Raw genomic sequence first — 72089 nt, forward strand, 5'->3', positions numbered from 1 at the left:
TGGGACAACCCCATTAAGTGCTTTGCGAGTGAAAAAGCACATGCCAAGCCTCTGCCTTCCCTGTCTCTATTCTCTGCACAGACCACCCAGGGGGCTATCAGCCAGCAGGAGAAGGTGGGGAATAGAGGCAGTGGCTACTCCCAGAGCAATTAAGCCTCATTTGCATATAAATGAAACCCGCATTTTGCTTTCAGTTGGGGAGCAGCAGATTGCAAGAGCAAAGATGTGGCTTACATCTTTCAGCCAGCAACATGACTATATAAACAGTTTGGGGAGATGGTCAGGTTAACCTTTAGGCTAAGTTCACACGATTGTTTTCTGGATGAAATTCAATTTTTATACAATCTGTTTTTCCAGGAGCAGCTTTGATGAATGGAAGCCTGGTTGTTATTGCAGCCACTGTGAAATGCTGCAGAGTTTGAGAGAACCTGCTTTCACAAGCCGGCCGAGAACGTTAAGGGGAGACCAGACTAGTACGGTACTGCGCTTGGTCCACTTCTCTACATTTGGTTGACCAGTCTCTCCCTATGTGCACACGTATTGCTAACAACCTTCAGTCCTGTTGATATCATCCAGACCAAAATTGGTTTCAATCACATGATCACTATGACAGTCAATAAGAAGTCTCACAGGAAAAAATTGTTCCACAACAAATTTTACCAGGGCCTATGCCTTAAAAAGAACAAAAAAAAACCTTTCCTCGTGTCTCCTGTCAGAGGAGGGTTGAGAGGAGCTTTTACACAGTATTCATACATTTCACTGAAATTGATTTATTAGTTAACCTTATGTTGCGATGAATCTGTTTCAAATTTGGCACTGGTGCACCCCTATGTCTTCATGGATAAGTCATTGCTGTAGGACAATCCAGCAGGGGGAGCACCTGCGCAGCTATAGACGAAGTAATCCCATTTCTGTCCACTGTTGCAGCAAAAGGTTGTCCTCTCATCACGGCTTGAAACAACTGATGGTACTTTGCTCAGGAGCAAGCCGTGCCGTTAAACAGGGCATGCAAAATAGTGGACTTGGACCATTCACCAATTAATTTAAGTGAGGCCAGTATTAAGGGGATAAAAAATGATTTTCAGTGAAAAGTACGTAATAACTATGTAAATGTCCCTCTCCCTCCTCCAATCAAACCAACAGAAGACACAAGAGGATTTTTTTTTTTTTCCAAGACATAGGCCCTAATAAAATTTGTTGCTCCAAATAATTTTTCCTGTGAGCCTCATCATTGGCTGTCAGAGCGGTCATGTAATTGGGAACAATACCAATGCAGGTCTCAATGGTATCACCAGGACTAGAGGTTCTTCGCAAGATCAGCTGGTGGGGCCGCTGTAGAGGACACAATTGGCTGTAGAATAACATGTATATATGGATCAGTTCTACAAAGTGTCACAGAAATCTGTGCGTAGACAGTAGGTGATTAAGAACAAACTGAACTATAGGACATTGATGTGCGTGCAGCCTTTATTACAGTAATAAAAGATCTGTTTGCAATATGTCTGCAATCCTTTAGCCTGCTTTCACGCACAGTGGTCATGCTGCGATTTTAAACTGCAAGTGTCCTTTTGCCACTGTGATCTTTCCATGGTTTTCATACACTGGCACTTAAAGGGAATCTGTCAGCAGGTTTTTGCTACCTCATCTGAGAGCAGCCTGATGCAGGCAAAGAGACCCTGAATTCAATGATGTATCACTTAGTTTACTGGGTGCAGCAGCTCTGACAGTTTTTAGATTTTTGCAATGCAGCAGAGCTGAGAAAGCTAACCCCTCCCACACCAGGCTCTCTGTGTACATAGTCTATAGACAGTGAGCTGCTTATCACAGAAGGGGCGGAGTCCGACTATTGTCCTTGTGCCAGCTAATCACAGCAATGATAATGACCCAGGTGATTAAACCTTCAGTCTAAGTAAACAACGCCACACAACCTGACATGTGACACATCGTTTAATTCAGTGTTTTAACCCCTACCTGATGCTATCCTCAGATTACATGGCAAAAGCCTGCTGACAGATTCCCTTTAATCTTGCAGGGAAATGTTTGCAAGACCCCAATAAAATGGTCCCCACTGTTTTGCAGGAGTAACAGCTATTTCCTTAACAGATAGTGATTGTCCATGGAAACCATGAAAATACCTCGGCATCATAGGCTGTTGTGGTTTTCAGTTGCTGTGTGACCGCTGCATATGAACACAGCCTTAGAGTTGGAAGCCAATTGTTGCTTTGGCTAATAGGTGGAGTTACCTCTCCTTTTTCATTAGTAATCATGCTTTAATGGGACAGTAGATTTTATTAAGTCTTACTCTAATGATAAGGCCCATTCACATATTACATTGTGAATTTCGCCTAACATTCAAATCTCTGGTACCTCCTTTTCTTAGCTGATGGCACAGTGGATACACTTGCTGTACAATCTTTCTAAAATTTGCCCAATGCCTAATATATAGTGCTATTAATTCACTAATGCATGAATTTGGCAGTTGCGTTTTACATTTATTATTTTCTTTACATGTAAAATGTAATCATTGTGCTTTGTGTGTTTAGAAATGAATAATCTAACAATTTTAACTTGGATTTTCTTCCTCACTTTCCCCCTTCAGCCAAAACGTTAATGCTTGCTACAGGAGTAGGACAAGTAACGGATTCTCTGGCAGGCTGTCTAGTTTCTTCATATGCAAGCATTTGTGTGGAAAACTAGCCATTCACCCACATACAGTGCTCCATTTACTTTCTAAGTTTAGCCTTATACTTGTCTATCCTCAACACTTCATACGGTTGTCATAATGTTGTTTTTACAAGCCTTAATGAATAGTTATTATGCTTTCGTTTCTCACCCTCTATTATACTACTATGCTTTAGGTTCTTATCCTGTGCTATATTATTATGCTTTTAGTTTTTTTATCCTATACTATTATGCTTGGGTATCTCACCATATACTATTGTGCTTTTGTGTCTCACCCTGTTCTATACTACTATGCTTTAGTTTTTCATTCTATAGTATCATGCTTTAGTTTCTCACCATAGACTATTCTATATTTTCTTACCCTGTACTATACTATAATGCTTTAGTTTCTCACCATATATTGTTATAATGCTTTAGTTTCTCATACTATACTATTATGCTTTCTCACGATATACTATTATGCTTTAGTTTCTAACCTTGTACTATACGATTATAGTTTTTAAGGTTGAAGGTAGACTTAAGTCCATCAAGTTAAACCTATAGCCTAACATGTTGATCCAGAAGGGATATACCCCATGGGTCAGATGCTAATAGTTCCATAGTTTCACTGCTCTTCCAGTAAAGAATTGCCGTCTGTGATTATGATTAAACCTTTCCTCTAAACGTGGAGGATGCCCCCTTGTCACTGAAGCAGGCTTAGGTGAAAAAAAGATTATTAGAAAGATCTGTGTACTGTCATCCTTATATATTTCTAATAAGATTGCCCTTAAGGCTTAATTTTTCCGAACTGATAAACCTCAAGTTTGATAACCTGTCTTGGTATTGCAGTTCACCCATTCCGTTAATAACTTTGGTCGCTCTTTGAAACAGCTTAAGTTCAACTATGTTATCCTTATACTCTGGAGACGTTTGGCCGCACTAGTGAACTTGTGTAGAGGCAAAACTATGTTCTCTTCATGAGCATCTATGCTTCTTTTAATGCATCCCATTATTTTATTTCCCATGGCAGCAGCTGCCTGACACTGATCACTCACTAAAGTTAAATTGGCTATCCACCCGACTTTTTTCAGGGATAGTTTTACCCAGTGTTTTACAATTTAGTACTTTAATTATACATTTTATTTCCTGTGCCCAAGTGCATAACTTTAAATTTATCTACATTAGACCTTAATTGCAATTTCTCAAGCCAAGTTTTCAACTTACATAAATCACTTTATAATAAATTATCCTCCTGTGTTATGTTGCAGAGTTTAGTATCATATTCAAACATTGAAATTCTACTCTGTATACCCTCTGCAAGGTCATTAATAAATGTTGAGGGCCCAATACTGACCCCTATGGTAACTGATAACTGTGACCCAATCCGTGTGTACCATTAATAACCACCCTGTTTTCTTTCACTGAACCATTTCCTAACACAGTTACATATTTTCCCCTAGTCCCATTTTTCTCATTTTATGTACCAACCTTTTGTGTGGCTCTGTATCAAACACCTTTGAAAAGTCCATATAGACAACATCCACTGCATTTCCCTGGTCCAGTCTGGAACTTCTCACCTCATAGAAGCTGATCAGCTTAGTTTGACAGGACCGATCCCTCATGTTGATGCCGGGTTATGAGGTTATTCTTATTGAAGTACTTCAGGATAGCATCTCTTAGAAAACCGTCAAGGATTATACCCACGGTAGAAGTTACACTTACTGGCCTATAATTTCCAGGCTCCGATGTCTCCTTTGTAAATATTGGCTTTAGTTTCTCACCCTGTACCAAAAACTGCACATGCCCTATGCTTGATTGTCATACAATAAAATTGGACAATATATACCCTCATTTATTGCGCTCTATAAAAATGTTAACACTTACGTAGCACATAGTAATTGGACCCTTATATAAGGTCAGTACTACTGCTCTACTTACAAAAAATAGGGATTGAGGCAAAGCAATAAATGACAATATGGCATTTCAGAGGCCTAACAAATATCTTTGTCCTCAAACTAGAACTCTGTGTAATGATGTAAGTGCTATGGACGCACAAAGAGCTGCGACACGGGTCCTTGCTCTTTAGTTATATGTGAACTTGTACATCTTGCAATTCTATGATGAGCCATTTACTTTTGGTAGGCAATATCCTTTAAAAAAAAAAGCTAATAGACTTGGTAGATCTGAGCCACTTTCTCAGACACTGGATTTAATGGGAGAAGTTTCATGGTAATGCGCTACTAGCATAAGTATTTAAGATACAAACATTGTGATATTTGGTACCTAGTTGCTATGTCCTTACTTGCATACATGCACTTCTTACTGTTTGTTAATTGTAATTCTCCTGTTACATAGTATAAGTAATATAGAGGCTTGTCAAATGTTACCCTTTTATTAGTGAAGCACTCCATCATCATTTGTATCCTCTTAATATATTGCATCATATTATATAGTGTACGAAAGACTTGGCACTCGCTTCTTCACATAGACTGAAATATTTTATTGTTCATAGAAATTCCAGATTCAAGATGTTTCGGTCAGTAAGACCTTCAGTCATCTGGGAGTTGATTTACACTGCAGCAGGCAACACTGGAAAGGTGTCTGCAGTATCCACTGCTCAGACAAGTGGCCTAGCTGCAGTGAAATCAACTCCCAGATGACTGAAGGTCTTACTGACATAAACGTCTTGAATCTGGAATTTCTATGAACAATAAAATATTTCAGTCTATGTAGAGAAGCAAGTGGCTAGTCTTACTTACACGGTTTAAAGGATTGGGGTCCTACTTGTGCACCGAAGTATACCCGGAAGTGCAATGTTTATCATAATCATATTATATAGTCTACTTACAATTTCTCATTTTGCCTTTCTACACAGCTAATTCTTCTCTTTTCCATTAAGTCTATGACATCACGTGATTAAAAACGGATTAGCTGGATCCTAAGCTCTGTGTAGAAACAGGAGGTCAATTTTCCCTGTATGAGTCAGAAGTCACTGCAAAAGTCCCTGGTGGGGGGAGGGGAGGTGGGGGTGGAAGGAGGGAACAGCTGGGTCAGGAGTTGAAGAGGGGAATGATAGATGCAGGGACAAGAGACTTCCTGATTTTACATAGAGCAGAGAAAAGAGAAGAATTAGCTGGGTAGTAAGGCAAAATGAGTAATTGTAAGTACACAGTGCTATGATATGATGATTGCAATATATTAAGAGGATAAAAACTTAGAGAGGAGTGCTTCTTTAAATGTGAAATCTTTTTGAACACAATAAGGCTTTGTTCACACTTGTACTGAAACAGTGCTTACTGTTTCATTGTACCAGTTATTTTCATTCTATCTCTTTTGAGGGAAGACTGCTTTATGGATGCAAAAATGGCTTGTCCTAAATTAGAGCAAGTTTGATCAAGACCCTAATGATGGATTTACACTGAATTTTCTCACTGTGAATGAAGCCAATTCTGTGACCCTCTTTGCTGTGGATATACTTCTTTTTAATTCTGGGTCTTTTCTGTCCGCATTCATTGTTTTTTAGGGCCATGGTTTTACATGTGAAAATAAATACATTTCTGTGACTGATGCTGATTAATGATGATGGAGGCATAAATCGAGTTTGCCATCTAAACAAAGTCACAATCAGATGGCTTAGTGGGAATTGGGAATCTCTATCCTCTTGTTAGCACCACCAAAGGATTTTATTTAGATATTGGAATTTTACATTCCAAAAGATCTGTAATTGTGATTTTGTGTATATGAACAAGACACATGGGGATGTTTAAACCCCATTGTTGTCATAGTTTATATAATGTATGTGTCTGTGTATATATTTGATCTAGGGGTGCATACGACATTTTGATAAATGTTTGCATTTTTTTCTTTGACGTTTACCATATGTGTAAATTTCATATTTTGATCAGACTCTTAAATGGTGATACCAAATATGCTTTTTTTTATTAAAGGAGGATGATACCAATTTTTATATATATATTTTTTTAAGATTTGTAAACTTTTTTTTTATTTTATTTATTTTTTAGTCTCCTTAGGGGACTTGAACCAGTTTGCTTGTTTTATATACTGCTATACTGCCGTATTGCTGTATATAGTTAGTGACATTCTCGTATAAAGCCCAGCCACAAATGGTATCCTCCAGGTTTGTTGCAGGCTCAGCTCTTGAGCCCACTCCATACACTGGCACCTGGCATGTGATGTACTATTAATTCACATGTCGGTAAGGAGTTAAAGTGAAGGGCTGCGTTCATTGTTTTCCCCCATAATGGACATGTATAACCTATCAAAACAGTAGGTGATAAATGTTTAATCTCTGTGAGTACCACTCCGGGGTCCCTATGATCATTAGAACATGAATATTAGATCATTGAGCTTTTTCAACTCAGATTTGTTTCATTCATGGCTAACTTTATTCAAGAAGCCATAACATTTTGTGTTTGAAGTATGTAGAAAAATTAAATAAAATCATCATGCCTGGCTCGTAAGTGCTAGAATCATTTTATTCTTGATATAGATAGATATTCTTGTTTTAAACTTAGTCTGTAGATGCAGAGCTCACCCAGTATGTTCACCTAGACTCCTGTACGCTATACAACAATAGTGTGTGCAGTCACATTCGCTAGACCTTCATAACCTCAGGCATTGTGCGTGTACAGTTTTTTTTTTGTTTTGTTTTTGAGTAGTCTACATTTTATCACAATTTTAGCTTATACAGGCTATCTTCAGGAAACCATTTTAGGAAAATGTGAAAAACCGCATGCAGGTTGCCTAGTGGTTTTCCTAAAACACTGGCATGAACGCTATTTCTTAATATGTTTACTATAACACAGGAGCAAATCTTGAATCACCTAATAGGACCAGCCTTCATTTTCTCTGTGTTCACAAGTAATGGGTTTGAAACCCACCTGATAACAGGAATAGAAATGGCTGCCTTCTCTCTAGCATAAATTCTGGAGGAATCTCCGTTTCTAGTAAGTTATCGACTTCTACCAATAATAGAGGGGATTTCTAGTTCAATGTGCTTGCAGTCAAGCATATTAAAGGGGTATTCCCATCTCCAAGATCGTATCCCAACATGCAGTAGGTGTAATATTTGCAAATACCTCCAATTAGAAATGTATAGTTTTTCTGATTCGCGATGTCTTTCTCCTCATGTGCAGACATTGCTGGACCTTGGGTATCCATGGTTACGACCACTAATAGTGACAGCTTCTTGCTAGTGGTCGTAACCATGGATACCCAAGGTCCTGCAATACCTGCACATGAGGAAAGGGACATGGTGAATCAGAAAAACTATACTACATTTCTAATTGGAGGTATTTTCCAATATTATTATTACACCTACTACATATTGGGATAGGATCTTGGAGATGTGAATACCCCTTTAAGTTTTTTCTCCCTAAACCTGTGTAAATGGTAGTGTAGGAGAGTCATGTGGCGGCAGTTCACTCTCCGGATCACACTGCGCTTTGTGAGCCAGAAGTTGCTTTTACTATGTATGCCTCTAGATTGACATTAGATTTACATTATAAAAGTCACTCCTGGGTCACCCACACAGCGTAGCGTTCTCCAGGGGAGTCTGAATCACCATCACGTGACTCAGAAGAGGATAATTATAAATTCACTTTGTGTATATAACAGTAAACTTTACATAAATCAGAAGTAGAAGGGATTTTTTATCAAGCCCTATAAGCTGTGCCCGAAGCACACTGTATGTTTTATGACTTATGCTTGCTGATTTATTCTGTTCATCTTATGTTTTTTTGACGATACATTATTATATTCTTATTTGATACCATGCTAAAAATAAACAGAGAGCCTATCTAAATTGTATATTGTGATAATTTTATATGCATGGCATGTTTTTCTTTTGCATCATTTCATCCCTCCCCCTTCATTTTACAAGTTTTTATTACACCTTGTAAGACTGGAACACTTTTTTGTATGATCAATAAAATCCTTTTTCATAAACAATTGTATCGTTTTATTTTTGGGATCTATTTTATTTAGCATTTGTTCTAGTACCAGATATGGCCATATAACTAATGCAGCAGGCTTAAGCTTTTGATAACATACATGTTTAACCCCTTAACCCCCCAAGGTGGTTTGCACGTTAATGACCAGGCCAATTTTTACAATTTTGACCAGTGTCACTTTATGAGGTAATAACTCTGGAACGCTTCAACGGATCCCACTGATTCTGAGATTGTTTTTTCATGACATATTGTACTTCATGATAGTGGTAAAATTTCTTCAATATCACTTGCGTTTATTTGTGAAAAAAAAACAAAAATGTGCTGAAAATTTAGCAAATTTTAACTTTTATGCCCTTAAATCAGAGAGATGTCACACAAAATAGTTAATAAATAACATTTCCCTTTGGAAGTGCATTGAGGTGAAGGGTACATTGCTGGAAAAGGAAAAAAAAAAAAACTCTTTAAATCTCTTAGTTTGCGAGTGTGAACGAGCTGCGTGTGTCCGGAGCATAAGTGCGAACGAAAGTAAGTGTGTGACTTGTTTTTCAGTGACTTTGGATTCAGGGAGTTTGGAAGGGAGGACTTAGGACTGAATTGCTGACTGTATTTCATTCTTTCTTTACTTTAATTTTTACTTAATTAATCCACCTGACCTACTTAGCTGATTCCCCCGGCCATACTTGATACTTAATTGATCCCCCGTCCATACTTAACTGATCCCCCGCCGATATCTAATTGATACACTTGCACATCCCTAATTGATCCCCGTCCATACACCTATATATAAATAATTGTGTTTTGTACTTGTGTATATATATATACTGACTGTATCCCCATATTTAGAATGACGTCCATGTTGGCCGGAGCCGTGCAGTGTACATCTTGCGCAATGTATGCATTCCGTGAGCACCCGCTCGAGGATCCATACTGCTGCGAGAGATGTGAGCATATCGTGCACTTGGAAGCCCAAATTCTGGATCTAAGTGCTCAGATAGCGGTACTGAGGAGCATCGACAACATGGAACGGAGTTTGCTGCTCACCGAGCAGACACTCAATGGGTCAATACTGGGGGTGGAGCATAGAGGGGAAGTGCAGGCTGAACAGGCAGGGAGCTGGATAACAGTTAGGAGGGATAGAGGGAAGAAGTATAGGAAGGCTGGTTCAGAACCGGCATTATTGGAGCACGACAGATCCTCTGACCGCCGGGAGAGTGTATGCTCCAGTAATGAGGGGGAGGGGGGAAGTGTAGGGCAGGCAAGACAGGTTCTGGTAGTGGGTGACTCTATTATTAGGGGGACAGACAGGGCAATCTGACACAAAGACCGGGATCGCCGAACGGTGTGCTGCCTCCCTGGCGCTCGAGTCCGGCACATCGCTGATCGGGTTGACCGGTTACTGGGTGGGGCTGGCGAAGACCCAGCGGTCATGGTCCACATCGGCACCAATGACAAAGTGAGTGGTAGATGGAGGGTCCTTAAAAATTATTTCAGGGACCTAGGTAGGAAGCTTAGGGCAAGGACCTCCAAGGTAGTTTTCTCAGAAATACTACCAATCCCGCGAGCCACACAGGAGCGCCAACAGGAGGTTAGGAAGGTGAATAAGTGGCTAAAGAGTTGGTGCAAGGCAGAAGGGTTTGGGTTCATGGAGAACTGGGCCGACTTCGCGGTCGGCTACAGGCTCTACCGTAGGGACGGGCTGCACCTCAATGGGGAGGGTGCAGCGGTGCTGGGGAAGAAGATGGCTAATAGGTTGGAGGAGTTTTTAAACTAGAGACGGGGGGGGGGGGGACCAAGGAAATAGGTGGGATGTGAGGCAAGCAAGGGGGAAGGGGAGAAATGAATATAATGAGGGTGGAGAGGGGGGTGGGGATAGTACAGTTAGATCGTTAGAGAAGAATAGGATGATAAATAACCCCAAAGTTTTATCTTGCATGCTGACCAACGCAAGAAGCCTGACCAATAAGGCGGATGAGCTGCGGGCGCTTATATCGGAGGAGAGGTATGACATCGTAGGTATGACAGAGACTTGGCTAGACGATAGCTACGACTGGGCGGTAAATTTATTAGATTATAGTTTATTTAGAAGGGACCGGAAACGGGAAAGGCGGAGGAGTCTGCTTATATGTAAAGTCATGTCTAAAACCCAGACTAAGGGAAGATATAGGAGAAGGAGAAGAGGGGGTCGAGTCCATGTGGGTAGAGATAGAGGGGGCAAAAAATAATAATAAAATATTACTAGGGGTCTGCTATAAGCCACCCAATATAACAGAGGAGAATGAGAATCTGCTATTAGGACAAATAGACAAAGTAGCAAAACATAATGAAGTGATTGTAATGGGGGATTTCAACTACCCGGATATTGACTGGGAAACAGAAACCTGTAAATCTCAGAAAGGAAAAAGGTTCTTGACAAATTTTAAGGATAATTATCTCTCCCAACTAGTGCAGGAACCAACGAGAGGGAAGGCTGTGTTGGACTTAATATTGACTAATAGGCCTGATAGAATAACTGAGGTACAGATAGGGGGGCACCTAGGTAATAGCGACCATAATATTATCTACTTCAAAATGCCCTTCAGTAGGGTTATCAATAAGGGAACAACAAAAACATTAAACTTTAGGAGGGCGAAGTTTGATCAGCTGAAAGAAAGCCTTCAACTTATTGACTGGGACAAAGTTCTTAATCAAAGGAATACGAATAGTAAATGGGAAACCTTCAAAAGAATTCGGAATACTCAGTGCGAGAGGTATATACCGTATGGGAATAAAAGGGCCAGAAATAAGAGGAAACCAATATGGTTGAACAAGAACGTAAAAGGGGCGTTAAATAGCAAAAAAGAGGCATTCAAGAGATTAAAACAGGAAAACAGTAAGGAGGCACTAATGTGTTACAAGGAAAAAACGAGAACCTGTAAAAAACAAATAAAAATAGCGAAGGAGGAAACAGAGAAACGTATTGCTAGGGAAAGTAGATCAAATCCCAAACTGTTCTTTACGTATATAAATAGTAAAAGGATTAAATCTGATAATATTGGACCGATAAAAAGTGAGGAAGGCAAAATCATAGAGAAAGATGAGGATAAAGCTAATCTATTAAATAATTTTTTTTCGACAACTTTCACAAAGGAAATCGAACTAACAGGAGAAATGAGAAGTGACAAGCTTAATCCTCCACTAAGTATGACAAATCTAACCCAAGTTGAGGTACAGAAACGCCTCAGTAACATTAAAATAAACAAATCACCAGGACCTGATGGCATACACCCACGGGTACTAAGGGAACTAAGTAATGTGATAGACCGTTATATCTTATATTTAAGGACTCTGTTGAGACTGGGTCTGTGCCACTTGATTGGCGACAGGCGAATGTAGTGCCAATATTCAAAAAGGGAGCGAAAAGTGACGCCGGAAACTATCGGCCGGTGAGTCTGACGTCCGTTGTGGGCAAAATTTTTGAAAGCTTCATTAAAGAGGCAATTACGGAGCATCTTGATGCTAATAATCTTTTAATCGTGAACCAACATGGATTCATGAGGAATCGCTCCTGCCAAACAAACCTGATTGACTTCTACGAGGAGGTTAGCTCTCGAGTAGATCAGGGGGAACCAGTGGATGTCGTGTATCTCGACTTCTCAAAAGCGTTCGATAGCGTGCCACATAATAGGTTGGTATACAAAATGAGAATGATGGGGCTGGGGGAAAATGTCTGCAAGTGGGTAGCTAACTGGCTAAAGGATAGAAGGCAGAGGGTGGTTATAAATGGAATATACTCAGATTGGGTAAGCGTCACTAGTGGGGTACCACAGGGGTCTGTACTAGGCCCAATGTTATTTAATATCTTTATTAACGACATAGTCAACGGGATAAATAGTAAAATATCAATATTTGCAGATGACGCAAAGTTATGTAAAACAATTAATACAAAAGAGGACAGTGCAGACCTACAGAGGGATTTGGATAAGCTGGGTAGGTGGAGCATTAAATGGCAAATGAGGTTTAACAAGGAGAAATGTAAGGTCATACATATGGGAAGGAAAAATGGAAGTCACCAGTACTCACTGAATGGGAAATCATTGGGGAATTCAGAGATGGAGAAGGACTTGGGCATCTTGATTGATAGCAAACTAAATTGGAGTGCCCAAAGTCAGGCCGCTGCTGTAAGGGCAAACAGGGTAATGGGATGTATCAGAAGAGGTATAGCTGCAAAGGATGAGAACATTGTTCTTCCACTGTACAAAGCACTGGTCAGACCACACTTGGAATACTGTGCTCAGTTATGGGCCCCAATATATAGAAAGGATATAAATGAGCTTGAAAAGGTACAAAGAAGGGCAACAAAATTAATAAGGGGAATGGAGGGACTGCAATACCAAGAGAGGTTGGCAAAACTAGGACTATTCAGCCTGGAAAAGAGAAGGTTGAGGGGGGACATAATAAATGTGTACAAATATGTTAGGGGACAGTATAGAGACCTTGTCAGGGATTTGTGCAAAAGGAGGAATATTACGGTAACAAGAGGGCATTCACTAAGACTGGAAGAGAAAAGGTTTCAGCACCAGCATAGGAAGGGGTTCTTTATGGTAAGAGCAGTGAGAATATGGAATTCACTGAGTGAGGAGACGGTAATGTCAGATTCACTACACCAGTTCAAGCGGGGACTGGATGCATTTCTAGATACCAGGCAGATTTCAGCATATACCTAAAAATAAAATAAAATAGTAGGTTGATACAGGGATTTATTCTGACTGCTGGTTTCAGAGTCGGGAGGGAATTTTTCCTCAGGTGAAGATTGGCCAAATCATTTGGGGTTTTTGTCCTCCTCTGGATCAACTTTAGCAATTACAGAACTAACAGGTCGAACTTGATGGACCCAAGTCTTTATTCGGCTTTACAAACTATGTTACTATGTTACTATTATTTCCCACATGTCTACTTTACATCAGCACAATTTTGGAACCAAAATTTTTTTTTATTAGGGAGCTATAAGGGTTAAAAGTTGACCAGCAATTTCTCATTTTTCCAACAAAATTTACAAAACCATTTTTTTAGGGACCACATCACATTTGAAGTCACTTTGAAGGGTCTTTGTGACAGAAAATGCCCAAAAGTAACACTATTCTAAAAACTGCACCCCTCAAGGTGCTCAAAACCACATTCAAGGACTTTAACCCTTCATGTGCTTCACATGAATTTTGGAATGTGGAAGAAAAAATGAACATTTAACTTTTTTCACAAAAATGTTACTTTAGACCCAATTTTTTTTTTTATTTTCGCAGAGATAACGGAAAAAATGGACCCCAAAATTTGTTGTGCAATTTCCCCTGAGCACGAAGATACCCCATATGTGGGGAAAAACTACTGTTTGGGTGCACGGAAGGGAAGGAGCGGCATTTGACTTTTGAATGTAAAATTTGCTTGAATAATTGGCGGACGCCATGTTGCTTTTGGGGAGCCCCTGATGTGCCTAAACTGTGGAAACCCCCCACAAGTGACACCATTTTGGAAACTAGACCCCTCAGGGAACTTATCTACACTGTGTGCAGAATTATTAGGCAAGTTGTATTTTAGAGGATTATTTTTATTATTGATCCACAACTATGTTCTCAATCAACCCAAAAGACTCATAAATATCCAAGCTTAATATTTTTGGAAGTTGGAGTGGTTTTTTTTTTTAGATTTGGCTATTTTAGGAGAATATCTGTTTGTGCAGGTAACTATTACTGTGCAGAATTATTAGGCAACTTAACAAAAACCAAATATAATCCCATCTCACTTGTTTATTTTCACCAGGTAAACCAATATCAGTGCCCAAATCGTAGAAATAAACATTTCTGACATGCAAAAACAAAAAAATTAGTGATCACTATAGCCACCTTTCTTTATGATGACACTCAACAGCCTTCCATCCATAGATTCTGCAGTTGCTTGATCTGTTTTCGATCAACATTGCGTGCAGCAGCCACCACAGCCTCCCAGACACTGTTCCGAGAGGTGTACTGTTTTCCCTCCTTGTAGATCTCACATTTAATGATGGACCACAGGTTCTCTATGGGGTTCAGATCAGGTGAACAAGGGGGCCATGTCATTATTTTTTCTTCTTTTAGACCTTGACTGGCCAGCCACGCTGTGGAGTAGTTGGATGCATGTGATGGAGCATTGTCCTGCATGAAAATCATGTTTTTCTTGAACGATACCGACTTCTTCCTGTACCACTGCTTGAAGAAGTTGTCTTCCAGAAACTGGCAGTAGGTCTGGGAGTTGAGCTTCACTCCATCCTGAACCCGAAAAGGTCCCACAAGTTCATCTTTGATACCAGCCCATACCAGTACCCCACCTCCAACTTGCTGGCATCTGAGTCGGAGTGGAGCTCTCTGCCCTTTATTGGTCCAGCCTCTGGCCCATCCATCTGGCCCATCAAGAGTCACTCTCATTTCATCAGTCCATAAAACCTTTGAAAAATCAGTCTTAAGATATTTCTTGGCCCATTCTTGACGTTTTATCTTATGTTTCTTGTTCAAAGGTGGTCGTTTTTCAGCCTTCCTTACCTTGGCCATGTCCCTGAGTATCGCACACCTTGTGCTATTTGATACTCCAGTAACGTTGCAGCTCTGATATATGGCAAAACTGGTGGCGAATGGCATCTTGGCAGCTTCACGCTTGATTTTCCTCAATTCATGGGCAGTTATTTTGCTCCTTTTTTGGCCAAAACGCTTCTTGCGACCCTGTTGGCTATTTGCCATGAAACGCTTGATTGTTCGGTGATCACGCTTCAAAAGTTTGGAAATTTCAAGACTGCTGCATCCCTCTGCAAGACATCTCACAATTTTGGACTTTTCAGAGCCCGTCAAATCTCTCTTCTGACCCATTTTTCCAAAGGAAAGGAAGTTGCCTAATAATTAAGCACACCTTATATAGGGTGTTGATGTCATTAGACAACACCCCTCCTCATTACAGAGATGCACATCACCAGATTTACTTAATTGGTAGTTGTCCTACTCCAAGCTGCATAGGCTTGAGAGCCAACATGTATAAAAAGTATCAAAGTGATCAAAATAGGCATTTGCCTAATAATTCTGCACGCGGTGTAGATGTGTGGTGAGCATCCTGAACTCCCAAGTGTTTTACAGAAGTTTATAACATGAAGCCGTGAAAATAAAAAAATCAAACTTTTTCCACAACAATGTTTTAGCCCCAATTTTTTTATTTTCACAAGGGTAAGTGGAGAAAATGGACCCCAAAAACTTTTGCGCAATTTCTCCTGAGTACGCCAATACCCCATATGTGGGGAAAATACAGTGTTTGGGCGCACGGCAGAGTTCAGAAGGGAAGGAGCGCTGTGTGACTTTTTGAACGCAAAATTGGCTGGAATCGAGAGAGGACGCCATGTCGCGTTTGGGGAGCCCCTGATGTGCCTAAATAGTGGAAACCCCCCACAAGTGACCCCATTTTGGAAACTACACCCCCTCAAGGATTTTATCAAGAGGTATAGTGAACATTTTGAACCCAGAGGTACAACACAATTTGATGACAACTTATTCAATATAATGACCTAATGTTATTAGTCTTGAGCGCAAGTGCTCTCTACTTGAGTTTACATCGGATACTCAGGTATGCACCATGTATCGCCGGTGCTCGAGTGACATGCTCGAATCCCCACCCACATGTTTCACGGTTATTAGACACCCAGAAAACACATGCGGGGATCGCTTGTGCTTGGCAGGCAATCCCTGCAATGTTTTTTTTTGGCCGCGAAGCATATGGGGCGGAGACTTGAGCATGTCACTTGAGAACCCGCAATACTCAGTGCATTCCCGAGCTCCCGATGCAAACTCAAGTAGCGAGCACTTGCGCTCAACACTAGTCGCCATATCGTCTTTTTTTTTTTTTTTTTTTTTTTTTTACTTTTGAAAAAAAATCTCAACCCTAACCCTAGAGTTTATTTTTACGCCGTTCCTCTTGCGGTGTAAGTGATTAGCTGACTTTATTCTTCGGGTCGGCGTGATACCAGATTCATATCGGGTTTTTATGATTGACAGCTGTCACACACTCAAAGACGCATTTTTTTGTTAAATCTAGTTTTTGCATCGCCATATTTTGAGAGCTATAATTTTTCCAGATTTTGGCACAGTCATGTGACGGCTCGTTTTTTGCGGGATGACTTGACGTTGTTATTGATGCCATTTTCAGGCATGTGACATTTTTTGATCGTTTTCTATTCCGATTTTTGGGAGGCAGAATAAAGAAAAACCAACAATTCAGGAATGTGTTTTTTTTTTTTTCTGTTCCGCGTGTGGTAAAATTGATAAAGCAGCTTCATTCTTCGGGTCAGTATGTTTACAGCAGTACCACATTTATATAGTTTTTCTACGTTTTTTGGCACTTTTACACAAAAGCTATTTTATAGAAAAAATTTTTTTTTTGCATTGCTTTATTCTGAGAGCTATAACTTTTTTATTTTTTGGCTGATGGTGCTGTTCGGCGGCTTGTTTTTTGCGGGACAAGATGACGTTTTCAGCGGTACCATTTTTGTTTATATTCGTCTTTTTGATCACGTGTGATTCCATTTTGTGTTTGGCGATATGATGATAAAGCATTGTTTTTTGCTTCGTTTTTTATTTATTTTTTTTACCGGGTTCACTAAAGGGGTAAACTAGTGGGACTGTTTTATAGGTCAGGTCGTTCCGGACGCGGCGATGCCAAATATGTGTACTTTTTTTATTGTTTTTTTTTTTTTTTCCATAATATTTATTGATGGAGACATTTTTATTTTTGGTGGATTTTATTTTTTTTTCTTTATTTTTTAACACTTTTTTTTTTTACTTTTATTCTTTGTCCCACTATGGGACTTTCACTTTTTTTATTCTTTTCGCCTGTATAGCATAGGGATGGAGCACCGTCCCTGTGCTATACGGGCTGTCTGCGCTGCAGATGATACTTTGGTCATGCACTGCGCATGACCAAAGTATCTTCCTGCTGTTTGGTGACCCGGATGTTGTCATGACAACATCGGGTCGTCATGGCAACATCCGGGAAGCCGCGGCAGGCGGCGTTGGACGCTGGCAGGAGAGGTGAGTATCGCGATCACCTCCCCTTGCCACCACAATGCTGCGATCGACTTCGATCGCAGCATTGCGGGGGTTAATGTGCCGGGAGCGGTGCGGGACTGCTCCCAGCACATAGCACCGGGTGTCAGCTGTGACAATCAGCTGACACCCGCCGGCGATCGTGCCCCCACAGCTTGTGTGCGGGCGCGATTGGCATGACGTACTATTCCGTACCTGGCTCTTAAGTCCCAGGGCGCAGGTACGTATTAGTACGTCTTGGGCTTTTAAGGGGTTAAGGTTACGTTCACACATTCCTGAGAGTGTTACCATATGACAGAAACGGACCAATTTTTTTTGTCAGATGTCATCCTACTTCCGTTTTTTTTTTCTCTCACTGAAGCAGGCAAGACTGCCTGTACTTCAGAGTTCCAGCAGTTTAACTGCTTCAAGAGTCAATGGATAAAAAAAAAAAGTTCAAAATGTGTCTTTAACTGTGAGAGACAGAATCCAATAAAAGAATCCAGAAAATCATTGTAGGATTTTTACATAATTAGCATTTTACAGAAATGCAAACTATTGTGGACTGACTGATAGGGCTAAGATAAGATAAGATAAGATATACTTTATTTATCCCGGAGGAAATTGCGGTATCACAGCAGCAGAACACAGATCTCGAACATGACACATATGATAACATAACATTTGGAATGCTTTAGACATTGCTTTTCAGACATTTGTTAAACACCCCCATAGCTGTTGGATCAAACGATCTCCTGTATTTTTCCTTTTTACACCTTAGTTGTATTAGGGCGATTGCTGAATGTGCTCTTCTGTTTCGCAAACAGTTCATAAAGCGGGTGTGTGTTGTTGCCCATTATAGCTCTGCACTTCTTCTTAATCCTATCCTCTACCACCTCTTCAAAAGTCCCAAGCTGTAGGCCCACCGTCGCGCTAGCCTTCTTTATAAGTTTGTTGAGCTTGTTGGCGTCAGCAACACGCACACTGTTACCCCAGCAAATTATTGCCGCAAAGGTGGCACTAGCCACAATGGATTGGTAGAACACCTCAAGCATTTTGCCACACACATTAAAAGACCTTAACTTCCTTAGGAAGTACAATCTACTCATCCCCTTCTTGTAGACCTTCTCCATGTGGCACTTTCAGTCTAGCTTGCTATCCAGGTAAACCCCCAAATATTTTAAACTGTCCACCATCTCCACATCCTGACCGTCAATGGTAACAGGTAGGCATACCTTCTTGCACCTTCCATAGCTCATCACCAACTCCCTGGTTTTCTTAACATTTAGTTCTAGATGGTTAGCCTGGCACCATACTACAAAGTCCGCAACCACCCTTCTATATTCCTCTTCATCCTGGTCCTTCCCAATACCGCCAACTATCACAGAGTCATCCGAGTACTTCTGGAGGTGACAACGGTCTGATTTATACTGAAAGTCAGCTGTGTACAATGTAAAGAGGAATGGCGACAGCACTGTTCCCTGCGGGGCTCCGACACTGCTCAGTACACTATCTGATGTAGCCGTCCCCCACCTAACAAACTGTGGCCTATCCGACAGGTAGTCAATTATCCAATTCACAAGTCCCTCATCCACCGCCATTTTAATCAACTTTCCACGCAGTAAGAGTGGCTGTAATGTGTTGAACGCACTAGAGAAATCAAAGAACAAAGCACGCACTGTGGTTCCATCATTGTCCAAAAAGGAATGTACTGTTTGTAGCAGAGACGCTACAGCATCGTCCACCCCCAGTCCCTGCCGGTACGCAAACTGAAGAGCATCAGTATGCGCCATCACCCTCGGACACAAGTGAGCAAGTACTATTCTCTCCAAGGACTTCATCGCATGCGATGTTAAGGCCACCGGTCTATAGTCCCCCGGGGAAGCCGGGAAGGTAGTCTTGGGAACCGGCACCAGGCACGAAGTCTTCCATAGCACTGGTACTCTCTTTGATTGTAAGCTCTGGTTAAAGAGATGCTGGAAGACAGTACACAACTCATTTGCACACACTCTGAGGACACGTGGACTGAGACCGTCAGGCCCTGCTGCTTTGCCAATGGCCAGCTTACTAAACTGGTCCCTCACGTCATTTTTGGAGACCGAGAAATGATCTATTTCACCCCCTGTTAATTTAGCTAGTTGTTCACCGGCCTCCTCCCCCTTCCCTGCTGCTACCGCACCTTTATTGCTGAATCTATTGAAGAACTCATTCATTTCATTAGCCATTCTAAGTCCACCACCCCACTGCTCCGACCTTGCCTTAAACCCAGTCACTAGCTTCATTCCAGCCCACACCTCTCTGGAGCTCTTTTGTGCAAATTGATTTTCTAATTTAACTCACGGGCAATCTTAATTTTCCCCTTTAGGTCTCGCTGTATAATTTTCAATGCCTCCTTGTCCTTCCTTTTAAAAGCCATTTTTTTCATGTTTAGTAAATGTTTCAACTCTTATGCAAACAATAAGCCATGGATTACAAAACACCGAATCTCTTGAACAGGTACTACTATGTCCATACAGAAGTTGATGTAATCAGTAACTCTGCCAGTAATCTCATTAACATCACAATTCTCTTTCATGGTACACAACACCTCCCAGTCTGTACAATCAAAGCAGTCTTGTAACGCCTCCTCTGCTGCTGGACACCACTTCCTTATCTTTTTAATTGTCACTGGTTGTTTGCGGACGTCTGGTTGGTAAGCAGGAGACAATAGTATGAGGTTGTGGTCAGATTTCCCCAGGGGGGGTAATGCAGCCGATGAATAAGCATTCTTAACATTAGCAAAGAGGAGATCCAGTGTGTTGTTGTCCCGTGTAGGACATTTGACATATTGATAAAACTTTGGTATTGCAGATGAGATCTTTACTCGATTGAAATCCCCAGAAATTACAGTTAGAGAGTTTGGGTGTTTAGTCTGAAGCCGGGCCATCACCCCTGACAACACATCCCCAGCAGCCTCTGGGTTCGCACATGGTGGTATATACATCACAACTACAACAACAAGAGTGAATTCTCTAGGCAGCTAGTAAGGCCTGAGGCCCACTGCTAACAGTTCAATATTTGGACAGCAATGTTTCTCCTTAACAGTTACATGCCCCTGATTGCACCATCTGTTGTTAATGTAGAGTATCACTCCTCCACCTTTTTTCTTGCCGCGTCTAACTCTCTCTCTATCAGCCCAAACCATTTGAAACCCTGGTACCGAGACACAGGAATCTGGGACCTCCTCATGCAGCCAGGTTTCTGTAAAGCACATGAGACTGCATTCCCTAAACTCCTTCTGGGTCTTACTCAGAGCCAGCAGTTCATCCGACTTATTTCCCAGCGATCGTACGTTACCCATGATAATGGATGGGACCACTGGTTTAAACCTTCTCCTCCAGGACTTGATCTTCTTGCCTGCTCTGCAGCCTCTGAAAGGTCTCCTTATTTCCCGTGGAACATTCAGTATTGCCACTGCTGGAGAAGACTTTATCCTGCGCAGTTCCAGAAGACGATCCCTAGAATACACTGCTCGTTTAGCAACAGACCTAGGGTCCACCATCCCGTCATTGTTTCCACCCGTCACACCAGTCCTCTCCATGGCAAATCGTATGCAGTGACCTCCACCGCTCACATATGGCTGTATCCCTGTCACAGGCTGTGGGTAGCAGCATGCATCCTTCAGTAGCATTAGCTGAGATGGTCCGTATTGCGTGCCCCAGAGTGTCTGTACCTGCAGGAGACTTGTAAGTGGTGGAAGAAGATCCAGGTGCAGATCTCGTGCTGTGTGCCCCGTAGCAGTTGATAGTGTGGGAAGTGTTGTATCTTCCATCCCCAATAGACGAGTATACAGGAACGTTGCAATCCAGAGAAGGTAATAAAATAAAATAACTGTAACAAAACTGTAACTGAAATAAAGTAGAAGCTTCTGCTGCTGCAATGGGCTGCCAGTAGTCCGGCGCCGTATTGTCTCCACAATCTAGCAGAGAGGCAGACAGGCATGTCCACACCCTCCGGAGTCAGAAAGTGAAGTATATACCCACTAAGCTGTTTGACACCATTGAGCGCAAATAGCGTTAATAGGAAGACAACTGTCAACAGCAGTACCCTTCCTTGAATATAGACCAGTGACTAATGGTCTGTAGTTTTTAATTTTTTGAGATCAGTGTGTCTATAGTTTTTAAATAAATTAAATGTTATTTTTTAATTTTACTCTTAATTGGATTAGTCTGTGAAATACTTTAAATTCTCTACCTTGGAGACCCGAATAGTAATTTTTTGAGCAGTGAGTTCATTTTACAGAAAACTTGTAAAATACAGTGTATCAAATACTTATTTTCCCCCACTGTATGGCTAAATTGCCCCAAAGGTGTTTTTTATATCCTTTACAGGCCTGTACTTGCCCTTAGACCATTGGTGGGGAACCCTTTTTTTTTACGCTCTACCAGAGGCCATTTGAATATTTATACCATCATTTTGGGGGCGGTACAAAATTATCAACTTGAAATTTATCCTGCTATATTTGGTAAAACATTAAATTAACTCACCCCTAATGTGACAGCTGGGATTATTTCTCTTTGGTGCGATATGTCATGTTAGGTGGTGGTGATGATACTATGCGCAGCGCTTTTCAAGAAAATAACTCGCAGCAGTAAGTTCTGAACACAAATGTAAATTACACTACATGTCTCTCAGTAGTGGGAAAGTCATTACTGCTCACATTACATTTATAGAACGCAAGCAGTGGGAGGTCTGCAGCATACATCACATCGGAGACACTGGAACTGCTTTATATACATCACATCGGAGACACTGAGATTGCTCTATATACAGCACAATGGAGTCATCGAAATTGCTGTATACATCTCATAGGAGACACCAATACTCTACATATCAAATAAGAAAAACTGAGACTTTGCTATATACATCACATATGAGATCCTGAGACTGCAGTATATAAATCACATGGGTGATGTTGGAGCATATAAATCACCTAGGATACACTGGGGCTGCAGCATATACATCACACTGGATACCCTGAGAATGCAGTATATACATCTCATAGGAGACACTGTGGCTGGTGTAAATACATCATATAGTAGACACTGGGGCTGGATCATATGTATCACGGGAGACGCTGGCTGGGGCATATACATCATAGGATATGCTGGAGCTGCATCATATACATCACAGGAGATGCTGGGGCTTCAGCATGTACTTCACAGGAGACACGGGGGCTGCAGCTTTTTTTTCTTGCCGGTGGGACTGAACCGCAGCACGCTGAATCTGCCCACAAAATACAACCTGGCTCGGGCCATCGTCAGGATGTAATCTGTCATTGCATGCTGTAATTTAAGGACTGGTGGCTGACAAAGAGCATAGTCCCCAGGAATGTGCCTGGAGGCTGGACAAATGGAAAAGTAAACAGCACGCGGGCCGGATGTTCTCCTCCCTTGCACTAGGAACTGGAAGTCCTGCACCTAAGGCGGCGAGTTACAAGGGGGTGTATATAGGACTCAGCACCACGTTTCATAGTAAATAGCAGTTGCAATACTTATACACCTAAGTATATAGTACTAGAGAGGAAGGAGACAGTGAACTAGCACCAGGCTTACTGCAATTAAGTAAATGCAAGACAACTATAATACATTGTATAATACCAAAGGAAGTCTTTATTCAAAAATACATATGGACATACAATTAAAAACCCTTAAAAACATAGCATACATGGAAAATAATTATCCCCTTGATGAGAAAATAGTAATGGCATTACATATTAACAAAAAGAAGAATCCATTCACAAGGTACCCTTCAGATTGTAGATAGCACACATTATATTAAATAGATCATAATAGATCCCACTAAATTACTGGACATCCCCAATGAGAAGAAAAACATGACCTATATCTATAGTTAGAGGTCAAGTATAAAGTCACTGGGGAGGTATTGGTTGTCTTGCATTTACTTAATTGCAGTATAACTGCTGCTACTTCACCGTATCCTTCCTCTCTATTACAAGGGGGTGTGCTACCATCCTGAAATAAAATTTACAAGTATAGATTTCTCTTTAACACATGCCTCTTCTAACACTTCCTTAGGATGAGATTTTCCGTGTGAAATAAGATGTGCAATGCGCCTTCCCATGGAGTGCTGATGACCGCAGCCACATTTACCCTATTGCTCTTCAAGCACAGAGCACAGCCTATATTTGACTCGACAGAGCGGAGGGCACTGGCAGGCAGGAACTATGGTGGGATATGGAGAGAAGTTACACTAGGCCAGTGAGAATGGTTTGAATGTGTATTAGGGCGATGGCAGAGGTTGTTTTCGTTGAACAGCTGATAGTTACGTTGGCCAGAGGCTACAACCAGGTAGCAGAGGTAGTGTGGCACAGCTTTGAGTCGGTGACTACGGCTATCTACTAAAACTGAGAGCTGATGGGAACATATACAGTTGGGACTTTTGACTGATGGGGGCTCCTCCAATAATTTCTCCAAGTGGGTAACAACACCTCCAGAAAGTGAGGAGTGTGTTTCTCTAGAAAGAGCCCAATAACCATCCAGGGGGGGCCTATACAATGTAACTATGTGCACACTTATTTCTGGGTGTACTCTATATAAGTGCAGGTGTGCGCCTGTGTATAAATGCATGTCTGTAACAGCGTGCTTCTGAGTGTGCATGTAGGTGACAAAACGTGTCTAAGTGTAAGTAGATGTCTTTTTGTATGTGACATTCTGTGTGTGAAAAATGTTCTTGTGAGTTTTAAATAATCTGTTCAGACATTTAGGGAATATTTAGTAATACTGTAATGTAAAAAATGGAAGATCCGGCACTACTGGGAAACCTGCTAATGAGACGCTGGATTGAGACTGCAACAGTTGGAAATTGTGGTGCTCTACTTGAAAAAGTAGTAAGACTTCAAGTGTAGAAAACACAAGTGGCACTCCCCATCCATAAACTCTTCCTTTATTGCGACAGCATTAAAACATGAATGGGAGGAAGAGGGGAGCGTCCTGGAAGATGGCCATTACACTACGCTTCTACGGGTCCCATAAGGCAGGGAACGCATCCACCTCCCGAAACATTCAGCCTCCAGCCATCCTACAGCCCGTCCAACTGCTTTTTGATCCCTCCTTTGTTGCCCCATTCAGGAAGCTCCTCTTTGGGTTGTGTGTGGGTTTTAACAGTTACTTGATCCTACGAGGCTGTGTGAGGAGGAGATACTCTGTATGCAGGTAAGTAGTGAGGTCACTTGGGGAAGCTCCAGGGATAATGGTCCATGTATGAAGTCACTGGAGCTTCCAGTCCTACATGTTTAATGGAGGCCTGTGATGCATGTCATACAGAGATATCGGGTAACTGGATACACATCTACCGGATATAGTAGTAAGGAAAAGCGTTGTCTACTACATTATTTCATACCTTTTTTCTGGTGTACTGATAGACTGGCAGCATGAGCGCTATTTTTCCTTTTAAATGTTCCTTACAGAATGACTATGTACTGGTGCAGGTAGTGTTAGACTGCCAAAAAGTCTCAATGGCTTTGCTTAGAAATTTCAAGAGCACTGGATCCCTCTGTAAGACTTTTAACAATTTTTGACTTTTCAGATAAATCTCTTTTCTGGCCCATTTTGCCTGAGGAAAACAAGCTGCCTAATAATTCTGCACACCTTGATAAATGGTGTTATATCTTTAGGCCTCACCCTCATTACACAAATACACATCACCTGATCTGCTTCATCCAATAAGCATTCAAGTTTATACAGCGCCAGAGTGGAAAATATACATGAAAATGATGATATGGTCAAAATACTCACTTGTCTAATAATTCTGCAGATAGTGTGTGTCTAAATACTTTTTCTGTGGGCAGGGGAATATACCTTGAAGCTTGTTTCTCTCTGATCCTTTGAGACACTTGTATCACCCCTGTAAGCTTTAGGGTAAGTGCACACTGTTCGTTTTTGATGCGTTTTTTGCCGCTCGGAAATGCATCAAAAACGTTATGCAATCCGTCTGCCAGCTAATGCAATGACAATCAGGATGTGCTGTGCACATAATGCAAAAATTTCCTCTCAGGATTCTCATTGCGTTTAAATATGCAGCATGTCCATTGTATGTAGTGTTTCTGCAGCATTTCCCGCCCATTGACTTTAATTGAACCGCAGGTATAAATATATTTGCTGCGGTTGTTTGCTGCGTATTTGACTAGTCAATGGGTCAAATATGCTGCAAAAATGCACAAAGAGTGGTACCCGGGTCGGCTGGGCATGACTACTCCCATCATCCGACCGCCGCTCCGGCTGATAACAGTGAGAGCAGCGCGGCTGAGGGAAACTGTAGTCTCCTCAGCCGAATTGAAGCGAGTGCGTGGCGAGTGTAAAAAAAAAAAAACAAACAAAACACCTATGCTCACCTGTTCGGCGTCCCCCTGATGTACCCTGGCGTCCTGATCGGCCGGCGGTACTCTGCCGGGAGCGCGCTCGCTCCCGGCAATGTACATCGCTGCTGCCGGCTGTGGTCACGCGAGTTCACAGCTGGGGATCAGCTGATGAGCTCGGGACCTCGCTTTACGCTGGTGCTGCGTGGGAACATTCGTGAGAATGTTCCCACATACCACTGATGCTGAGATCATCGGGGCTGATCAGCTGATCTTCAGGTAATGAAATCAAGTGACCTCACTCCTGCAGCAGCGATGTACACTGACAAAAGTGATTACACTCCTGTCAGTGTACAGTGCTGTCTGCTACAGCAGTCCCATCAGTGATTGATGTGGCTGCTGTAAAAGTGACCCAGATCGCCGAGGGAACAATCTAGATAGGTTGTGACGGCGGACAGTTGAGGGATATGGGTTTTTTTTTGTTGTTGTTGCTTTTTTTTACAGAAGATCGAGGGATTCGGGGACTGGGCGTGCAATAAAAAAATTAAAACAAACATAAAAAAAAAAAAAATTTCAATAAAATACTTTATTCTGGCGGTGTCTTTATTGAAAAAGCGTTGATACCCTTTACTATGGGGGTTAGTAATGGGGGCGTCTTTTAGACGCCGTCCATTACTAACCTGAGCTTCACGTCAGCCACTAATACAAGGCTGACATGAACCCCAACCCCATTACCCCACTCGCCACCGCTACAGGGCAGTGGGAAGAGCGGAGGCTAAGCGCCAAATTTGGCGCATCTTATGGATGCGCCATTTCTGGGACTGCTGAGGAAGTGATATTAGCCGCGGAGGGGGCTAGTATCCATGGTTCCTTCCCTGGCTATTAATATCAGCCCACAGCTGTCTGTTTAGCCTTTTCTGGTTAGATTTTATAGTGGGACCCTACGTCAATTTATTTCTGGGGACCCCCTGTAATCTAGCCAGTAACGGCTAAGCAAACATCTGTGGGCTGTTATTAATAGCCTGGGAACATGTTTGGCTAATGGCCCCTTCCCTGGCTACTAATATCAGCTCCGAGAGGTCGGCTTTCCCTCTGCTGGTTATAAAAATGACGTGGGAGCCCACGCCGGTTTTTTATTTTTTAGGCTATGTGCCCATGATCCGGACGTAGAAGCGCTTTGAACACTGCATATGTTTGCTGCTTCCAAAACGCTGCGTTGAACGCAGGTAAATCAGCATGTGTTAACTGAACCTTGCGGATTTACCGCATTTAGTACATTCTAGTGGTCAAATTTCTGTTGCGGAGACTAGCGACTCTGCAAGAGAATTTGACATGCTGCATTCCTGAAAGAAGTTCAGCATGTCAGTGTCTGCGGGTGATCCGCAGCCTCAGATGCATGTGACGCGCCCCCTGGGCCAGTGTTGTTTGGGGGATACCCGGAGCCGGATCAGATGGGGGTTGTAGTCTCCGAGTGGCGGTGACCCGGTCCGTGCCCAGGGTGTCAAGCTCAGTGTGTGGCAGTCCTACAGATGTTACTAGATGTTCTTTTATGTCGACTACGCCACCCGTTGAATTGCGGTCAATACGGCCGCCGCTGCAGCAGGGTCCACTGAGGCTGGTGATGTGTGTGCAGCTCAGATAGTATAACCCCCAACGGGAGGGGTATAGCCTCAGGGGGTCAGGTGTAGAGGATGGTGGTTGTGGAGGTGCAGGGAGGATGGTAATGAGACTCAGAGTCGGGCTGTGCAGTTCAGGGTCTTTACTTACTGCTGTTGTTCTGGTCACTCCGGCCTTGAGTGACCGCCCGAGCCGTGCTGCGTCCACCAGGTCCTGGACTCGGCCAACTCCCAAGTAATTCTGGAGCGTGATCCTGAGCTCCCTTTCTGACGTTCCTTCTCTCTGGCCTTCCCCACCAGGGATCCACCTAAGTCCGGCTCCCTCGGGCCTCTTGTTGGTAAACCCTTGTCTCTGGGTTCCCTGACCCTATTCCTGGTCTGCCTTCCGGGTGGATTTAGTGGGTGGTCGTGGCAGATCCTGCCCACGACCTCCGGTCTCTGGCTGAGGATTAGTGCCCTCCACCAGCTTGGGATCCGGTACCCTTGTGCCAACTCTTCACCCGCTGATCTAATCCTGGGTTCTTGGAGTTCTCTCTTCTCCCCCTCTGGGTCCTTCTTTCTCCTCTCTCTCTCTGGGCCTTGGAGCTGCTCTTCTCCTCTGCTCTCTTCCTCTGACTGACTGACCGCTACAAAAGACCCTGATCTAAGATGGTTCCCACCTTATATACTCCCTCTATGTGTGAGCTCAGGTGACCAGCACCCAATGAGCTCCTAGCATTACCCAGACTGCTCCCCCTATCTGCCCCTACACTACTGGGATGTTCCACCCCCCCCCCACTCCACTCCAGCCAAGGACAGACACTGTCGTACCTGCACATTTCTCTAGTGGGAGTACCATTGGTCTGTCCCCCGGAAATGGGATGTGTGTAGTGCATGCAGCCTACTGAGCTCAGTTCCACACTCCATCCTTACCCGGGAGTGGAATACCACACCTCTGGCTTGAGGTGTAATACCCCTGTAGCAGCCGAATCCTCAGGGTGCTACATTCCCCCCTGGTAAATCACAGCACGTCCTCGGGCTGTAAGATACAAAAACATCCAAAACATACAATTATTTTTCATAAATATAAACATATAAAACATCATATATATCATCAGCATAAACTTTTCCATATAAAACTTTCCATAAATAACATTCTTGTAAACACTCTTGCTCCTCCGGCCACGGTGCAACTTGTGACCGGGAAAAGCGCGACAGTCTCTTAAAGAAAATGGTTTCCTATAAAACCGGTAGGGGGCGCCTTAGGAAGCGCAACTATATACAAGGGAAGGTATGGCCGCTCTCAGTCCTCGGCCAGGTAATGGGAATAGGGACACACGGGTTAACAGTTCACTCTTGTCCCAACGGGGACATATTTAAATCAGCAACAGTTCTTGGTACCCCGACGGGCAACTTTATACAGTCTCTCTCTACCGTACTTCAACGACGGCGTCCTCCTGCTCTTTCTTGTTGGTTGGTTTCAGTTTCAGACCCATCCGGGTCCTCTTGCTCCTCCTCACACCGCAGCTCCTCCTCCGTCAGGCGATGCACATGGAGGGCGTAGGGTCCTTTGGCACACTTGTGCCGGGTGAACGTGACCTCGTCCCCTACGTACAGGTCACGACCTCTGTGTCCCTCCGGCAGATGGCTTTCTACGTCTCTGCGGGTTACAAAGACGTCGCCGGGGGTATGATGGTCTCTTATGAAGCCCCACCCATGCTGCAGGTTGAATTTAATCACAGTCCCGGTGGAAGGGGGACCATGAGCTGCACGGGGATTCCTCCTGGTCCGGCTCTTCTGCTCCGCGCTTCTTATCTGCATCTGCTGTTCCCGGACCCGCCTCTCTCTCCGCTCCCTCTCGAAGACCTCGAGCTGCTGGCGGCAGCACTCTGCACGCTCCGCTGCGGCCGCCCGAGTCTCCTGAGTGAACCCCATGAGGTCTTCTCCAGTGGGGTCCCACTCAAACTGTGCCTCCTCCAGCGGGGGCGAGGTCCTCTTTACAGGCTTCGGAGCCGGAATCAGGGGCTCGCACATGGGCCTTGCTCTCTGGAGTTCCAGCTGAATGTACTCCTGGGGCCATACAAAGGGCTGCCCATCCGGGCACGTATGCTGGGCGAATAGATTTTCACCCAGGTGCGGCACTCGAGATGTTGAGGGCGCGTTGATGGTAGCGGCGCCCGGGTTGACCAGGCCTTGCGACCAGGCTTGGGGCACCCTAAAGGCAAAGGGCACCCTAAGAACGGCGGCGCCCTGGGTTACTCGGCCCTGCGACCAGGCCGGTGGCTCCGCGGAGGTAGGGGGCGCTGTTGGAATAGCGGCGCCCGGGGGTACTAGGCCTTGCGACCAGGCTGATGGTATTTCCTGCTTGGCCACGCTCGAGGTCGAGGCGTGTGACGTCACAGGGGTCGCGGCCGCGGTTTCCGGTTGAGGCCTAGTCAGCGGCGGTGACGATGCAGCGACGGGCACGGCAGGGGGAACTTCGGGCTCTGCGACGGGGAGCTGGGGCAGGCACGCGGTTTCCCGGCTCGGGGTAGAGACGTCCCCTTTACCTGCCTCCATTCGTTCAGCTCCCTTCTCGGCGCCGTCTCCGGCCTTCAGTCCTCCTGCACCATCCTCAGAGGCGGTCTGTCTCCTCGTCTCGGGTGGCGTGCTCCGCTGACGGGTTTCGGTCTGCTGGGCCATCTCTCGGCTCCACTCCGCCAACGTCTCTCGCTGCACCCGGGCCATCCTCCGTGCGAGGCCCTCCAGCGCAGTCTGTGCACACTCCCGCTCTCGGGGGAGCTGTGCCAGGACCTCCACTAGGCCTAGTGGAGTTGTGGCTTGTAGCAGGCTCCTGACCACTGGGTCGGTGCTGCCTGACTCTCCCTCCATCTCCGGGTAGGCTTTCTCTGGACTCCTCTCCAGACTTCTTGTCTCCGGGTGCGCTCTCTCCAGACTGCTCCAGGCGACACCCATCTTCGTTCTTTTCTTCAGTCTCCGCCCACATTGAGGGTGGTCCCGGGGCAACTTAGTGATTGTCAGTTCCAGGGGCAGTTCTCTCACGCTGATGGACACTTCCAGCATCACAGTCTCTGTTGGTGGGCGCGGTTTCCGCTTTTGGCGCCATTCTTCGACCTGGCCCACGATGGGAGGTGACCTCTTGCCACCCTCTGGCACGCCCATAATGGCGTCCGCTCTTCCAAGGCGGGAAATCTTTGGAAATGGCGGGAATCGTCTCCCAGTGGCGGGAAACTCCATGGATGGCGGGAAAAAGCTGCAAATGGCGGACAACCGGCGGGAAACGACCTGTGATGGGGCCCGATGGCGGGGACCCTCCGGAACCGGCGGGAGACTTCTTTTTAAGGTAACGGTGTACTTTTCTTCAGGCACGCAGTACCCGGTTGTTGCGGGCACGTAATCCTGCCGACTACGCCAAAGTTGACGCGCCCCCTGGGCCAGTGTTGTTTGGGGGATACCCGGAGCCGGATCAGATGGGGGTTGTAGTCTCCGAGTGACGGTGACCCGGTCCGTGCCCAGGGTGTCAAGCTCAGTGTGTGGCAGTCCTACAGATGTTACTAGATGTTCTTTTATGTCGACTACGCCACCCGTTGAATTGCGGTCAATACGGCCGCCGCTGCAGCAGGGTCCACTGAGGCTGGTGATGTGTGTGCAGCTCAGATAGTATAACCCCCAACGGGAGGGGTATAGCCTCAGGGGGTCAGGTGTAGAGGATGGTGGTTGTGGAGGTGCAGGGAGGATGGTAATGAGACTCAGAGTCGGGCTGTGCAGTTCAGGGTCTTTACTTACTGCTGTTGTTCTGGTCACTCCGGCCTTGAGTGACCGCCCGAGCCGTGCTGCGTCCACCAGGTCCTGGACTCGGCCAACTCCCAAGTAATTCTGGAGCGTGATCCTGAGCTCCCTTTCTGACGTTCCTTCTCTCTGGCCTTCCCCACCAGGGATCCACCTAAGTCCGGCTCCCTCGGGCCTCTTGTTGGTAAACCCTTGTCTCTGGGTTCCCTGACCCTATTCCTGGTCTGCCTTCCGGGTGGATTTAGTGGGTGGTCGTGGCAGATCCTGCCCACGACCTCCGGTCTCTGGCTGAGGATTAGTGCCCTCCACCAGCTTGGGATCCGGTACCCTTGTGCCAACTCTTCACCCGCTGATCTAATCCTGGGTTCTTGGAGTTCTCTCTTCTCCCCCTCTGGGTCCTTCTTTCTCCTCTCTCTCTCTGGGCCTTGGAGCTGCTCTTCTCCTCTGCTCTCTTCCTCTGACTGACTGACCTCTACAAAAGACCCTGATCTAAGATGGTTCCCACCTTATATACTCCCTCTATGTGTGAGCTCAGGTGACCAGCACCCAATGAGCTCCTAGCATTACCCAGACTGCTCCCCCTATCTGCCCCTACACTACTGGGATGTTCCACCCCCCTCCCACTCCAGCCAAGGACAGACACTGTCGTACCTGCACATTTCTCTAGTGGGAGTACCATTGGTCTGTCCCCCGGAAATGGGATGTGTGTAGTGCATGCAGCCTACTGAGCTCAGTTCCACACTCCATCCTTACCCGGGAGTGGAATACCACACCTCTGGCTTGAGGTGTAATACCCCTGTAGCAACCGAATCCTCAGGGTGCTACACATGCATAGTGGACATGGGATTTCTAGAAATCCCATCCACTATGCTGTAACATCTGGACGCTGCGGGTTTGACTCTGCATAAATACACAGCTTCAAACCTGCAGCACCTCCTGACCGAGGCCACGTACCCAAACTCACCCGCAGCATGTCAATTTCTGTAGCATAGACGCCAGTCTCCGCTGCAGATTTTGACCGATTGAGGTGTAATTATATGCGGTGGATCCACAAGTATTAACAACAAAAGTGCGGAATTAGAACACAGCGTTTTGGACGCAGCAAAACTACGCTGCGTCCAAAGCGCTGCTGAGTGCTGATCAGGGGGGGGGGGCGTAGTGGCTAACGAAACAGCTGTGAGCTGTTATTACTAGCCAGGGAAAATGTTTGCCTATAGGCACCTTCCTAGGCTAAAAATAGCAGCTCTCAGCTGCCCCAGAAATTACATGAATTGAAATGCTAATGAAGATTGAGTTTAGCTGACACCTAGCCCTTTTGTTTAGTGATGACAAGGCGTCAATCAGACCCTTTCATTACTACACCTAATTAAAGTAAAAAGTTAAATAAACACACAAACACAGAGTAAACACTTTATTTGTAGTACAACAGATGCATTCTTTAATCATTTCAATTAACCAATATACTCACCCCAGGTCTGACTGTAATCCAAGGGTCAAAGCAATGTCTCATGGTTCTTTTTTCAAATAACTTTATTTACACACGTGTTCAAAATTGTTGGTACCCCTTGTTTAATGAAAGAAAAACCCACAATGGTCACAGAAATAACTTGAATCTGACAAAAGTAGTAATCAATTAAAAATCTATGAAAATGAACAAATGAAAGTCAGACATTGCTTTTCAACCCTGCTTCCAGAGAATTTTTAAAAAAATTAAACTCATGAAATAGGCCTGGACAGAAATGATGGTACTCTTAACTTAATATTTTGTTGAACAACCTTTTGAAACAATCACTGCAATCAAACGATTCCTGTAACTGTCAATGAGACTTCTGCACCTCTCAACAGGTATTTTGGCCCACTCCTCATACGCACTTCCCGTGCCCCTAGGATCCTTTCTCTCACTCTGGAGCCTTTCTCACTGCTCCGGTCTTCTCTCTCCTACTGGGCCCCCTCACCGTCTGGACCTTACTACTCTACGGTCCTCACTTACTGAACTGACTCCCTCTAGATGTTTCTACCTGTCTTTTTATACTCTTCCTTCAGTGCTCCCCTAAACTACTTCCTCCACCCACCTTCTCTACCTAGTTCCATCCACCAGACAGGGACTGGGTCTGTGCTCTCCTTCAGGAGCTATCTGGACCCTCCCTCATGGAGTGATGTAGTGTTGGATGTGAGTGGTTGGGTCACGGGTAGTGCTCCCTCCTTACCCGAGAGTGGGGTACCACACCTCTGGCTGAGATGCAGTACCTCTGTGGCAACTGGACCCGCAGGGGTGCCACATCCCCCCCCCCCTGTTAAACACAGCACGTCCGCAGGCTAGAACAGAGTAGAAAACAAGAATTTAAGACATGCAAAAAAATTTAAAATGCTTAAGCAGATAAACACAGTAAAATAACTTTTCTTCCCTTTATGGGAGGGACTTTTTCTTAAAAATATCATTTTTTATAGTTTCTTAAAAAAAGTTATATATAACTTCCGGGTTTATAAAACAATATAAGATCACTTTAAATAACATTTTATCAGACAAGTTCAGTAAGCTGTAGTGAGATCCCTTTCAGATTGTCCATCTCTCTATTTCTAGTGCAATATGGGGGACCCGTTCTAAAACCCCCAACATAGGCTCTGGGCGTGGCTGCAGGGCATAGCCGATCCACTCGTTGGACCAGGTGTTTGGCCACGCCAAACGGGTTTTTGTTCAATGGTCTATAAAACCATCAAGAAGCACCTTAAAAAGTGCTAACTTTTTACACTAAAAGTTCGGGCTGTTCAACGTCCACAACCACAATGTCCTTTTCCTTAACCAGGTACTGCAAAGTTATCAGTTTGTAACTTTTTTCCATAAACACCCAACCGGGTAACTATTTAACTCTGTGATGCATCAGTTTATGGCTCCTGCCGCTGCCGGGGTGGAACTTGTGGCTGCTTCCACGGCAAAAGCTGAGGGCGAGCTCTTTCTCCCTGTCCGGGGAGTTCATCTGTTCGTCTATCAGTGTCCGGCCAGGACTTGACTTCCCTCTGCGTGGCACCAGTTAGCTGACAGATTAGAATGCTGACCTTCTGCCCTTCGGCCAAGGGATAAACGTCAAACAGGCTACGCAGTCTCTCTTTGAAATCGCTAAGGGTATGCAACTCCCGAGTATTCTGGTAACCAGGCCGCTCCTGGGATGTATGGCATAGACAGTGGTATTATGGGGGCTGCGGCAGCACCCGCTGTTGGAGCTTCGCCTAAGTTGGGCATCTTTCTCCCCCCCCAGTTCACCCTTGCCGGGGTAGGACTCAGTGGCGTACAGCCAATGGCGGCAGACCACGCGACTGCTATGGGGCCCGTGAGCTGGGGGGACCCATAGCAGTCCAGGGGCGGACATACCGCTGCTGGTGCAGGTGCGCCGGGGGGCCCGCTGGTGCAGCGTCTCCCTGCTCGTGGCGGGCAGGGAGCGATCCCTGCAGCTCCGCTGCTGACAGGACAGAATGGCAGCGGAGCTGCAGAGATCCGTCCTCTGCTTCCTGCCCGCCGCTTCCTCCCTCACACAGGCACGCGCTGCTTGATGACGTCATCATGCAGCTCGGGCCTGTGTGAGGGAGGAAATTGTATACAACAAGTATGCTGCGGCCTGCATGGGAACAGGCAGAGAGGTAAGTGTTGTTTTTTTTTTTTTTTTTTTACTGAAACGCTGGGGAGAGCAATAATGGGGCTAATGGGGCTGATGGGGCTGGAGAGAGCAATAATGGGGCTGATGGGGCTGGGGAGAGCAATGGTGGGGTTGGGGAGAGCAATCATGGGGCTGATGGGGCTGGGGAGAGCAATGGTGGGGTTGATGGGTCTGGGGAGAGCAATGGTGGGGCTGGGAAGAGCAATGATGCTGCAGCTTAAGGGGGAACTTGCAGAGAGGTAAGTGTTTTTTTTTTTATTTTGCTGGGGAGAGCAATAATGGGGCTGATTGGGCTGGAGAGAGCAATAGTGGGGCTGATGGGGCTGGGGAGAGCAATGGTAGGGCTGATGGGGCTGGGGAGAGCAATCGTGGGGCTGATGGTGCTGGGGAGAGCAATGGTTGGGCTGATGGGGCTGGGGAGAGCGCTGATGGGTCTGGGGAGAGCAATGGTGGGGCTGGGAAGAGCAGTGATGGGGCGGGGAGAGCAATGATGGGGATTAGTAGACCAATGACGGGGATGGGGAGAGCAATGACAGGTTGCTGGGAGAGAGCAATGATGGAGGTGCTGGTAGAGTAATGACGGGGGTTGCTGGGAGAGAACAATGATGGGGGTGCTCAGAGAGAGCAATGACGGGGGTGCAGGGAGAGAGCAATGACTGGGTGCTGGGAGAGAGCAATGACGGGGGTGCTGGGAGAGAGCAATGATAGTGGTGCTGGGACAGAGCAATGATGGGGGTGCTCGGAGAGCGCAATGACGGGGGTGCTGGGAGACAACAATGACGGGGTGCAGGGAGAGAGCAATGACGGGGGTGCAGGGAGAGAGCAATGATGGGGGTTCTGGGACGGATGAATGACAGGGGTGCTGGGAGAGAGGAATGATGGGTGCTGGGAGAGAGCAATTACGAGGGTGCTGGGAGAGCAATGACAGGGGTGCTGGGACAGAGCAATGTTGGGGGTGCTGGTAGACAGCAATGACGGGAGGTGCTGGGACATAGCAATGACGGGGGTGTTGGGAGAGAGCAATGATGGAGGTGCTGGGACAGAGCAATGATGGGGGTGCTTGTATATTTTCCGTGTGCACATAGCCTTACAGTTAATTGGGGAGAGTCACAGAGACTGAATAATTTATATTATTGGCAGGTGGAGATTATAGTTAATGGGGGGCACAGTGCTGCTTATCACTTTATATTTTGATTACTAAGTGGCTAATAATATATTAATGGGGGGTTACAGATCTGTATTCAGGGGCGCAGTGTGGGGGAGATACATATATATAAACAGTATACGTGACCTTGTTATTTTCTAGGCTGGATGATCATAGTGACAAGACGAAACGTGGCTGGGAGATGTCGACATGAAGGTCCGACCAGATGGAGAAGAAGCAGCAGAAACTGACTCTGATCAGACTAGACGTCAGCGGTAAGGGCCTGGATGTAAATATTATTCTGTATCTGTGCTGTATGACTTGGAGTGATAATGTTACATGTAAAATCCCTTAGGCTGCATTCTCACATTTGTGTGAAATGTCAGATTTTTTTATCGGATGGTCCACGGACTTGTAGAGTTTTATAGATCCATTCACACATCCATGAAAATCACGGATCTGAGAATGAGATCTGTGAGGGTCAGAGAATGTCCTGTTCTGATCCGATTTTGAGGATTAGAATAGGACATGCTCAATGCGTCTGTAAAACAGGGCAGCACACTGACACTGCACACAGATGTTGGAATGTAGCCGTATTATGTATAGCACAGTCCCTTAGTACATAGTGTACTCACTCATTATGTATAGCATACGCCCTTAGTATATAGTGTACTCGCTTATTATGTATAGCGCCGTCCTTAGTTATATAGTTTCATCTTTTATTATGTATAACATCCTCCCTTATTACCTACCATCCTCTCTAGCTCTAGGGCTCACAATTGGGGGATCATATTGTGTTGGGGTCAGCAAACTTTGCCCTGGCAGTTGAGGTGAGGTACAGTAGGGTCATTATACTGCGCATGTGGAGGAATTCACCATGGGTGTATCATACTGTGTTTGGGGGACACTTTTATTGGTATCACACTTTATGGGACAATGAAAGAGGGGCCTAGGACGTCAGCAGGAGGAAAATTACTATGTAAAGGCTGGAAGGTTGTGTGATCTGCTCTTCTGTGACCCTGACAATTATTTACATTTTTTTTTTGGGGGGGGGGCCCAATTTGAACTTCTGCTATGGGGCCCCATGAATCCTATGTACGCCCCTGGTAGGACTCACCGCTCCGGATGCTTATGTCGTCGTTCCTTACACAGCCGGTCACTGAGACTGCTTTGCTGGTCACTGTACAGCCGCACTCTTGCTGCACAGCTATCTATAGCGAATGCTTTAAGGCCTTTTGGGGAACAATTGTGGTATAATTTGAAATGACGCGGAATAGTTTTGAGCAATGTGGGATCATCAATGCTGACTGCTTTTTCGATGTCCCTCACGTGCTCCCTTACCCGTATTTTGAATTCTCTCGTGGTTAGGCCAACGTAGAGTTTCCATCAGGGACATTCGACATAGTAGATTACTCCCTTGGAGGTGCAATTCAGATGTTTACGTATCTGGAAAGTTCTGGTGCCATCATGGTTAACAAATGTTTTGGCTTTCACTAAATTCCAACAAGCCTTGCAGTGGCCAAAAGGAAAAAAGCCCTGTGGAATGGTAGAAAGTTCATTGTTGTAGGTTGTTGGATCATAGTAGCTATGTACTAGTATGTCTTTTTGATTTCTACATCTCTTTACTTGCATGATGTAGCACTGCCAAAGGCCTACAAAATGACCTCCAACAGGCTACTGGAGTGCATGTTCATGGTCAAACGGTAAAAGAAAACAGACTCCATGAGGGCCGGGCGTCCTGTAGTCGGATCCGTGCTCACAGCTGAAAACTGTGCAGCTCAATTGGCATTCTCCAGAGAGTACTAGAACTTGGCGGATCCTCAATTGACAGATGCTTTTTTGCAGAGAAGTGCAGGTTCACACTGAGCATGTGACATATATGAAAGAGTCTGGAGACGCCGTGGTGAGCGTATGATATCCACATCATCATCAAGCAAGAAAAGTTTGGTGTTGGGTCAGTGATGGTATGGGAAGACATATTGTTGAAAGGTCACAGAAACCTCCACGTAATAGTCAACAATACCCTGACTGCTGCTATGGATGGGGATGAAGTCTGCCATCTATATACTCCTAGGAGTACTCCTGTGGCGGGGCTTTGGTTTCATTATATACTATAATACTAGTATAAAGTGCAAGTAATCAAACAATGATTAAAAAATGTAAAAACAAAAAGTTTAAATCATTTACCAATCTGAAAATAAAGACAAGCAAACTTAGCAATGCCACATCCATAAAAGTCCAGTCAATCAAAATGTAAAATTACTTAAACCATACGGTAAATGTTGCAGAGAAAAAAAATCTATATTGTGAGCTATATACGACCTTTATTGTCCCCCATGTGACATCAATATTGTCACCTATATACGATCTGTATTGTCACCAATATACAAAATTTATTGTTGCCCATGTGCCATCTGTATTGTCACCCATATGCCATCAGTATTTTCACCTACAGTACAGACCAAAAGTTTGGACACACCTTCTCATTTAAAGATTTTTCTGTATTTTCATGACTATGAAAATTGTACATTCACACTGAAGGCATCAAAACTATGAATTAACACATGTGGAATTATATACTTAACAAAAAAGTGTGAAACAACTGAAAATATGTCTTATATTCTAGGTTCTTCAAAGTAGCCACCTTTTGCTTTGATGACTGCTTTGCACACTCTTGGCATTCTCTTGATGAGCTTCAAGAAGTAGTCACTGGAAATGGTATTCCAACAATCTTGAAGGAGTTCCCAGAGATGCTTAGCACTTGTTGGCCCTTTTGCCTTCACTCTGCTATCCAGCTCACCCCAAATCATCTCAATTGGGTTCAGGTCTGGTGACTGTGGAGGCCAGGTCATCTGGCGTAGCACCCCATCACTCTCTTGCTTGGTCAAATAGCCCTTACCCAGCCTGAAGGTGTGCTTGGGGTCATTGTCCTGTTGAAAAATAAATGATGGTCCAACTAAACGCAAACAGGATGGAATAGCATGCAAGATGCTGTGGTAGCCAGGCTGGTTCAGTATGCCTTCAATTTTGAATAAATCTCCAACAGTGTCACCAGCAAAGCACCCCCACACCATCACACCTCCTCCTCCATGCTTCACGGTGGGAACCAGGCATGTAGAGTCCATCCGTTCACCTTTTCTGCGTCGCACAAAGACACGGTGGTTGGAACCAAAGATCTCAAATTTGGACTCATCAGACCAAAGCACAGATTTCCACTGGTCTAATGTCCATTCCTTGTGTTCTTTAGCCCAAAAAAAGTCTCTCCTGCTTGTTGCCTGTCCTTAGCAGTGGTTTCCTAGCAGCTATTTTACCATGAAGGCCTGCTGCACAAAGTCTCCTCTTAACAGTTGTTGTAGAGATGTGTCTGCTGCTAGAACTCTGTGTGGCATTGACCTGGTCTCTAATCTGAGCTGCTGTTAACCTGCTATTTCTGAGGCTGGTGACTTAGATAAACTTATCCTCAGAAGCAGAGGTGACTCTTGGTCTTCCTTTCCTGGGGCGGTCCTCATGTGAAGCCAGTTTCTTTGTAGCGCTTGATGGTTTTGCAACTGCACTTGGGGACACTTTCAAAGTTTTCCCAATTTTGCGCACTGACTGACCTTCATTTCTTAAAGTAATGATGGCCACTCGTTTTTCTTTACTTAGCTGCTTTTTTCTTGCCATAATACAAATTCTAACAGTCTATTCAGTAAGACTATCAGCTGTGTATCCACCAGACTTCTGCACAACACAACTGATGGTCCAACCCCATTTATAAGGCAAGAAATCCCACTTATTAAACCTGACAGGGCACACCTGTGAAGTGAAAACCATTTCCGGTGACTACTTCTTGAAGCTCATCGAGAGAATGCTAAGAGTGTGCAAAGCAGTCATCAAAGCAAAAGGTGGCTACTTTGAAGAACCTAGAATATAAGACATATTTTCAGTTGTTTCACACTTTTTTGTTAAGCATATAATTCACATGTGTTAATTCATAGTTTTGATGCCTTCAGTGTGAATGTACAATTTTCAAAGTCATGAAAATACAGAAAAATATTTAAATGAGAAGGTGTGTCCAAACTTTTGGTCTGTACTGTATATACGATCTTTGTCACCCATGTGATATCTGTATTGTCACCTATATATGATCTACATTGTCACCTATATACAATATCTGTTGTCACCCATGTGCCATCTGTATTGTCATCTATATACAATCTGTATCGTCACCTATAAGCCATCTGTATTATCACCCGTGTGACAATCTATATTGTCAACTATATACGATCTGTATTGTCACCCATATGCCAAAGTGTATTGTCACCTATATATGATCTGTAGTCACCCATATGTCATCATATTGTCACCTATATATGATCTTTGCCAACCATGTGACATCTGTATTGTCACCTATATACGATCTGTATTGTCACCCATATGACAATCTATATTGTCACTTATATATGATCTGTATTGTCACCTATATACAATATTTATTGTCACCCATATATGATCTGTATTGTCACCTATATATGATCTGTATTGTCACCTATGAGCAATCTGTATTGTCCCACATATGACAATCTATATTATCAACTATATGCGATCTGTACTGTCACCCATATGCCAATCTGTATTGTCAGCTATATTTAATCTTCATTGTCTTCCATGTGCCATTTGTATTGTCACCCATATGTTATCTTTATTGTCACCTATATGCGATCTGTATTGTCATCCATATGACAATCTATATTGTTACCTTTATTACACAGTACAGACCAAAAGTTTGGACACACCTTCTCATTTAAAGATTTTTCTGTATTTTCATGACTATGAAAATTGTACATTCACACTGAAGGCATCAAAACTATGAATTAACACATGTGGAATTATATACTTAACAAAAAAGTGTGAAACAACTGAAAATATGTCTTATATTCTAGTTCTTCAAAGTAGCCACCTTTTGCCTTGATGACTGCTTTGCACATTCTTGGCATTCTCTTGATGAGTGGTAGTCTTGTGATGAGCATCTCACTGCTCGAGATGCTCGCTGCTCGCCGAGTATTTCCGGGTTGCTCGGGCGGGAACTCGAGTCCCCTCCCTGCATGTTTGGCGCTCTTTAGAGAGCCAATGAACATGCAGGGATTGCCTGCCATGCACTGTAATGCCGTAGCCATGTTGGTTGTGGCATTACAGTGATTGGATGGCCGCACAGCGTCATCAGGTCTATATCAGACCTGGCGCCACCATGCTCGTCACAGTCACTCCGGATCAGACAGTGTAGGGAGAGCTCCTGCTGTGTCAGGGAGAGATTTGCTTGTGTATTAGGTAATGTAGGGAGAAAAACTGTACATTACACATATCCATCTCAACAAACAGTCCTTCTGAGGACTAATCCATCTGCAGAGATATCAGGCAGGCAGTGTATATAGGCAGGTAGGCAGTGTATATAGCAGACTGCAGTGCATATAGCACAAGAGGCTCCATTCCAATTCTGCCTTCTGCTGCTGTTAGATATTTCTATACAAAGGCCCAGGTCTCAGGGACCAGGAATACTTTTCTTTGGATCTTAATCCTCATTATTTGCTTAAAAAGCAATCCAGAGAACACCGTTGTTCTGCGCCATTTGCTGGTTGGCACTGCAGAATACAGCCAGGTCCTTTCCATATTACAGCACTAAAAATCCAGGTATTTAAAACTGTGTTTTCTCCATGAAACGGATCACATATACGTTGTCAGAAAATACTGCCATTTCTGGCCTCCATTAAAAATTTCCTTTAGTGTGTCAGTGAAGCAATTCACCGCAGTTTGCTGTTCAAACTACTTACCTACAGGCCAGGTATTTAAAACTCTGTTTTCTCTGTCACACGGATCACATATACATTGTCAGAAAATACTGCCATTTCTGGCCTCCATTAACAATTTCCTTTAGTGTGTGGCTTTGTGCCCACAATGCGTTTTTTAAGCGTTTCCGCAGCGGCAAAAACGCTGCAGAAACGCTTAAAAAATGCATGGTAGAAGGTCTGCCATGTTCCCCAATGATAATCCGCATGTGCTGTGCACATGATGTGGAAATTTCCGCTGCGGATTATCATTGCGGAAAAAAACGCAGCACTACCAATTATTTTGCGGAAGCGCTGCGTTTTCGACGCCATTGACTTGCATTGGAACGCTTGGATTCCGCATCACTGCATCTGTACATGCGGAATCCAAACGTTTCAACGTGTGGATGGTACCCGGGTCTGGAGGAGAGGAGAGTCTCCTCCGGACCCAGGTACCATAGAACCTGTAAAAAAAAAAGAATAAAATAAAAAATAAATATGATATTTACCTTCTGATGGCCCGCGGTGCGCTTGTCTTCACTTGCCGGCAGCTCACGGTGGACTGAAGGACCTGCGCTGACGTCATAGTCATGTGACGGCAGGTCCTTCAGTATAGTGTACCGCGAGCTGCCGGCAAGCCAGGACGATGCGAAGCAAGACTGTAGGGGCCATCGGAAGGTAAGTATAGATTTATTTTTTTATTTTTTACCATTCTTTCGGTCACAATATATAAATCCATGCCCAGCAGGATGCCATCGCTAGCTGGAAGGAGGAGCTGCTGGGGAAGATCGTGACCCGGCAGCAGTCTGCGCTGCATGTGACCGGCGGCGCCCGAGCCCCGGCGAAGCTGCGTAAAGACCGGGAGGTGTCAGGCCGAGCTGAAGCAGTCGGGGGAGCAGGTAGGAGTGAAGTCCCTGTCCCGGATGTGGCTGGCACTGCTCCCTCCCTGGTCCCCCTGCAGTACAAGGCTGATGATCCGGCTGGGTCAGCCTGCAGAAACCAGGAGTTCCCCCGGAGGGAGCCCCACTGTTAAACTGTTTTCGTTAATTGAACTGTATATAGTTACCCGGAAAGGTACAGCAGAGACACTGCAAGTTTGAGAAAAAGTTTATTTGTTTTTGTGTGTTTACGTAATTACCCGGTAAGGGTACCAGAACTTGTAGGCTGAGGACTGAGCAGCCAAAAACTTAATTGTAAATAGTTGCACTTCTTAAAGTGCCCCTTGTTGGTTTTATACAGCAAGACTGACCTCAGAACAAAAACCCGTTTGACGTGGCCGAAGACGTGGTCCAACACCTGGATCATCTACAGTGGTGGCCAAAAGTATTGGCACCCCTGCAATTCTGTCAGATAATACTCAGTTTCTTCCTGAACATGATTGCAATCACAAATTCTTTGGTCTTATTATCTTCATTTAATTTGCTTGCAAGGAAAAAACACAAAAGAGAATGAAGCAAAAATCAAATCATTGATCAATTCACACAAAACTCCAAAAATGGGCCAGACAAAAGTATTGGCACCCTCAGCCTAATACTTGGTTTCACAACCTTTAGCCAAAATAACTGCGAACAACCGCTTCCGGTAACCATCAATGAGTTTCTTACAATGCTCTGCTGGAATTTTAGACCATTCTTCTTTGGCAAACTGCTCCAGGTCCCTGATATTTGAAGGGTGCCTTCTCCAAACTGCCATTTTGAGATCTCTCCACAGGTGTTCTATGGGATTCAGGTCTGGACTCATTGCTGGCCACCTTAGAAGTCTCCAGTGCTTTCTCTCAAACCATTTTATAGTGCTTTTGGAAGTGTGTTTTGGGTCATTGTCCTGCTGGAAGACCCATGACCTCTGAGGGATACCCAGCTTTCTCACACTGGGCCCTACATTATGCTGCAAAATTTGTTGGTAGTCTTCAGACTTCATAATGCCATGCACACGGTCAAGCAGTCCAGTGCCAGAGGCAGCAAAGCAACCCCAAAACATCAGGGAACCTCCGCCATGTTTGACTGTAGGGACCGTGTTCTTTTCTTTGAATGCCTTTTTTTTTTCCTGTACACTCTATGTTGATGCTTTTTCCCAAAAAGCTCTACTTTTGTCTCATCTGACCAGAGAACATTCTTCCAAAACGTTTTAGGCTTTCTCAGGTAAGTTTTGGCAAACTCCAGCCTGGCTTTTTTATGTCTCGGGGTAAGAAGTGGGGTCTTCCTGGGTATCCTACCATACAGTCCCTTTTCATTCAGACGCCGACGGATAGTACGGGTTGACACTGTTGTACCCTCGGACTGCAGGGCAGCTTGAACTTGTTTGGATGTTAGTCGAGGTTCTTTATCCACCATCCGCACAATCTTGCGTTGAAATCTCTCGTCAATTTTTCTTTTCCGTCCACATCTAGGGAGGTTAGCCACAGTGCCATAGGCTTTAAACTTCTTGATGACACTGCGCACGGAAGACACAGGAACATTCAGGTCTTTTGAGATGGACTTGTAGCCTTGAGATTGCTCATGCTTCCTCACAATTTGGTTTCTCAAGTCCTCAGACAGTTCTTTGGTCTTCTTTCTTTTCTCCATGCTCAATGAGGTACACACAAGGACACAGGACAGAGGTTGAGTCAACTTTAATCCATGTTAACTGGCTGCAAGTGTGATTTAGTTATTGCCAACACTTGTTAGGTGCCACTGGTAAGTTACAGGTGCTGTTAATTACACAAATTAGAGAAGCATCACATGATTTTTCAAACAGTGCCAATACTTTTGTCCACCCCCTTTTTTAGGTTTGGTGTGGAATTATATCCAATTTGGCTTTAGGACAATTATTTTTGTGTTTTTTCATTGAAGACAAATTAAATGAAGATAATAATACCAAAGAATTTGTGATTGCAATCATTTTCAGGAAGAAACTGAGTATTATCTGACAGAATTGCAGGGGTGCCAATACTTTTGGCCACCACTGTATGCCCTTCAGCCATGCCCAGGGCCCCTTTTGAGGGTTTTTCGGACGGGTCCCTCATGTTGCTCAAATTGCACCTTGTTTAGTGGGATGGACACCCGGTTACAGATCTCACTGCAGTTTGCTGAACTTACTTGAAAAGTGATAAAAATGTTTTATGAGAGAAATGTTTTATGAGTATAAAGAAAAATGTTCTTTAAAGAAAAAAAAGTTTTATATAGTAACCAGTAACATTCAAGTGATGTGCCTCCCATAAAGGGAAGAAAATTTTTTGCTGATTATTCTTCTATGTGAATGCATTCTAAAATTTTGTAAGTCTGAAATACCTTGTTTTTACTCTGTTCCAGCCTGCGGACGTGCTGTGTTTTACCAAGGGGGTATGTGGCGCCCCTGAGGGTTCGGTCGCCACAGAGGTACTGCATCTCACCCAGTGGTGTGGTATCTCACTCTCAGGTAAGAAAGAAGTACAGCCTGGGACCCTAACACCTGCATCCAACACTACACTACTCCAGGCCAGCTGGAAGGGCAAGATGTGTCGCGCTTCCTGCTGAGCCCTGTCCCTGGCTGGAGTGGAGGGAACCATGTAGTGGGTGTGGGTGGAGGACGTAGATCAGGGGAGCACTTGAAAGGAGTGATATAAAAAGAGGGTGGAACATTCCAGAAGTAAACAGTCTACAGTGAGAGGAGTTGGGAGCAGGAGCTCTGTAGGAGCTCTGCTCAGGAGGAGGGCTTGAAGAGAGGTCCAGGACTGAAGAGAAAGAGGAGCAGGAGAGAGGCTCCTGGAATGTGGAAGGGACTCCAGGGGTACGGGCAGTGCTGGAGGCCACCCATACGCCCGAATATGCCAGGCGGTGGAGGGGTCAGGTCGCACAGAGGGGACCGGTCCCTAAACTAGCAGAGTTCTTCAAGTCTCAACTAGAAAACCGGAGGCTGTAGTATTTCAGGTACTGCAGCCACAATCCACATTAGTCTCACCAATAAGGTAACCATAGAGGACCCAGGGGACAGAGAAGACGTCGCCCAACAAGGTCCGCAGCCACTGGATTGGGACACTAGGTGTGAGGTGTAGGGAGACGGCCAGAAGGAACACACAGAAGGGGGTCCTGCTATGTACTCTGGAGGTACCTGAGGGTTGGCTGAACCCCTGCCTGGTGAACGCAGCGTGACGTGGGAGGCTGTAAGCTGTACAGTGCAACCTGAGGAACTTGACAACTGTAAGTAAAACCCTGAAGACTGCACCCCACCGTCTCTGTCAGTTATTGCTGCTGCGCCATCACTCCCTGCACTACACTGCACCACGAGTGCTACTTCATAACAACAATATCTACACTGCCCTGGAGCTAAGCTCTACCTGTGGAGAGCTAAACCAACTCTGCTGCATTTATACCAGCTCCAGAGGACCTGCTCCGCAGCGGCGGCTCCCTTTAGCCGCATACCACAGGTGTACCGAGTACCCCATGGCCCAGGGGACGCGTCAACCACATCAGTCACAAGCTGGAAGCACTGCCTCGGCCAAGCGGCAACAGGCTGTGCTGAAGCTAATATGCTTAAGTGACAAACCACACAATGCTGAAGAGTTGTGGACAGCTCTGAAAGAGCAGGATGTCTGTGGCTCACACCGCTGAACCTACAGCCAGGCATGATCGTGTGTGACAATGGCCAGAACCTGGTGGCGACTCTGAGGCGAGACGAGCTCACACACGTACCATGCCTGGCCCATGTGCTTAACCTTGTGGTTCAGCGGTTTCTCAAATCCTACCCGGAGCTGCCGGATCTGCTTGTTAAAGTACGCCGCCTGTGTGCCCATTTTAGAAAGTCAGCTACAGCTTCCGCCGCCCTTGCAGTGTTTCAGCAGCGTTTGCAGCTTCCGGCTCACAGACTGGTGTGTGATGTCCCCACGCATTGGAACTCTACACTGCAGATGTTGGAAAGGATTTGTGAGCAGAAGAGGGCAGTTGTTGAGTACCAGCATCAACAAGGCCGTCGGTATTCAGTTCAGACTCCACACATAAGACCTCAGAAGTGGACATGGATGTCAGACATATTTACCATCCTCCAAAAGCGGCGATAATGCCATAATTAGCGTCACCATCCCGTTTCTCTGTCTTCTGAAATTCTCTCTGCTCACAATCAAAGAGGATGCATTGCAGGCGGAGCACGATTAGATGGAGCAAGGAACCATGCAGGGTGATTACACACAGCCAAGCCTCATCTCATCCCAACGTGGATTGGGTGACAATGAGGAAGAGGAGGAGGAGGAGGAAGGACAGGAGCTAGTTTCATGCACTATAGACGGTACTACCTGCACAGCTGTCATACCGTCTGTTCAGCGTGGATGGCCAGAGGACAGAGAGGAGGAGGAGGAGAGCATGGTCAGTCATCCTCTTGGTGAGGACACGGAAGTAAGTCTTGCCTGTTAGTAGTCTGGCACGCATGGCTGAGTTTATGGTACGCTGCCTTTCCCATGACCCTCCCGTTCTCAAAATTTTGGGTGACAGTGATTACTGGTTGGTGACACTTCTAGACCCACGCTATAAGGAGAACTTTATATCTCTTATTCCTGAGGCGGACAGGTCTACAAAAATTGGGCAGTACCAGAAGGCCCTTGTTGCGGAACTATTAAAAAAATTCCCATCTGAAAATGCTGGCGGCAGAGGGCAAACTTCGTTGGACAACCAAGGAGTACAGGCGAGAGAGACACAACTTCAATCCAGCAGAGGCAGGGGAACACTGTCAAAATTCTGGGAGAGTTTTCTCAGACCCTCCTATCGCACAGGCCCTGAGGCGCGGGGTACTCTCACAAGGAGTGCAAAGTTTGGGAAGATGCTGAGGGAGTACATTGTCAACCGTACCAACGTCCTCCGTGATTCCGCTGTGCCTTATAATTATTGGGTATCCAAGCTGGATGCGTGGAATGAACTGGCTCTCTATGCCTTGGAGGTCCTGGCCTGCTCTGCCACCAGTGTTTTATCAGAGCGGGTTTTTAGTGCCGCTGGGGGAATTATAACTGAAAAGCACATCCGCCTGTCAACTGAAAATGCTGACAGGCTGACTCTTATAAAAATGAACAAGGGCTGGATTGGGCCAGACTCCTCAACACCACCGAATGATAGCAGCGTAACATAAACTCAAATCCAGTGTCTTTTCTTGGGAGGTGTATTCCCATGCACCTTTTCACACCCACACATGGGTTTACGCTTCCTGATTTTGGCTATTTGCTCTTGTCCTCCTCCTTCTCCTCATTCTCCACCACCATATCACCAGGGTCACCGTGGTCCATGAAGCAACACCCACATAATTTTTTTAAAGGGTGTTTATGATGCCTGTAAAAATTTTTATTATACAGTATGTTCATGTATACCCCCCAGGGGTAAATGTTTGTCAGCCCATATACTTAGTGCATGGGCATTACAAGTATAGGAGGCCCGCTCCTTTCTAATGGGATCATTTTTTTATGAGGCCCTCCTCCGCGTCTCTTCCAAGGCGCATTGAAGTGCCTCCAAATTTTTGGCAGCCCTTGCATTCACTGCATAGGCCAACACTATTGGAGACTCTCTCCTTTCTAATGGGAATTTGTCGTTACTGTGGCCCTGCTCTATGTGTCTTTAAATTCTTAGTGGGGTTTTTCCTAAAATTGGTCAGCCGTTGGACTCACTGCATACCCTATAACTGTATAGCAGACTCTCTCCTTTCTAATGGGAACATATCGTACTTGTTACTGTGGCCCTGCTCTGTGTCTTTAAATTCTTAGTGGGGTTTTTTCCTAAAATTGGTCAGCCGTTGGACTCACTACATACCCTTTAACTGTATAGCAGACTCTCCTTTCTAATGGGAACATGCCGTACTTGTTACTGTAGCCCTGCTCTGTGTGTCTTTAAATTCTTAGTGGGGTTTTTCCTAAAATTGGTCAGCCGTTGGACTCACTGCATACCCTATAACTGTATAGCAGACTCTCTCCTTTCTAATGGGAACATATCGTACTTGTTACTGTGGCCCTGCTCTGTGTCTTTAAATTCTTAGTGGGGTTTTTCCTAAAATTGGTCAGCCGTTGGACTCACTGCATACCCTATAACTGTATAGCAGACCCTCTCCTTTCTAATGGGAGCATGTCGTACTTGTTACTGTGGCCCTGCTTTGTGTGTCTTTAAATTCTTAGTGGGGTTTTTCCCAAATTTTGGCAGCCCTTGCAGTCACAGCATGGGCATTACCACTATAAGAGACCAGCTCCTTTATAATGGGAACATTGTTTTTACAGAGACCCTCCTCTATGTCTCTTCAAAGGGGTATTGGGTTGCGTCCAAATTTTTGGCAGCCCTTGCAGTCACTGGATATGCAATAACAGTATAGGAGATCCACTCCTTAATAATGGGAACAACAAAGCATAGCCTTCACACTGTACAAATACCCGTCTTATTAACCTTTTGGTGTCCCCCCCCCCCCAAAAAAAAAAAAAAAAAAAAGTGTGCCTGTGACAGTTCAGACGCAAATATATCTGTTGAAAATAGTCTGGTGTAGGCCAGAGAAACAGAAGTGTGGTTTTGCAGTTCCACGGTTCAAACCTCTGTATTATCCACTTTTGGGCCATTTGTATCTAAAAAAAAAAACAGTTTGAGTGTGTCGCTCACTGTTCAGCCGCAAATATATATATTTAAAAAAGTCTGGTATACACCAGTAAATTATAACTGTGGTTTTGCTGTTCCACGGTAAAACATCTCTATTATCCTGCTTTTGCCATTTTTTGCCGTAAAAAAAAAACTGTAATAGTGTCTCTCTGATTGTTCAGACACAAATATATCTGTTGAAAATAGTCTGGTGTAGGCCCGAGAAATAAAACTGTGGTTTTGCAGTTCCACAGGTCAAATCTCTGTATTATATCCTGCTTTTGCCATTTTTTGCCATAAAGAAAAACAGTAATAATGTCTCCTGATTGTTCAGACACCAATATATTGGAGCTGAAAAGCTGTTGGAGCTGAAAAGAGGACATCGGTAAACCGCGCGCCTGCCGGCGCGCGCATTTTGAAGCTTTTTTTTTAAGCTTTTTTCACTGTTTTCAGAACATTAACAATAAGAACATGGAAGAGTCCAGGAGCCATTTGGTGAACTGCATATCCTGCTACATGTTCACAGACTTGCCAGTGGAAAAGCCAAACTTCACATGCCAGAAATGCAAGCTTGTGTCCCTGTTGGAGGAAAAGTTGCGAAATCTAGAAGAGAAGTTAACTACCTTGAAAATCATTAAGGAAGGTGAAGAGTTCTTAGACAGAGCAGAATTATCTCTTCATGATTCAGAAAGAGAAGAAATTCGAACTGCACCTGAGGAAACAGAGGAATGGAAGCATGTGACCCACAGAAGCAGGAGGATCGAGAGGCAGTCAGCACCCATACTGCTCAGGAACCAGTACCAGGCTCTCACGCAGGAGAACCATGAAGAAATACAGCAAAATAAGACTTTGCCAGCAATGAATAACCTTGTAAGCCCTCAGAATCCTCCTGGATGGAGAAAGAAGAATGTTGTGAAGAAAAAACGGAGAGTGGTGGTCATGGGGGATTCCCTGTTAAGAGGAACAGAGGCCGCTATCTGCAGACCAGACATAACCTCAAGAGAAATGTGCTGTCTTCCAGGAGCAAAAATTAAAGATGTGTCTGACAGGATATCAAGACTCTTCAGACCTACAGATCACTACCCATTCCTGCTAATACATGTGGGGACAAATGACACCGCAAGAAAGGACCTGGAAACCATCTGCAGTGACTTTGAAGACTTAGGCAAGAAAGTGAAAGAATTGGGAGCGCAGGTGGTCTTCTCATCCATCCTCCCAGTGGATGGCCATGGAACAATGAGGTGGAATAAGATTCTACAGGTGAACAACTGGCTACGTCGATGGTGCCGTCAACAAGGATTTGGATTTCTGGATCACGGAATGAATTACCTATACGATGGACTACTTGCTAGAGATGGGGTGCACCTTACGAAGACTGGAAAACATGTATTTGGAAGTCGCCTTGCTACACTCATCAGAAGAGCTTTAAACTAGAACAATGTGGGAAGGGAAGCAAAAGGCCAGAAAAAGCCATACAGCTGACAAATACTATTGAGATCTCTGCTACTGGAAGTGGAAAGGAAGAACAAAGACAAAACAATTTAAATAATAAAAATATGGGAGGAAGAGAAACCAATCACAAACTAAAATGTTTTTATACAAATGCACAAAGCATGGGCAACAAACAAGGAGAATTGGAACTACTAATGCAGGAAAAGGAATATGATGTCATTGGAATCACTGAAACTTGGTGGGACGATGCACATGATTGGAATAAAAGGCTAAAAGGATACAACTTATTTGCAAGAAACAGACTTGATAAACGAGGAGGAGGTGTTGCATTGTATGTTAGAAATGCGTATATCTGCACAGAGATTGAAGCTTCAGAGACTGGGAGTTCTGTGGAAACTGTTTGGGTAAGAATACAAGGAGAGAACAACGGAAAGGACACCATTGTAGGCATTTACTACAGGCCACCTGGGCAAGCTGAAGATATGGATGAACTCTTTATGTATCAAATGACCAAGTTCTCCAAAAAATATGACGTAGTGGTCATGGGAGATTTCAACTATCCAGACATTTGTTGGGAATCTCTCTCAAGTAAAACTAACAGGTCAAGCAATTTCTTATCCTCTCTTGCTGACAACTTTATCTTCCAAAAGGTAGGGGAGAAAACAAGGGGATCTGCTACTTTGGATCTAATCCTTATAAACAGGGAGGAAATGGTTGAGGAGGTAAAGGTGGCTGGGACCCTAGGAGGCAGCGATCATGCTATTATAGAATTTTGGATAACTAGAGGAGGAAGACATGTGAAGACTCAAACTTCAAGGTTAGATTTTAGAAAGGCAGATTTTAAGAGACTCAGAAAGAGAATAGGAGGGATCCAATGGCTGGATGTCCTTAAGGACAAAAATGTCCAGGAAGGATGGGAAATTTTTAAAAATGAGATTCTCAAAGCACAATTGTTAACAATCCCGAAAAGTAGGAAGAATGGGAAGCATTTAAGGAAACCAGGATGGATGAACACAGAACTTAAACACATGCTAAAAAGAAAGAAAGAAATGTTTATTAAATGGAAAGAGGGAGGCATATCTAAAGAAGATTATAATGCAGTCTGCAGATCCTGTAGGGCACGTATCAGGTTAGCTAAAGCTGACAATGAATTAAGGCTTGCAAGAGATGTCAAAAGCAATAAAAAAGGATTTTGGGGGTATGTCAAAAGTAAAAGAAAAGTCAAAGATGCTATAGGATTTTTACAGGATGAAAATGGAGAAATGGTAAGAGAGGATGTTGAGAAGGCCAAACTTTTTAATTCCTATTTTGCATCTGTTTTCTCTCAGAAACAAAATGTAACATCAACTGATCTTCACTGTCCTTTTAAAGGAATAGAGGAATCCAAGTTATCTGTAAACAGAAAGAATGTGAGGGAATATTTAGCTAACATAAATGAGTTCAAGTCTCCAGGTCCAGATGAATTACACCCCAGAGTACTGAAGGAGATCGTAGAAGAAATTTTAGAACCACTCTCCATAATCTTTGAAAATTCTTGGAGAACAGGAGAAGTCCCAGAAGACTGGAGAAGAGCAAATGTTGTTCCTATCTTCAAAAAGGGGAAGAAGGTGGACCCAGGGAACTATAGGCCGGTGAGTCTGACTTCTATACCAGGAAAGATCTTTGAACAAATTATTAAACAACATGTATGTAAGTACATGGATAAGAATGAAGTGATTAACCAGAGTCAGCATGGGTTTGTAACTAACAAGTCATGTCAGACTAACTTAATTTCCTTCTATGACAGAATCACTGACTGGGTGGATCAGGGAAATGCTGTAGATATAGTATATCTTGACTTCAGCAAAGCATTTGACAAAGTATCTCACACCATCCTTATTGAAAAAATGACCAAGTATGCAATGGACCAGGCAACTGTTAGGTGGATTCATAACTGGCTTAGTGATCGGACTCAAAGGGTGGTTGTAAATGGCTTCACATCCAGCTGGATGAATGTCTCAAGTGGGGTACCACAGGGCTCCGTCCTGGGACCTGTATTGTTCAACATCTTTATCAATGATTTAGATGAAGGAATTGAGGGTAAACTGATTAAATTTGCTGATGACACAAAGCTAGGAGGGATAGCTAATACTAGAGAAGAGAGAGAGAGGATTCAAAAAGACCTAAATAAACTGGAGCAGTGGGCAGCAACCAACAGAATGGTTTTTAACAGGGAAAAATGCAAAGTACTACATCTGGGCAATAAAAATGAAAAAAGCATATACAGAATGGGAGGAATAGAGCTAAGCAACAGTACATGTGAAAAAGACTTAGGTATACTAATAGATCATAGACTGAACATGAGTCAACAGTGTGATGCAGCAGCAAAAAAGGCAAATACAATTCTGGGATGCATTAACAGAAACATACAGTCTAGATCACGTGAAGTCATTATCGGTCTTTACTCCTCTTTGGTCAGACCTCATCTGGAATACTGTGTACAGTTTTGGGCACCACATTTTAAAAAAGACATAGACAAACTGGAGCAAGTTCAGAGAAGAGCGACCAGAATGGTGACTGGTCTGCAAACCATGTCCTATGAGGAACGGTTGCAGGATTTGGGAATGTTTAGCTTGCAAAAAAGAAGACTGAGAGGAGACTTAATAGCTGTCTACAAATATGTCAAGGGCTGTCACATTGTAGAAGGATCATCTTTATTCTCATTTGCACAAGGAAAGACTAGAAGAAATGGGATGAAACTAAATGGGAGTAGACACAGATTAGATATTAGAAAAAACTTTTTGACAGTTAGGGTGATTAATGAGTAGAACAGGCTGCCACGAGAGGTGGTGAGTTCCCCTTCAATGGACGTCTTCAAACAGAGGCTGGACAGACATCTGTCTGAGATGATCTAGTGAATCCTGCTTTGAGCAGGGGGTTGGACCAGATGACCCAGGAGGTCCCTTCCAACTCTACCATTCTATGATTCTATGATTCTATGATATCAGTTTAAAAGAGTATGGTATACACCAATAAATTATAACTGTGGTTTTGCCATCCCACAGTAAAAAATCTCTATTATCCAGCTTTTGGTATTTTTTCCATAAAGAAAAACAGTAATAGTTTCTCCCTGATTGTTCAGATTGTTTAAAAGAGTCGGGTGTAGGCCAGAGAAATAGAACTGTGGTTTTCCTCTTCCACAGTTCTAATCTACTTTAACCTTTTTCCATTGATAGTGCGAGTGTAAGCTATTTTACTTCCTTTACAATGGGCAAGGCGCGTGGCCAGGGACGTGGAACTGGACGTTCTGGTGATGGTGCCTGCAGAGGATGGGGCCGTGGCCAAGGTGAAAATGTGCCACAACCAACAGCCACATCTTCTCGCTCCCACTTCTTGACTGAATAACTAGGGAAGCACAGAACAACACCAGTATTGCGAACTGATCAGTGTGAACAGGTTATTAATTGGATAGCAGATAATACTTCCAGTTACCTGGGCACCACCACCTCCGGTCTGACTTCCACACGGTCAAATCTTAGTAGACGTGAGTCTCGACCGCATACTCCTCCTCACCCTGATGCTCCTTCCTCCCACCATGCCAAGTGTCGTCAGACAGCAACTGATCCCACATTTGGACACTCTGAAGAACTGTTCACAGGTCCATTTCCAGATTTGTGCCCCTCGCCTGCTCCACTTGAAGTGGTGGAAGAGGAGATCCCATGTAGCGATGCCCAAATATTTGAACAGCCATGGCCACAGGAAGTCGACGCTGGCAATTTGTCACAAGAGGTGGACGATGACGAGACACAATTGCCAGGAAGTGAGGAGGAGGATCGTGGTGCGCAAGTGGAAAAGGAGGAGGTGATGGATGATCTAGTAACTGACCCCACGTGGCAGGAGGACATGCAGAGCGAGGCCAGCGGCACACAGGGTGAGAGAGGCAGAGTACCCCAACAGGCAGGAAGAAGCAGTGTGGTGGCCGCACACAGAAGGCGGACAACAGTTCCCCGTAACACCAACACGAGGAACGTTGCCAGTTCAACCTGTAGCTCTTCCAGAGTCTGGAATTTTTTTAAAGACTCTGCTGATAACACCAAAAAGGCCATTTGTACCACCTGCCACGCCAGCATCAGCAGGGGTGACAAAACTACCAGCCTGACCACCACCAGCATGATCAGGCACATAGCAGCAAAGCACCCGACTTTGTGGGGCGAACCCCAGGGTCCACGACCAGTCTCAGCGGGTGTCACCACTGCTTCTTCCGCTGTTGTGCGTGCAATAGAACCCCCTGTTGTGTGTGCAAGGCAATCCCATTTCCATACTGCATGCAAAGATGCCCCCTCCTCTCAGTCTTCACTTGTTATGGCAGTTTCTCAAGAAACAGCATCAATGTCCACGTCCACGTCTCACCGCTGCGTTCAATTGTCCATATCCCAGACCGTTGAACGAAAGCGGAAATTCGCAGCTAACGCCCCACAGGCCACAGTCCTAAATTCACACAATTTCACGACTGCTTGCGTTGGAAATGCTGCCTTTTAGGCTGGTGGAGACGGAATCCTTCCCCAACCGTATGGCAGTGGCGGTCCCTCGGTACTCGGTCCCCAGCCGACACTATTTTGCCCTGTGTGCCATCCCCGCACTACACAAGCACTTGTCCCAAAACATCTGCCGTGCCCTCAACAACACAGTTACTGGGAGAGTCCACCTGACAACGGACACGTGGACAAGTGCTTGTGGCCAGTGACTGTACATCTCCCTGACGGCACACTGGGTAAACATAGTGGAAGCCGGGATCCAGTCGGACCTTGGGACGGAACACATCCTCCCCACACCGAGGATTGCGGGCCCTATGTCAGTCAGAGTTGCCCCCACAGTGTACAGCTCCTGCGCATCATCCTTCTCCTACTCCTCATGTTCAGCCTCCATCTCAGATATCACCACATCAGTTACAAGCTGGAAGCACTGCAGTACTGCCTCCGCCAACCGGCAACAGGCTTTGCTGAAAATCATAAGCTTAGGTGAGAAACCTCACACTGCTTGTGAGTTGTGGACAACTGTGAAAGAGCAGGCAGATCTGTGGCTGACACCGCTGAACCTACGTCCAGGCATGGTCGTGTGTGACAATGGCCGTAACCTTGTGGCGGCTCTTAAGCGAGGCGAGATCACACACGTACCATGCCTGGCTCATGTGCTTAACCTCGTGGTTCAGCGGTTTTTTAAATCGTACCCCGAGTTGCCAGATCTGCTCGTCAAAGTACGCCGCCTGTCAGCTCATTTTCGCAAGTGGGCTACAGCTTCCGCCGCCCTTGCTGTGTTGCAGCAGCGTTTGCAGCTTCCCGCACACCGACTGGTGTGTGATGTCCCCACACGTTGGAACTCTACCCTCCACATGTTGCAAAGGATTTGTGAGCAGAAGAGAGCAGTTGTTGGAGTACCAGCTGCAACAAGGCCGTCGATATTCAGGTCAGACTCCACACTTAAGACCTCAGGAGTAAACCTGAATGTCTGACATATGTACCATCTTGACAAACTTTGAGGAGTCCACCAAGATGGTGAGTGGCGATGACGCCATCATTAGCGTCAGCATTCCACTTGTCTGTCTTTTGCAACGCTCTCTGCAGAGAATTAAAGAGGAGGCATTGCAGCCAGAGTATGATGAGATGGATCAAGAAGCCATAGCGGTCGATTACACACAGCCCAGCCTCATCTCATGCCGACGTGCATTGAGGGACAATGAGGGAGAAGAGGAGGAGTAGGAGGAGGAAGAACAGGAGCTTGTATCATGCGCTGTAGACGGTAGTACCTGTACAACTGTCATACCGTCGGTTCAGCGTGGGTGGCCTGAGGACAGGGGGGAGGAGAAGGAGGAGAGCATGGTCTCAGTCGTCATCTTGGTGAGGACACGGAAGTCTTGCCCGTTACCAGTCTGGCACGCATGGCTGACTTTATGTTACGCTGCCTTAACCGTGACCCTCGCATTGTCAAAATGTTGGGTGACAGTCATTACTGGTTGGTGACACTTTTAGACCCCCACTACAAGGAGAACTTTCACTCACTTATTCCTGAGGTGGAGAGGTCTACAAAAATGGGGCAGTACCAGAAGGCCCTTGCTGCAGAACTGTTAAAAAAATTCCCATCTGAACACGCTAGCGGCAGAGGTCACAGTTCGTTGCCCAACCAAGGCGTACATGCGAGAGAGACGCAACTCCAATCCAGCAGAGGCAGGGGAACACTGTCAACGTTCTGGGACAGTTTTCTCAGACCCTCCCATCGGACAGACCCTGAGGCGCGGGGTACTCTCACAAGGAGTGGAAAGTTTCAAAAGATGGTGAGGGAGTATCTTGCCAACCGTACCAGCGTCCTCCGTGATTCCTCTGTGCCTTTTAATTATTGGGTATCCAAGCTGGACACTTGGAATGAACTCGCTCTGTATGCATTGGAGGTCCTGGCCTGCCCTGCCGCTAGCGTGTTATCGGAGCGTGTTTTTAGTGCCGCTGGGGGAATTATAACTGATAAGCGCACTCGCCTGTCAACTGACAATGCTGACAAGCTGACCCTTATCAAGATGAACAAGGGCTGGATTGGGCCAGACTTCTCATCACCACCAAATGACAGCAGAGTAACATAAAGTCAAATCCACTGTGTTATTTCGGTAGGTGTATTCACATGCACCGTTTCACACCCACACATGGGTATATGCTTCCTCATTTTGGCTATTTTATGTTCTTCTCCTTATCCTCAGCCTCCACCACCACTATACCACCAGGGTGACCGTGGTCCGTGTTGCCAATATTGAAAGTTCCTCCGTCCTAATTTGTGGCAGCTTTTGCTTGGAAGGCATAGGCAAAGCTATGGGAGACCCACTCCCCAGTAATGGGAATAATGTTTGTAACATGCTGTACTGCATGGCTCTTGTAAGGGTATTGCAAGTTTCTCCGCCCTAATTTTTGGCAGCTTTTGCTTGGAAGGCATAGGCAAAGACTATGGGAAACCCACTCCCCAATAATGGGAATAATGTTCGTAATATGATGTACTGCATGGCTCTTGTAAGGGTATTGCAAGTTCCTCCGCCCTAATTTTTGGCAGCTTTTGCTTGGAAGGCATAGGCAAAGACTATGGGAGACCCACTCCCCAATAATGGGAATAATGTTCGTAATATGCTGTACTGCATGGCTCTTGTAAGGGGCATTGCAAGTTCCTCCGTCCTAATTTTTGGCAGCTTATGCTTGGAAGGCATAGGCAAAGACTATGGGAGACCCACTCCCCAATAATGGGAATAATGTTTGTAATATGCTGTACTGTATGGCTCTTGTAAGGGGCATTAACACTGTCTTGTTAAGCTACTGGGACTTCCACATCTCTTCCGAGGGGCATTAAAACCATCTTGTTAAGCTACTGGGACCTCCACGTCTCTTCCGAGGGGCATTAAAACCGTCTTGTTAAGCTACTGTGACCTCCACCACTTTTCCAAGGGGTATTAAAACCATCTTGTTAAGCTACTGTGACCTCCACGTCTCTTCCAAGGGGCATTAAAACCATCTTGTTAAGCTACTGTGACCTCCACCACTTTTCCAAGGGGCATTAAAACCGTCTTGTTAAGCTACTGTGACCTCTACGTCTCTTCCTAGGGGCATTAAAACCGTCTTGTTAAGCTACTGTGACCTCCACCACTTTTCCAAGGGGCATTAAAACCATCTTGTTAAGCTACTGTGACCTCCACGTCTCTTCCAAGGGGCATTAAAACCATCTTGTTAAGATACTGTGACCTCCACGTCTCTTCCAAGGGGCATTAAAACCGTCTTGTTAGGCTACTGTGACCTCCACGTCTCTTCCAAAGGGCATTAAAACCGTCTTGTTAAGCTACTGTGACCTCCACCTCTTTTCCAAGGGGCAATAAAACCGTCTTGTTAAGCCACTGTGACCTCCACCACTATTCCAAGAGGCATTAAAACCGTCTTGTTAAGCTACTGTGACCTCCACCACTTTTCCAAGGGGCATTAAAACCGTCTTGTTAAGCTACTGTGACCTCCATGTCTCTTCCAAGGGGCATTAAAACCGTCTTGTTAAGCTACTGTGACCTCCACGTCTCTTCCGAGGGGCGTTAAAACCGTCTTGTTAAGCTGCTGTGACCTCCACCACTTTTCCAAGGGGCATTAAACCCGTCTTGTTAAGCTACTGGACCTCCACGTCTCTTCCGAGGGGCATTAAAACCGTCTTAAGCTACTGGGACCTCCACGTCTCTTCCGAGGGGCATTAAAACCGTCTTGTTAAGCTACTGTGACCTCTACCACTTTTCCAAGGGGCATTAAAACCGTCTTGTTAAGCTACTAGACCTCCACGTCTCTTCCGAGGGGCATTAAAACCGTCTTGTTAAGCTACTGGGACCTCCACATCTCTTCTGAGGGGCATTAAAACCGTCTTGTTAAGCTAGTGTGACCTCCACCACTTTTCCAAGGGGCATTAAAACCATCTTGTTAAGCTACTGGGACCTCCACGTCTCTTCCTAGGGGCATTAAAATCGTCTTGTTAAGCTACTGTGACCTCCACCACTTTTCCAAGGGGCATTAAAACCGTCTTGTTAAGCTACTGGACCTCCACGTCTCTTCCGAGGGGCATTAAAACCGTCTTAAGCTACTGGGACCTCCACGTCTCTTCTGAGGGGCATTAAAACCGTCTTGTTAAGCTACTGTGACCTCTACCACTTTTCCAAGGGGCATTAAAACCGTCTTGTTCAGCTACTGTGACCTCCATGTCTCTTCTGAGGGGCATTAAAACCGTCTTGTTAAGCTACTGTGACCTCCACCACTTTTCCAAGGGGCATTAAAACCGTCTTGTTAAGCTACTGGACCTCCACGTCTCTTCCGAGGGGCATTAAAACCGTCTTGTTAAGCTACTGGGACCTCCACGTCTCTTCTGAGGGGCATTAAAACCGTCTTGTTAAGCTACTGTGACCTCCACCACTTTTCCAAGGGGCATTAAAACCGTCTTGTTAAGCTACTGTGACCTCCATGTGTCTTCCGAGGGGCATTAAAACCATCTTGTCAAGCTACTGTGACCTCCACCACTTTTCCAAGGGGCATTAAAACCATCTTGTTAAGCTACTGGACCCCCACGTCTCTTCCGAGGGGCATTAAAACCGTCTTGTTAAGCTACTGTGACCTCCACCACTTTTCCAAGGGGCATTAAAACTGTCTTGTTAACCTACTGTGACCTCCACGTCTCTTCCAAGGGGCATTAAAACCGTCTTGCTAAGCTACTGTGACCTCCACCACTATTCCAAGGGGCATTAAAACCGTCTTGTTAAGCTACTGTGACCTCCACCACTTTTCCAAGGGGCATTAAAACCGTCTTGTTAAGCTACTGTGACCTCCACCACTTTTCCAAGGGGCTTCAAAACCGTCTTGTTAAGCTACTGGGACCTCCACGTCTCTTCCGAGGGGCATTAAAACCGTCTTGTTAAGCTACTGGGACCTCCTCGTCTCTTCCGAGGGGCATCAAAACCGTCTTGTTAAGCTACTGTGACCTCTACCACTTTTCCAATGGGCATTAAAACCGTCTTGTTAAGCTACTGTGACCTCTGCGTCTCTTCCGAGGGGCATTAAAACCATCTTGTTAAGCTACTGTGACCTCCACCACTTTTCCAAGGGGCATTAAAACCGTCTTGTTAAGCTACTGGACTTCCACGTCTCTTCCGAGGGGCATTAAAACCGTCTTGTTAAGCTACTGGGCCCTCCACGTCTCTTCCGAGGGGCATTAAAACCGTCTTGTTAAGCTACTGTGACCTCTACCACTTTTCCAAGTTTCTTCTGAGGGGCATTAAAATCGTCTTGTTAAGCTACTGTGACCTCCTCGTCTCTTCCGAGGGGCATTAAAACCGTCTTGTTAAGCTACTGTGACCTCCACCACTTTTCCAAGGGGCATTAAAACCGTCTTGTTAAGCTACTGGGACCTCCACGTCTCTTCCGAGGGGCATTAAAACCGTCTTGTTAAGCTACTGGGACCTCCACGTCTCTTCTGAGGGGCATTAAAACCGTCTTGTTAAGCTACTGTGACCTGCACCACTTTTCCAAGGGCCATTAAAACCGTCTTGTTAAGCTACTGGGACCTCCACGTCTCTTCCGAGGGGCATTAAAATCATCTTGTTAAGCTACTGGGACCTCCACCACTTTTCCAAGGGGCATTAAAACCGTCTTGTTAAGCTACTGTGACCTCCACCACTTTTCCAAGGGGCATTAAAACCGTCTTGTTAAGCTACTGGTATCTCCATGTCTCTTCCGAGGGGCATTAAAACCGTCTTGTTAAGCTACTGTGACCTCCACCACTTTTCCAAGGGCATTAAAACCATCTTGTTAAGCTACTGGGAACTCCACGTCTCTTCCGAGGGGCATTAAAACCGTCTTGTTAAGCTACTGGGTCCTCCACGTCTCTTCCGAGGGCATTAAAACCATCTTGTTAAGCTACTGTGACCTCCACCACTTTTCCAAGGGGCATTAAACCATCTTGTTAAGCTACTGGGACCTCCACGTCTCTTCCGAGGGGCATTAAAACCGTCTTGTTAAGCTACTGGGACCTCCACGTCTCTTCCAAGGGGCATTAAAACCGTCTTGTTAAGCTACTGTGACCTCCACCACTTTTCCAAGGGGCATTAAAACCGTCTTGTTAAGCTATTGGGACCTCCACTTCTCTTCCGAGGAGCATTAAAATCGTCTTGTTAAGCTACTGTGACCTCCACCACTTTTCCAAGGGGCATTAAAACCGTCTTGTTAAGCTACTGTGACCTCCACGTCTCTTCCGATCGGCATTAAAACCGTCTTGTTAAGCTACTGTGACCTCCACCACTTTTCCAAGGGGCATTAAAACCGTCTTGTTAAGCTACTGTGACCTCCACGTCTCTTCCGATCGGCATTAAAACCGTCTTGTTAAGCTACTGTGACCTCCACCACTTTTCCAAGGGGCATTAAAACCGTCTTGTTAAGCTACTGGACCTCCACGTCTCTTCTGAGGGGCATTAAAACCGTCTTGTTATGCTACTGTGACTTCCACATCTCTTCTGAGGGGCATTAAGACCGTGTTGCTAAGATACTGTGACATCCACCACTTTTCCAAGGGCCATTAAAACCGTCTTGTTAAGCTATTGGGACCTCCACGTCCCTTCCAAGGAGCATTAAAATCGTCTTGTTAAGCTACTGTGACCTCCACCACTTTTCCAAGGGGCATTAAAACCGTCTTGTTAAGCTACTGTGACCTCCACCACTTTTCCAAGGGGCATTAAAACCGTCTTGTTAAGCTACTGTGACCTCCAAGTTTCTTCCAAGGGGCATTAATACCGTCTTGTTAAGCTACTGTGACCTCCACCACTTTTCCAAGGGGCATTAAAACCGTCTTGTTAAGCTACTGTGACCTCCACCACTTTTCCAAGGGGCATTAAAACCATCTTGTTAAGCTACTGGGACCTCCACGTCTCTTCCGAGGGGCATTAAAACCGTCTTGTTAAGCTACTGGGACCTCCACGTCTCTTCCAAGGGGCATTAAAACCGTCTTGTTAAGCTACTGTGACCTCCACCACTTTTCCAAGGGGCATTAAAACCGTCTTGTTAAGCTACTGGGACCTCCACGTCTCTTCCGAGGGCATTAAAACCATCTTGTTAAGCTACTGTGACCTCCACCACTTTTCCAAGGGGCATTAAAACCATCTTGTTAAGCTACTGGGACCTCCACGTCTCTTCCGAGGGGCATTAAAACCGTCTTGTTAAGCTACTGGGACCTCCACGTCTCTTCCAAGGGGCATTAAAACCGTCTTGTTAAGCTACTGTGACCTCCACCACTTTTCCAAGGGGCATTAAAACCGTCTTGTTAAGCTACTGGGACCTCCACGTCTCTTCCTAGGGGCATTAAAATCGTCTTGTTAAGCTACTGTGACCTCCACCACTTTTCCAAGGGGCAATAAAACCGTCTTGTTAAGCTACTGTGACCTCCACCACTTTTCCAAGGGGCATTAAAACCGTCTTGTTAAGCTACTGTGACCTCCACTTCTCTTCCGAGGGGCATTAAAACCATCTTGTTAAGCTACTGGGACCTCCACGTCTCTTCCGAGGGGCATTAAAACCGTCTTGTTAAGCTACTGTGACCTCCACGTCTCTTCTGATTGGCATTAAAACCGTCTTGTTAAGCTACTGTGACCTCCACCACTTTTCTAAGGGGCATTAAAACCGTCTTGTTAAGCTACTGGGACCTCCACTTCTCTTGCGAGGGGCATTAGAACCGTCTTGTTAAGCTACTCGGACCTCCACGTCTCTTCCGAGGGGCATTAAAACCGTCTTGTTAAGCTACTGGGACCTCCACGTCTCTTCTGAGGGGCATTAAAACCGTCTTGTTAAGCTACTGTGACCTCCACCACTTTTCCAAGGGGCATTAAAACCGTCTTGTTAAGCTACTGGGACCTCCACGTCTCTTCCTAGGGGCATTAAAATCGTGTTGTTAAGCTACTGTGACCTCCACCACTTTTCCAAGGGGCAATAAAACCGTCTTGTTAAGCTACTGTGACCTCCACCACTTTTCCAAGGGGCATTAAAACTGTCTTGTTAAGCTACTGTGACCTCCACTTCTCTTCCGAGGGGCATTAAAACCGTCTTGTTAAGCTACTGGGACCTCCATGTCTCTTCTGAGGGGCATTAAAACCGTATTGTTAAGCTACTGTGACCTCCACCACTTTTCCAAGGGGCATTAAAACCGTCTTGTTAAGCTACTGGACCTCCACTTCTCTTCTGAGGGGCATTAAAACCGTCTTGTTAAGCTACTGGGATCTCCACGTCTCTTCTGAGGGGAATGAAAACCGTCTTGTTAAGATACTGTGACATCCACCACTTTTCCAAGGGCCATTAAAACCGTCTTGTTAAGCTACTGGGACCTCCAAGTCTCTTCTGAGGAGCATTAAAATCGTCTTGTTAAGCTACTGTGACCTCCACCACTTTTACAAGGGGCATTAAAACCGTCTTGTTAAGCTACTGTGACCTCCACCACTTTTCCAAGGGGCATTAAAACCGTCTTGTTAAGCTACTGTGACCTCCACGTCTCTTCCAAGGGGCATTAAAACTGTCTTGTTAAGCTACTGTGACCTCCACCACTTTTCCAAGGGGCATTAAAACCGTCTTGTTAAGCTACTGTGACCTCCACCACTTTTCCAAGGGGCATTAAAACCGTCTTGTTAAGCTACTGTGACCTCCACCACTTTTCTAAGGGGCATTAAAACCGTCTTGTTAAGCTACTGGGACCTCCACGTCTCTTCTGAGGGGCATTAAAATCGTCTTGTTAAGCTACTGGGACCTCCTCGTATCTTCCGAGGGCATTAAAACCGTCTTGTTAAGCTACTGTGACCTCCACGTCTCTTCTGATTGGCATTAAAACCGTCTTGTTAAGCTACTGTGACCTCCACCACTTTTCCAAGGGGCATTAAAACCGTCTTGTTAAGCTACTGGGACCGCCACGTCTCTTCCAAGGGGCATTAAAACAGTCTTGTTAAGCTACTGGGACCTCCACGTCTCTTCTGAGGGGCATTAAAACCGTCTTGTTAAGCTACTGTGACCTGCACCACTTTTCCAAGGTGTATTAAAACCGTCTTGTTAAGCTACTGGGACCTCCACGTCTCTTCCGAGGGGCATTAATATCATCTTGTTAAGCTACTGTGACCTCCAGCCCTTTTCCAAGGGGCATTAAAACCGTCTTGTTAAGCTACTGTGACCTCCACCACTTTTCCAAGGGGCATTAAAACCGTCTTGTTAAGCTACTGGGATCTCCATGTCTCTTACGAGGGGCATTAAAACCGTCTTGTTAAGCTACTGTGACCTCCACCACTTTTCCAAGGGCATTAAAACCGTCTTGTTAAGCTACTGTAACCTCCACCACTTTTCCAAGGGGCGTTACAACCGTCTTGTTAAGATATTGGGACCTCCACGTCTCTTCCGAGGAGCATTAAAACCGTCTTGTTAAGCTACTGTGACCTCCACGTCTGTTCCAAGGGGCATTAAAACCGTCTTGTTAAGCTACTGTGACCTCCACCACTTTTCCAAGGGGCATAAAAACCGTCTTGTTAAGCTACGGTGACCTCCACGTCTCTTCCGAGGGGCATTAAAACCGTCTTGTTAAGCTACTGTGACCTCCACCACTTTTCCAAGGGGCATTAAAACCGTCTTCTTAAGCTACTGGGACCTCCACGTCTCTTCCGATGGGCATTAAAACCGTCTTGTTTAGCTACTGGGACCTCCACGTCTCTTCTGAGGGGCATTAAAACTGTTTTGTTATGCTACTGTGACCTGCACCACTTTTCCAAGGGGCATTAAACCATCTTGTTAAGCTACTGGGACCTCCACGTCTCTTCCGAGGGGCATTAAAACCGTCTTGTTAAGCTATTGGGACCTCCACGTCTCTTACAAGGGGCATTAAAACCGTCTTGTTAAGCTACTGTGACCTCCACGTCTCTTCCGAGGGGCATTAAAACCGTCTTTTTAAGCTACTGGGACCTCCACGTCTCTTCCAAGGGGCATTAAAACCGTCTTGTTAAGCTACTGTGACCTCTACGTCTCTTCCTAGGGGCATTAAAACCGTCTTGTTAAGCTACTGTGACCTCCACCACTTTTCCAAGGGGCATTAAAACCATCTTGTTAAGCTACTGTGACCTCCACGTCTCTTCCAAGGGGCATTAAAACCATCTTGTTAAGATACTGTGACCTCCACGTCTCTTCCAAGGGGCATTAAAACCGTCTTGTTAGGCTACTGTGACCTCCACGTCTCTTCCAAGGGGCATTAAAACCGTCTTGTTAAGCTACTGTGACCTCCACCTCTTTTCCAAGGGGCAATAAAACCGTCTTGTTAAGCCACTGTGACCTCCACCACTATTCCAAGAGGCATTAAAACCGTCTTGTTAAGCTACTGTGACCTCCACCACTTTTTCAAGGGGCATTAAAACCGTCTTGCTAAGCTACTGTGACCTCCATGTCTCTTCCAAGGGGCATTAAAACCGTCTTGCTAAGCTACTGTGACCTCCACGTCTCTTCCGAGGGGCATTAAAACCGTCTTGTTAAGCTACTGTGACCTCCACCACTTTTCCAAGGGGCATTAAACCCGTCTTGTTAAGCTACTGGACCTCCACGTCTCTTCCGAGGGGCATTAAAACCGTCTTAAGCTACTGGGACCTCCACGTCTCTTCTGAGGGGCATTAAAACCGTCTTGTTAAGCTACTGTGACCTCTACCACTTTTCCAAGGGGCATTAAAACCGCCTTGTTAAGCTACTAGACCTCCACGTCTCTTCCGAGGGGCATTAAAACCGTCTTGTTAAGCTACTGGGACCTCCACATCTCTTCTGAGGGGCATTAAAACCGTCTTGTTAAGCTACTGTGACCTCCACCACTTTTCCAAGGGGCATTAAAACCGTCTTGTTAAGCTACTGTGACCTCCATGTGTCTTCCGAGGGGCATTAAAACCATCTTGTCAAGCTACTGTGACCTCCACCACTTTTCCAAGGGGCATTAAAACCATCTTGTTAAGCTACTGGACCCCCACGTCTCTTCCGAGGGGCATTAAAACCGTCTTGTTAAGCTACTGTGACCTCCACCACTTTTCCAAGGGGCATTAAAACTGTCTTGTTAACCTACTGTGACCTCCACGTCTCTTCCAAGGGGCATTAAAACCGTCTTGCTAAGCTACTGTGACCTCCACCACTATTCCAAGGGGCATTAAAACCGTCTTGTTAAGCTACTGTGACCTCCACCACTTTTCCAAGGGGCATTAAAACCGTCTTGTTAAGCTACTGTGACCTCCACCACTTTTCCAAGGGGCTTCAAAACCGTCTTGTTAAGCTACTGGGACCTCCACGTCTCTTCCGAGGGGCATTAAAACCGTCTTGTTAAGCTACTGGGACCTCCTCGTCTCTTCCGAGGGGCATCAAAACCGTCTTGTTAAGCTACTGTGACCTCTACCACTTTTCCAATGGGCATTAAAACCGTCTTGTTAAGCTACTGTGACCTCTGCGTCTCTTCCGAGGGGCATTAAAACCATCTTGTTAAGCTACTGTGACCTCCACCACTTTTCCAAGGGGCATTAAAACCGTCTTGTTAAGCTACTGGACTTCCACGTCTCTTCCGAGGGGCATTAAAACCGTCTTGTTAAGCTACTGGGCCCTCCACGTCTCTTCCGAGGGGCATTAAAACCGTCTTGTTAAGCTACTGTGACCTCTACCACTTTTCCAAGTTTCTTCTGAGGGGCATTAAAATCGTCTTGTTAAGCTACTGTGACCTCCTCGTCTCTTCCGAGGGGCATTAAAACCGTCTTGTTAAGCTACTGTGACCTCCACCACTTTTCCAAGGGGCATTAAAACCGTCTTGTTAAGCTACTGGGACCTCCACGTCTCTTCCGAGGGGCATTAAAACCGTCTTGTTAAGCTACTGGGACCTCCACGTCTCTTCTGAGGGGCATTAAAACCGTCTTGTTAAGCTACTGTGACCTGCACCACTTTTCCAAGGGCCATTAAAACCGTCTTGTTAAGCTACTGGGACCTCCACGTCTCTTCCGAGGGGCATTAAAATCATCTTGTTAAGCTACTGGGACCTCCACCACTTTTCCAAGGGGCATTAAAACCGTCTTGTTAAGCTACTGTGACCTCCACCACTTTTCCAAGGGGCATTAAAACCGTCTTGTTAAGCTACTGGTATCTCCATGTCTCTTCCGAGGGGCATTAAAACCGTCTTGTTAAGCTACTGTGACCTCCACCACTTTTCCAAGGGCATTAAAACCATCTTGTTAAGCTACTGGGAACTCCACGTCTCTTCCGAGGGGCATTAAAACCGTCTTGTTAAGCTACTGGGTCCTCCACGTCTCTTCCGAGGGCATTAAAACCATCTTGTTAAGCTACTGTGACCTCCACCACTTTTCCAAGGGGCATTAAACCATCTTGTTAAGCTACTGGGACCTCCACGTCTCTTCCGAGGGGCATTAAAACCGTCTTGTTAAGCTACTGGGACCTCCACGTCTCTTCCAAGGGGCATTAAAACCGTCTTGTTAAGCTACTGTGACCTCCACCACTTTTCCAAGGGGCATTAAAACCGTCTTGTTAAGCTATTGGGACCTCCACTTCTCTTCCGAGGAGCATTAAAATCGTCTTGTTAAGCTACTGTGACCTCCACCACTTTTCCAAGGGGCATTAAAACCGTCTTGTTAAGCTACTGTGACCTCCACGTCTCTTCCGATCGGCATTAAAACCGTCTTGTTAAGCTACTGTGACCTCCACCACTTTTCCAAGGGGCATTAAAACCGTCTTGTTAAGCTACTGTGACCTCCACGTCTCTTCCGATCGGCATTAAAACCGTCTTGTTAAGCTACTGTGACCTCCACCACTTTTCCAAGGGGCATTAAAACCGTCTTGTTAAGCTACTGGACCTCCACGTCTCTTCTGAGGGGCATTAAAACCGTCTTGTTATGCTACTGTGACTTCCACATCTCTTCTGAGGGGCATTAAGACCGTGTTGCTAAGATACTGTGACATCCACCACTTTTCCAAGGGCCATTAAAACCGTCTTGTTAAGCTATTGGGACCTCCACGTCCCTTCCAAGGAGCATTAAAATCGTCTTGTTAAGCTACTGTGACCTCCACCACTTTTCCAAGGGGCATTAAAACCGTCTTGTTAAGCTACTGTGACCTCCACCACTTTTCCAAGGGGCATTAAAACCGTCTTGTTAAGCTACTGTGACCTCCAAGTTTCTTCCAAGGGGCATTAATACCGTCTTGTTAAGCTACTGTGACCTCCACCACTTTTCCAAGGGGCATTAAAACCGTCTTGTTAAGCTACTGTGACCTCCACCACTTTTCCAAGGGGCATTAAAACCATCTTGTTAAGCTACTGGGACCTCCACGTCTCTTCCGAGGGGCATTAAAACCGTCTTGTTAAGCTACTGGGACCTCCACGTCTCTTCCAAGGGGCATTAAAACCGTCTTGTTAAGCTACTGTGACCTCCACCACTTTTCCAAGGGGCATTAAAACCGTCTTGTTAAGCTACTGGGACCTCCACGTCTCTTCCGAGGGCATTAAAACCATCTTGTTAAGCTACTGTGACCTCCACCACTTTTCCAAGGGGCATTAAAACCATCTTGTTAAGCTACTGGGACCTCCACGTCTCTTCCGAGGGGCATTAAAACCGTCTTGTTAAGCTACTGGGACCTCCACGTCTCTTCCAAGGGGCATTAAAACCGTCTTGTTAAGCTACTGTGACCTCCACCACTTTTCCAAGGGGCATTAAAACCGTCTTGTTAAGCTACTGGGACCTCCACGTCTCTTCCTAGGGGCATTAAAATCGTCTTGTTAAGCTACTGTGACCTCCACCACTTTTCCAAGGGGCAATAAAACCGTCTTGTTAAGCTACTGTGACCTCCACCACTTTTCCAAGGGGCATTAAAACCGTCTTGTTAAGCTACTGTGACCTCCACTTCTCTTCCGAGGGGCATTAAAACCATCTTGTTAAGCTACTGGGACCTCCACGTCTCTTCCGAGGGGCATTAAAACCGTCTTGTTAAGCTACTGTGACCTCCACGTCTCTTCTGATTGGCATTAAAACCGTCTTGTTAAGCTACTGTGACCTCCACCACTTTTCTAAGGGGCATTAAAACCGTCTTGTTAAGCTACTGGGACCTCCACTTCTCTTGCGAGGGGCATTAGAACCGTCTTGTTAAGCTACTCGGACCTCCACGTCTCTTCCGAGGGGCATTAAAACCGTCTTGTTAAGCTACTGGGACCTCCACGTCTCTTCTGAGGGGCATTAAAACCGTCTTGTTAAGCTACTGTGACCTCCACCACTTTTCCAAGGGGCATTAAAACCGTCTTGTTAAGCTACTGGGACCTCCACGTCTCTTCCTAGGGGCATTAAAATCGTGTTGTTAAGCTACTGTGACCTCCACCACTTTTCCAAGGGGCAATAAAACCGTCTTGTTAAGCTACTGTGACCTCCACCACTTTTCCAAGGGGCATTAAAACTGTCTTGTTAAGCTACTGTGACCTCCACTTCTCTTCCGAGGGGCATTAAAACCGTCTTGTTAAGCTACTGGGACCTCCATGTCTCTTCTGAGGGGCATTAAAACCGTATTGTTAAGCTACTGTGACCTCCACCACTTTTCCAAGGGGCATTAAAACCGTCTTGTTAAGCTACTGGACCTCCACTTCTCTTCTGAGGGGCATTAAAACCGTCTTGTTAAGCTACTGGGATCTCCACGTCTCTTCTGAGGGGAATGAAAACCGTCTTGTTAAGATACTGTGACATCCACCACTTTTCCAAGGGCCATTAAAACCGTCTTGTTAAGCTACTGGGACCTCCAAGTCTCTTCTGAGGAGCATTAAAATCGTCTTGTTAAGCTACTGTGACCTCCACCACTTTTACAAGGGGCATTAAAACCGTCTTGTTAAGCTACTGTGACCTCCACCACTTTTCCAAGGGGCATTAAAACCGTCTTGTTAAGCTACTGTGACCTCCACGTCTCTTCCAAGGGGCATTAAAACTGTCTTGTTAAGCTACTGTGACCTCCACCACTTTTCCAAGGGGCATTAAAACCGTCTTGTTAAGCTACTGTGACCTCCACCACTTTTCCAAGGGGCATTAAAACCGTCTTGTTAAGCTACTGTGACCTCCACCACTTTTCTAAGGGGCATTAAAACCGTCTTGTTAAGCTACTGGGACCTCCACGTCTCTTCTGAGGGGCATTAAAATCGTCTTGTTAAGCTACTGGGACCTCCTCGTATCTTCCGAGGGCATTAAAACCGTCTTGTTAAGCTACTGTGACCTCCACGTCTCTTCTGATTGGCATTAAAACCGTCTTGTTAAGCTACTGTGACCTCCACCACTTTTCCAAGGGGCATTAAAACCGTCTTGTTAAGCTACTGGGACCGCCACGTCTCTTCCAAGGGGCATTAAAACAGTCTTGTTAAGCTACTGGGACCTCCACGTCTCTTCTGAGGGGCATTAAAACCGTCTTGTTAAGCTACTGTGACCTGCACCACTTTTCCAAGGTGTATTAAAACCGTCTTGTTAAGCTACTGGGACCTCCACGTCTCTTCCGAGGGGCATTAATATCATCTTGTTAAGCTACTGTGACCTCCAGCCCTTTTCCAAGGGGCATTAAAACCGTCTTGTTAAGCTACTGTGACCTCCACCACTTTTCCAAGGGGCATTAAAACCGTCTTGTTAAGCTACTGGGATCTCCATGTCTCTTACGAGGGGCATTAAAACCGTCTTGTTAAGCTACTGTGACCTCCACCACTTTTCCAAGGGCATTAAAACCGTCTTGTTAAGCTACTGTAACCTCCACCACTTTTCCAAGGGGCGTTACAACCGTCTTGTTAAGATATTGGGACCTCCACGTCTCTTCCGAGGAGCATTAAAACCGTCTTGTTAAGCTACTGTGACCTCCACGTCTGTTCCAAGGGGCATTAAAACCGTCTTGTTAAGCTACTGTGACCTCCACCACTTTTCCAAGGGGCATAAAAACCGTCTTGTTAAGCTACGGTGACCTCCACGTCTCTTCCGAGGGGCATTAAAACCGTCTTGTTAAGCTACTGTGACCTCCACCACTTTTCCAAGGGGCATTAAAACCGTCTTCTTAAGCTACTGGGACCTCCACGTCTCTTCCGATGGGCATTAAAACCGTCTTGTTTAGCTACTGGGACCTCCACGTCTCTTCTGAGGGGCATTAAAACTGTTTTGTTATGCTACTGTGACCTGCACCACTTTTCCAAGGGGCATTAAACCATCTTGTTAAGCTACTGGGACCTCCACGTCTCTTCCGAGGGGCATTAAAACCGTCTTGTTAAGCTATTGGGACCTCCACGTCTCTTACAAGGGGCATTAAAACCGTCTTGTTAAGCTACTGTGACCTCCACGTCTCTTCCGAGGGGCATTAAAACCGTCTTTTTAAGCTACTGGGACCTCCACGTCTCTTCCAAGGGGCATTAAAACCGTCTTGTTAAGCTACTGTGACCTCTACGTCTCTTCCTAGGGGCATTAAAACCGTCTTGTTAAGCTACTGTGACCTCCACCACTTTTCCAAGGGGCAT

The 72089-nt window shown here is 45.3% G+C and overlaps 1 long non-coding RNA gene across 1 annotated transcript; it reads left to right on the forward strand.

Annotated features, from left to right (window-relative positions):
* The first annotated feature begins 5368 nt into the window (after nucleotides 1-5368).
* LOC141170800 (uncharacterized) lies at nucleotides 5369-8631 on the forward strand. The gene is made up of 2 exons (XR_012252317.1): nucleotides 5369-7741; nucleotides 7974-8631. It is a non-coding gene; the product is annotated as an uncharacterized lncRNA (long non-coding RNA).
* Nucleotides 8632-72089: the final 63458 nt, after the last annotated feature.

The sequence above is a fragment of the Phyllobates terribilis genome, unplaced genomic scaffold (genome assembly GCF_046119375.1).
Source record: "Phyllobates terribilis strain yellow unplaced genomic scaffold, ASM4611937v1 Scaffold_1__5_contigs__length_1240528914, whole genome shotgun sequence".
Taxonomy (NCBI): Eukaryota; Metazoa; Chordata; class Amphibia; order Anura; family Dendrobatidae; genus Phyllobates; species Phyllobates terribilis.